Here is a 50,804-nt window from a genome sequence, read left to right as displayed (position 1 = left end):
TGACATTGTCACAGTGGCTGTGTGTCATCATTCCAATCACAGCTGAAATGTCGCTTCCTCAGACAGGCCTTCTCCGACATCCCTTAGTAAAGTTTCTGCCTTTCACTGGTCACATTCCTTGAGTAATTTTTTATTTTATTATCATTAATTTAGTACACAAAACTAAGTCATTTGCATTTTTGCTTTTACTTGCGTATTTTCTGTTTTCCTTCACTGCAATGTCAATGCCTCCAGGTCAAAGAATATGTAGGTTTTATTTAATGTTGAATCCTTAGCATGTAGAAGAGGCTGGTAGGTCAATAAAAATACTTGTTGGTTTTGCTAACTGGCACTTATTCTTATCTCCAAAACAAAGAACATGGAACCAATTTTCTCTAAAGGTTATTTTAAAATTATTATTAGATTTTAAAATTTTGTGTACTTAATACATCTAAGGACTATTTTATTCTTTTAAAACTGAATTGGTCTGAATAGTGAGGATAGTAAAATGTTCAAACTGTACTCATTTTCTAGACAGAATAAGTCAGATCTCTGACCACCTGGTCCCACAGAGCTTTCTCCCATCCTGTGTGGATAGTCTTAGAGCACCTATTAGGTAATCTGTGGCTACGCATATATGGTTTTGCCTTGTTAGTTAAGTGCTTTTTTTGTGCAAATCTAAAACTGCATTTTTAAAAAAATACTGGGGATTGAATTCAGGTGTGCTTAACCACTTAGCCACATCCCCAGCCCTGTTTTAAAACATTACATTGAGACAGGTGTTGCTAAATTGTTTAGGTCCTTGCTAAATTGCTGAAGCTGGCTTTGAACTCACAATCCTTCTGCCTAAGTTCACAAGCCATTGAGGTTACAGGCATGTGCCACCATGCCCAGCTACTAGTACAATTTCATTTGAACATTTTGAAGCAAGACTGTACTGGTCCTAGTCCGCTTTCTTTCGCAGTACTAATGATAATGTTTGTTAAAATTCACTGAGTGTCAGCTCTTGCTGTTTATATTGACATGTATTAACTAGTGTAGACCTATTGCTACCCTATCAATTAATATTATCCCTAATTATCAGGAGAGAAAGTCAAGGTCCACAGTGTTGAAGTAACTTACCCAATTCCACACAACTACTAAGTATTCTAAGTAGTGGAGTTGGTATTTGAATTTGGGAAGTCTATTTCCAAGTCTGTCCTCTTAATAAATACATAATAATATCTCATATGGTATCTAGAACAGATACTGGAAATAGTGGGAAATATGGCACACACTAAATATTTGAAAGAACTCAATGAATAAACAGAAAAGAAATAAAAATGCACAGATACAGCTTTGTGGAGTGTGTGTATATCACACCCAGAAGACCTGTAGATAATTATGACTGAGTGATGCTCATTCCCCAGGAATACTTTGTTTTTTTTTGGTTTGCTGCCTTCACCTGGCTTACATTTTTACTTACCATTCCAGTCCATTTTGCTTCTGTTTATCCCAGGAATTTTGTGTTTGAGCAACATTCGTCTTCAAACAAATTCCAGAAATGTCTTATCTAACCTACTTAGCTTTAAAAGTAATAATTGGAACAACTAAAGTGAAATTATGCTTATTAGTGGGATATCATGTAATGTAGTGATACAGATATACATGGTGTAATGTTTAAATCTGGTTAAACACACACACACACACACACACACACACACACACACTCATACATCATTTATTTGAGGTGAAAACTTTAAAAATTTTTTCTTTTGACTTTGTAAAATGCCCAGTACATTATTGTTATCTGAAGTCATCCTGTTATGCAATAGCACACCAGAGCTTCTTGCTCCTATCTAACTGCAACTTAGTACACATTGATCAATGTTTCCCTACTCCTTACTTCCCTCTACACTATCCAGCCCCTTATAGCTATCATTCTACTCTCAATTGCTATGAGATCAGTTTTGTTAGATTCCACATATGAGTGAGATCATCTCTGCTTCTGAAGAGAAATACATCCCTGTTACTAAATATAGTAACTTATTACATTTGTTTTGGTTTAACCATAGCATATATGGGTTATGAAGTCTATGTTAACATTTGACCAAACAAGATTTGTCCTTTTGAGTAAAAGAATGTCACCAACATCTCTCCCTCCCTATTCTTGCAAACACATTTCATATTTGATGTCTCCTAGGATTATTCTCAATTTTAAGTCATAATGAGAATGTACTAAGGAATAACCTCTAAGTACTGAATTAGGTTGTTGTGGCTGACATTTTATTTTGGCTATCAAGAACCATCAAGAACCATGGTGAGTTGCTATGAACAAGTTTCTCTATGACAACGGCCCTTGTTTTGCTGTATGGTTGAGTTACTGGAAAGATTTTCATGTTTTAATTTTCTAAGCATCCCTCTTGTTTACTAATCTATAACAGAATACAAAAGAATGTAAGTGGAAATTGCCATTAGGTTGGGACTTAGATTCCTGTGGGGAGTGCAAAGAGGAGCCAGCCATAAGGTACATTGGCCAATATTCTTTACAATGAAAATATCTACTGGGCCGATGGGATATGTCATTAACCTGTTTAAAGAGATCCCAGTATATATAATGCTAGTGTGTTTTAGCCTCTTCAGTTGGCCAGACAGCTTCTGCTAACCTGTTTACCTCCATTTTATCTAACTATATTAATACTCATGGCATTCTGATGATAAAAGAAAAATGTGGGAAGACTCCTCAATTGCTCAGGGCCTCTTGCCACATGGGTATAGTTGTCTCTTTATAAAATTAAATTCAATCAATGAAATTTTGAATAGCTCTTGATCCAAGGTATGTGCTAGACTGTTAGATATAGTGAACATGAGACATGGATTGTGCTTTCAAGGACTTTATGTTGGGGATGTAGGATACAAATTGTAGCATTTCATTTGTAAGAGAACATTAATCTAACAACCTCAATGGAGGGGGAGGGGAGACAGCGAGGTTGGGGTGAGGGAGAGAAAGCATATTTTTCTGAATAGATAAATATGCATTCCAAAGTTAATGTACCAAAGACCAAATTTCAGGCTGTAATGGCTATTTACAAGAGTCAGTTTCTTCTTCTTATTTTTTTTTTCCACTTTCAGTCCTTTCTGTATCCACTCCAGTCTGGGTTTTGGTCTCATCACTCTACCTAAGTAGCTGTATTAGGGATCTCAGTCACCTTCATGAAACAGATGTTTTTTAAGTTCTCATCTATAATCCTTGATGGTAATATCTGTAATTCTTGAACTACTTTTTCTCAAACATTCCTTTCTCTGTGCTCCTTAGGATATAACGCTACCTTGACCTACCACCCCTTACCACTTCTATGAGCTGCCTATTCTTGACTCTTTGATCTTTCTCAGTAATCCATCATGGGGCTCTCCTTGTTTCACTTTCCTTTCTCCCTGGGATATCTCAATCTTGCCCTTCTTGAAGGTTCACAAAGAATGTTCCAAAGTTAGGCTCATCTCCAGATCCTTATATCTATAATACCTACTTGACATCTCTTCTTTTTTTTTCTTTTTTATATATTTATTTTTTAGTTGTAGTTGGATACAGTATCTTTATTTTATTTATTTATTTTATGTGGTGCTGAGGATTGAACCCAGGGCCTCGCACATGCTAGGGGAGCGCTCTACCTCTGAGCCACAATCCCAGCCCTGACATCTCTTTTTAAATGACTCAAAAATGCCTAAAACTCAACATATCCAAATCCTACCAATGATTTTTCTATAGGAAGATTAACGCTTCCTAGACCATTGAATTATACAAAAATTATCGCATTATCAGGCAAAAAATAGTTTAAACCATCATACTTGGAGTTTTGTGATGGGGAGAATTCAGGCCCCAACCCTGGCCCACATGTCTGCTCTGCCCATCCTTGGTTCCTTCATGCATTATATAGAAATCTCACTTCTCATTATCCAGCTCCACCTTTGCCCCCATGAATAGCTGCCTCCTGGCCACTCCTCAGGCCTGATTCTAAATACATCAGTGACATTGTTTACCCATGGTGGGATTTATGCATGTCGGAAGCCCTCCTCAGGCTCTAGAAGAGACTCAAGGCTATTTGGATAGGGAATTCTAGAGTCATGGTGTCAAATCATGGTCTAAAAGAGAAGGAAGGCAGACTTCTGTGGTCACATATGCTTGGTTTTATAAACTCTTTGCTCCATGGGGCAGAATATAGCTGGAGAAGGCCACAGGAGGTCTTCTAAGCATTAACTTTTAGAAAAGGGACTCTCTTCTTAGGTGAAAATCCAGTACTACTCTTAAATCTCTCTAATATTTTTACTTCTCTCTATTCCTCCACCATTGATGAAATTCAGGATCTCATCCTGTGTCTAGGATTGTTGCATTAATTGCCTGACTAGTCTTATATATACTCCTGCCCTTTTCAATCTCTTTCTCACAAGGCAACCAAAATAACCTTTCTGAAGCATAAATCAGATTTGAGCTATTAAATCTATTCAACATCTTATCATTGGTTTTGAATAAAAACCAAAATACTTACTGTAGCTAAGATGACATACAAAGCCATCTTCTACTCTTCTTCCCCTTCTTACACTATACTTCCCTCCAACTTGGTGGTTAGACTTTCTTAGTTTCTTTCATGCTGGTTTTTTTTTTTTTTTTTTTTTTTTTTTTTTTTTGCCTCAGACGTTTGCACATGCTATTTCTTCTGCCTAGACGGCTATTTTTTTTCTCATTATGCATGTGCATTTAAAATATTCTCAGCTCAAAATCACATCTCCATGAAGGCCCTTTCAAATTCTCAGGTGCATGCTATTGGTAAAAAAGTACTGATTGAATCAGGAACACTGTTTCTTCCTTAAATATTCAAGTGATCTGTAGACTTTGTCTGTCAACTTAGATATATAATACTCCATGGAAGTTCTGTGGTTTTCTACAAGAATATTATCTTGTGGTTGTGGTGGGGCTTATAATATTAAAATGACCATATCCTCATACTTAGCTTTGCCTGGAAAACCAAATAATTGCAAATTATACCTTTTTTTTTTTGCCAGACTGCTTCTCTTTATTTCTTAATATTTTTGCAGGAAATTTCATCACTCTCTAAATTGGAGCCTGTTTGCTTTAATCTTTAATAAATCATATAGAAATTGCCCATCTTTGATTCTCCTTACCTCCCTCAATACTCTGCCAACTTATTCCATTTCTGCAGGCGAAGTTCTTTCACAAGTTAAAATAAACTCAGTGACAAATTTGAAATTCAGCAGTCTGTTTAATTGCATAGGTAGCTAAAAAGGTTAGAGCCCACAAATCTCATTTATGCACAAGATTGCCTTTCTCCAAGTCCTAACTTCGATTCTCTATGCATAGTAACTTATAATGTTGCACTATAATTATCTTCCAATGTTTGTTGAACTGTGGGCTCCTTGAATTCAGGGACTGTGCTTCATTAATCTTTTGTATCCTCAGAGTTTAGTAAATGCTTTCTTGGCATATAGGGGACATTCAATAAATTTGGAGCCTGAATAAGAATAAGAGACACAACTGAAAGTTTGAGACATTATTTAGTGCCTTGTGCCCTGTCAACAAGAACACTGTTGTATTTAAATAGTTATCTAAAAGTTTACTTCACATTTCTCAATTATTTACTCTGTAGTTGAATTCAGTTCAGTCAGTTTCTAGCTGCAGACTTGAACATGTAGATCTGTATATATCTTCATGCTGCATGAGTCAAGTTGTGTTAAATTATCTTTAGTGCAAGAATCCAAACAAAGTGTTTGCTGTGATGCCAGAGCATTGTTTGCTTTTAGATACCATCGTTCCTGATTTTTTTCTCTCCAGTATTCTGAATAGCTGCAAAAAGAAGTTTGGACCAATCAATCCAATCATTTGCTTACTTAAGCCATTAAATGCAGAAAGGCTAATTTATATATATTTTTGCATACATAAATAAGTAGTGTAAATAAAAAATTAAAATTGCATTCAAATAGTCATTATATGTATTTAAGCTACTTATTTAGGTCATTAATGCTAAATATACTTGCCATGTTACAAATATAAATCAGAAGCATTTTGAAAGGACAGCACCATTATGAACATCCTATGTTACTGAAATTAGCTCTTTATTATCTTATATTATTGCTAAGTGAACTAGTTTTGCAAAAAACCTTCTGACTCACATATATTATTCTAGTAAGAGAATTATTTCCTGTTCAATGTCTATATAATTAAAAACTAATTTGAACAATTTAATACATATATGTCCTATAATATATTTTAAATCACTTTAAAACATTTAACTTAAGTAGTTTTACTATAATTAAGGTAGCGATGAATTTTTCTCCTTATTAAAAAAAGAGCACATAGGCCAATTATTTATTTGATTTATTTTTTAAATGTTTCAAGTTTTTTTTTTTAGTACATTCCCAGGTTGAGAATGTTTTAACTAAAGACTAGCACTAGAAGACCACAAAACAACTAACAAATTTTAAAACTTTAGAAGATACTGAGGAGAAAAATTTTTTTACCCTTTAATTAAAATATTCTGAATCTGATTCACTGAAACTTAAGGAAAGGAATATTATAGCTATACAACCTTTGTACAAGTTATGAAAATTTAGTTTTGTAACTTTAAACTTCTTTTAGTTAGTAAGTCTCTTGAATTGTATTTGGAAAAAACAAGAAATGTGAATATATTCTTAGTATTGCATTCATTTCTGCTTTATTTGCATCTTATCTATCATTATGAGTGGAGTCACTAATATTAATTTCTGTTTCTATGTTTATATATTCTATTTGTTGCTAATTTTTGAAAAATGGATAAGCATAGATTATAGGCATTATTTTATTTTACCTTATTTTTTATTGATTTTTTTAAAAAATGACAGCGGAATGCATTACAATTCTTATTACACATATACAGCACAATTTTTTAATCTCTCTGGTTGTATATAAAATATATTGACACCAATTCATGTCTTCATATATGTACTTTGGATAATGATGTCCATCACATTCCACCATCCTTGCTAATCCCCTGCCCCCTTCCTTTCCCTCCCACCCCTCTGCCCTAACTAGAATTCATCTATTCCTCTCATGCTCCCCCTCCCTACCCCACTATGAGTCAGCCTCCTTATTTCAGAGAAAACATTTGACATTTGTTATTTTGGGATTCGATAACTTCACTTAGCATTATCTTTTCCAACACCATCCATTTACCTGCAAATGCCATGATTTTGTTCTCTTTTATTACTGAGTAAAATTCCATTGTGTATATATGCCACATTTTTTTTTTTATCAATTCATCCACTGTAGGGCCTCTAGGTTGGAAAAAAAACATTGATCGAAGTATGGGAAAGCCTAAATTTATTAATATAGCCTAGAAAGTTTGCATTTTTCATTTCTTAATGTTAAGCTGAGCTGTATAGAAAGTAATGCCTGCAAAGCAACTGTTTTAACTTAGGAATGAACAAGCTCTCCAACTTGAATCCCAATGCTCTAACTTGTTATATTCTTTCTTACCAGTTAGGACTTTTTCCTCATTTGATAAGATCATCACATGGGAAGCATGGAATCATGAAATATTCAAGGTAGAAGGATCCTTAAGGATAATTTGATCCTACTTGATTCATGTGGTACAGAGATATACATAGATCTACCTGTTCAAGCCTGAAGCTAGAAATTATACTGAACTAAATGAAACTATAGAGTAAATAATCAAAAAAATTGAAGTAAATGGTTAGGAAATCTGAGTGAAAATAGACAAAAATTCCAGAGACTCAATCTAAAGTGAGAAAAGGGCAGAAAAAGGGACCCTTTCACCAAGGGAGTTTTGGGGGAAAGGAACTTAAGAGAAGGGACAAGCCAAAGACGGTGATTGTGTATGTGTGTCTAAGTGTGTGTCTTTGTGTAAATACCTAGGCAATAATGCTTTATTGAAAAGATTAGTTTAAATTAATATAAAATTGTTGTGTAAAATAAGTGTTTTCAAAATACAATTGTATAGGTACAAATTGTCTTTCAGCAAATGAGCAACCATAAGCAAAAGTATGTATTTAGATTTGGGTAGCAAACAACAGGAGATTAAGAAGTGCAGTGTAAGCTCTCTCACCCATCACAATTATTATTAGGTGGCAGTTCTTTCAATCAGCATTTTTACTCAAATATACATAGAGCTTCATTGATCACTTGAATATTTATTTTTCTTTTTTACAGTTTTATTTTCCTAGCAAAGTTAATAAATGTCAAAATCACTCAAATAATTGACTCTGTATGGATGTACTCTGAAGTCATGTAACATTTTTCTTGATAAGAATTTCACACAATGAGATTAAACATACAGTCTTTGGCCATTCACAATTATGCAACAGTGAAGGGGCAAAGTTAGAATAGAAGATTATTTTCTGAAGTACACCTTTGTAACTAATATTTCTTGATCAACACTAACTTTATTTTATTTTTTTCTGGTCAAAACAATAACAATAACATCAGCTCAACTCAAAGTGAATCAAGGACCTAGGAATTAGACCAGAAACCCTGCGCCTGATAGAAGAAAAAGTAGGCCCAAATCCTCATCATGTCGGATTAGTCCCTGACTTCCTTAATATGACTCCTATAGTCCAAGAAATAAAATCAAGAATCAATAAATGGGATGGATTCAAACTAAAAGGCTTCTTCTCAGCAAAAGAAACAATCAGTGAGGTAAAGAATGGGAGCAAATTTTTAACACACGCACCTCAGATAGAGCACTAATCTTTAGGATATATACAGGACTCAAAAAAACTTTTAACACCCCCCCCAAAAAAAAATAACCCAATCAATAAATGGGCCAAAGAAATGAACAGACACTTCTCAGAAGATGATATACAATCAATCAACAAATATATGAAAAAATGTTCAACATCTCTAGCAATTAGAGAAATGCAAATCAAAACTACTCTAAGATTTCATCTCACTCCAGTCAGAATGGCAGCTATTAAGAATACAAGTAACAAAAAGTGTTGGTGAGGATGTGGGGGTAAAGGCATACTCATACATTGCTGATGGGACTACAAATTGGTGCAATCAATTGTGCTCTATATGTGTACTATGAATTAAAATGCATTCTGCTGTCATGTATAACAAATTAGAATAAATAAATAAATTTTAAAAATAACAACAACAACAAATTGCTTTCTCATTCTTGAATGAAGCATTTTTTCCATCTCATCTCTTGCTGTATCAAAATGATAGTATTCACCTGGTTATTTTTAACGGGTTGTCTCCTTACTGCAGGCCCTCTCTGTGCTCAAGGTTCCTAATGTTAAGCATAGATAAATTGAAAAAAAAAAAAAAAAAGCAGCTCCTGAAGTGTGTCACAGGGAGACACAGGAAGAAAGAGCAGGAAAGGGGAAGGACAAGGCCATAATGCACAGAAAATAGACCAGGTGCAGCTTTGACTGTGGGCAGCTGTTGATCAGCTTAGGCTATGGATTCAAAATGTCTTTCATTTTTCTTCCACACATGGAGAAAATGGTACTATACAAATGAAGAAAATGACAATGGCTGAAAATAGAGAAGACAGTCTGTACTGTCGTTTAAAGATGACCATTGCTGCATCTGGGCTGTAGCTCGTGGCAGAGAGCTTGCCTCATATGTGTGAGGTACTGTGTTTGATCCTCAGCACCACATAAAGAAATAGACTAATAAACAGAGATAGTGTGTCTATCTACAACTAAAAAAAAATTTAAAAAATGTTACTGCTGTCATTTTCCTTCTAACAGAAAAATTATTCCAAAAGGGAATAGTTATAGAAAATCCAAGACAGGGCAAACTGGTAGGCATTTGGGCTACCTGGGGAAGGGCAGGCTTTGGGAGTAGGAACTCTGTCCAGTGACAAGGTTAGGTTCAAGGGCGTGCCTACGAAAGGACCTCAATTTCCATTGCTGAGGTGGATCTTGTACACCGGCAGACACAGAAAATGCATTAAAGTACAGAATGAAATACAAAAAGGGTGATTTCTGAACAGGTCCACTACCAATTTTCCTAAAAATTATATCCTAATTTAGTTGAGTAAAAATAGTGTACAGATTTAATTGCAGTATGAAAACTGAAGCTCACAGCTGCTTTGGTTTTCTCGATAGCATAGTAATAACAGCATTACTGGAGACCATCAAGTAAATTGGCTTGTAGTGTATGCTTCTTCAGAGTGGTTTTAAAAATTACCTAGTATGAGAACACAAAGACTTCTTAAAATTTATCCCTAAAAGTATGTTTTTAAAAAACTATTTAAATGTAGACACTTAACTCATTAGATAATGGTATTTTGCTAACAAATGCACATATGTGTATATGAAAAACGGTATTGTCATAACAGCAAAACTGGTTTTAATTGTTGTATACAAACATAAGATCAAGGAAGGTAATCACCTCCACATGGTGTGATTTGACAAGTAAAGAGTTTTTAGCCAAGTCAGCACACCTTTTTATATTGCTAGATATATGTTTCTACCACACAGGAACATTGTAAGTCTGAGTGTTCTAGATATTAATCATGAATGACTGTCAACGTAATTATTAGTTAGGCCAGATAAATCAAAGGAATTAAAAATGTACTATATGTTCTCACTGATTCTTAGAAATCAGTTTTAACATTGGTGATTAGTTAAGGAAGAAGAAATTGAAAATGAAGAAAATATAAATTGTAGCCATGGTGAAACACAAATGTTTAAAGTATATATAGCAGGAAAAAAATAAAACAAGCAAAACAAAACAAAAACAAAAAACCAACCCACCATATCTAATGCTAAAAAGAAAAAAAATAAATTTCAGTCATAGGAAAATGTGGATGGGCACCTGTCCAACAATCTCATGAAAACTCAGAGCTCTAGCAGCACTCATTTAGGGTGTTTTCTTCTTCCTTAGTGTGTGGTATCCCAGGTCCCCACCTGGCCATCCCTGCCCTGCATCTAGAGTGCCTGCATCCTTGCAATCACCTTTTTTGTGGTAGCAGAGCTCAGCTTCCTTTCCAGCAATATGTGGTTTTTATTCAGGCTGTAGTTCTCCACTTTGCTGCCTCCTCTTTTGAGCCTCACAGAATGGAGGTTTTGTGGTGAAGGCCCTGGCTCACTCACTGGAGATCCAGGATGTGGGTGATGCAAATTGTTCTCAGCTCCAGAAAGATGTGTTCTGAGTTCTCCACCTCCACAGTACCCATGGGTGGAAGTGGCCTCTGATTTTCTTGCCCTTGGTTTCTATCAACTGATTGGATCCAACCTCAGAGGGCAGGAAACTGACTTTAAGTCTAGTCTTCTCCTTAAAATATTTATGTTCATTGGACTCTACACCAGGTGAATAATGGATCTTGGTGCTTTGTTCTTCAATTCCTCCAGCAACCTGTTGTTTTTTCAACCGCTCCAGTTCCTTTAGAGTGAGAGTGGGGGCTGTTGCAATGACTGGCACAGCTTATTGTGCAGTGTCTTCATAAATGTCACTTCTAAGGGCTTAACTTTCCAAATGGTGAAATAAGACAAAAGCCTCAATAGTCTAGGTTATGAGTGATGTGCTATTGACTCAAGGCCCTCTTGTCATGCAGGTACCCTTTACACTCTCATCAATGTAGGAGATAATCATCTTAAAATAATTTCTGCTGTCGATGGCATCACCATAGCTGGGTATGTTCACCAGTGTAAGGCAAATCTTGAGTCCCACCTGAGGACCTTCCAATCTCAACAGTTGAAACTGCAATTTGGATAGTTCTTTCAACTTTCTGTGCAGTCCCAGGTATGATTTTTTTCTGGGAAGAGATCAGTAAGAAATTGGTTGTAGATGATAATTAATTTCCTAGACTTGAACACCATTATTATGAACACTTTTTACCCCCACTCATTTTCCATGAACTTGATTGGGACTATTGCAAGTCTAACACAATCATTTCTGGATATATAAGTTGAGCTAATTACTACTTAGACATCTTTCATAATGTTTCCTCTCTCTGTGGATCAGTTAAAGAAGAGGTAAATATTGACTACGCCATGGGCTCGCCCCTCTATCTTGTTTTTTATGATGTAAACTTTTCTCTTTCTCATCTCTAATGATACCTTCAGCAAATTCTATATTTCTCACTAATTCAAGTGGATATTTTGGAGGCATTGATGGCTTATGGGAGTGACGTGGGCAAAAATTATGTTTGGATTACAATTTTTATTTGCAATGGAAAAGCCTGTATAAGTTTATATATTTTGGGAAATTGGCTTATTTTTAATTAGGACATATATCTCCATAAGTGAATATGAAATTAAAATTTTTATTATATTTCCATTAGTTAGATTCTTAGATCTTTTACTTTTCTACTCTTCTGTAATTTTAGAAAATACTCAGGCCATTCATGATAGGTGGGGTTTGCATATGTCCATTGTATCTTGAATGAATGCTAGCAAAAGATCCTCCTTTCTCCTGTCTCCTCTCTTAATAAATACAAATTTCCTGTTTTTTGGAATGACTATAAGTTGTTTTTGGAAAGTCCCTTAAAATATCAAGGATATTATTAGATATTGTTGCCATATTTCATGACTACTTGGGAGCAAGCCTGGTTTGAATGACTCTGTGAGAAGCTTGAGGAATCCCAGGGTGGATGGAAGGTATAAGTTTAAGGTTATGATTTAGGTGGTAAGGAAGTGAGACTAGTCCAATGAGATACATCATGTTCTTCCAATCAGTGCCTTTTCCATTTTGTCAAAATGAATGAAAAACAAAGGACAAAAGGAAGAAAGGCTCAGGTTTAATTTCTAGTTATATTTGCTTTTCAATTGGGGCATTTTTTTTCTCTTCTAAGTTATTATTACACAATTATACTTTCCAAATAAAGTAGTTTTCTTAACTACTCTCTATTTTTAGACCTCTCCTATAAACATGAGAAAACATTAAAAAATCATTGGAGCTATTTTTTCTATTAAGGTAGAAACTATACTCTCTAAACTCTTACATTAAGTATTTGCATTACCTTCATGCCAAAGTTCTTTGATGATTTACTAAATATAGAGTTTAAAAATGTGAAGAATAAGGTATTTAGAAATAACCAACAATGATGTGGCTTTATTACTCTCAGAACAGAATGTACATGTAGAATTCTTGCCAGGGTTTTCAGAGGAAAAAAACAGGAATTCTTACTTTGATTATCTACAAAAGGCAAATATTCAGATGTTTCTTATTAACTAAGATGAATGTTAAGTATGCATATAGTGTTAAGAATTAAGTATTTTAATTTCTCAATTATTTATTAATTATTAATAAGATACATATTTAAACATCATATTGGTAGTGTTAAGGAAAGGTATTATCATTTTATATTTTCAAGTTATTGGATCTTCATTAAATACAGGAAAATCAATTTAAAGTTCCTACTCTATCATAATAAATCTTTTTTTAAAGGCTTTTGATATTTGTCAATGTATTGAATAATATCTTATTACAATACTAAGTAGATAGATATTATTCTTTTTGTTTGTTAAATGAAAAAAACGTGTAAAGTATATGTGTGAGTGACAAAGGCCCAAATTTGTGAATTAGTAATATGAATATATTCAGTGATGAGATTGCATGCTTGCTTATACATCTGGGCTCACATCAGGAAAAGGCTAATTTTGGCCACTGACTTCAAATAAATATCACCAGTCTTTGTAAGAGGTTAAAAGAAAAATTCAAATTTAAAAAAGAAGAATTATCTTCTCTATTTAGAAAATTAGAACTGTTTCCTTTTTTCTTTTCCAATATTTCTGGCTTTTTTTGTAAAGTAGTTTTCTCTAATGGAAATAATTCCATGAGCAAATCTTCTTTAACTTTCGTTCATTTGTGGCCTGAAAGACAAGGCTGATATTCCCTTTCAGGACTCTGAGTCACTGAAAACAAAAACAAAAACAAAATAATAAACAAAAAGAATAAAAATAATAAGAACTCCTGTCTTTCTAATTTATTCTAGCCTCTTCTGTGCATAATTATTTAAAATAAGGTTGTAGAAAATATATTCCTTTTATTATAAAACTTCTCTTGAGTATTTACTAGTTTCTGTACCCGTATGTGTCATGGAGCATTTTGATTGTCTCAGTTATTTAGTTAAGTTAAATAACTGACTTATTACTAAGGCCATATCTGTGATGGAAACATGGAACTTGTTAATATCTATTTTAGTCATTATTGTTGCTATGCTTTTTCTCCTAACTTGGGTTTGAGGCAAAAATCAGACTTTTTTTTTTCAGACAGTTTCAAAAGAAATAGTAGCCCTATGAAATGTCTCTTTGTGTAAATGTTTCATTGCCTTTAGATTAAAAAAGCATACTTGGAATTAATAGTAGATGCAATTTGAATCTTAACTCATTTCCAAGCAAAATCACTGGGTTGGCTGCAATTTTGCAAACATCAAAACCCCAAATTTTGAAATAGGAAATAGCAGATAAAGAGCACGGTAATGAATAATAGGTACAAATTATTTAAGCTGTTATGTAAAAATTTGTTAAGATATGTTACATAATTTTAATGAATTGACAATGTCTTGTGGAGAAAACAGTTCCAGATGGCTAACATATGCAAGGGATCTAGTCAAACAATTTTTTTTGGCAAGAATCTTATGGTTTTGTAATCAGCTGGGAGCCAATGAAATACAAAGATGAATCTAGTTAATATTCTACAATTATTGGTTAAAGAAGTATATTAGGGCTAATTTCCCTGCATTCATCATACTTTTTCTATCAATCCCACAAGCCTTTGGCACAATGAAGTGGGTAACCTTTATTTCCCTTCTCTTTCTCTTCAGCTCTGCTTATTCCAGGGGTGTGTTTCATTGAGAAGCAGGTAAGAATTCATTTTTTTCTATTGTACAACTTTTCTTTTCCTAATAAAATTTCAGTTCGCCCCGCATATTTAAATAATTAAGTTTTACTTTAGCATTTATTTCTACAATGTGATGATTTTTTTTGGTAAATCCTTATGTGGTTTTTTAAGTAATATAGTTCAATTATCTTAAGTAGAAACAACACTGTGAGAACCACTTAGTGAATGTAATTTCTTTTCTCTCATGAAGGAATGCCAGGCAGAGTGACTTATACTTCATAGAACAGAGAAGAAGATAGGATTCACATCTATCTCTAAGACCTACATAATGCACCTTGCTTTATTTTAAAGTAAAAAAAAATCCTGTGTTATTAATATTATAAATAGGTTTCCATTTGTATTTACTTTTAAATTGTCTTCCCAGTTGCTGTTCATAGGCAGCACAAGACCATTAGATCTTATTCCCATTAGAAAACAAATTTATGAATATTTAATGATATGTAAAATAATATTCTTAATGATTGAATAATTCTTCTTTAAATGCAGAATTAGTTCACCATCCTAAGACTTTCTGCAGTAATCAGAGTCCAATATTTTGAAGCAAATAAATAACCTAAGTTAAATGAAAAGAAATAGTAGAATCTAATTAATTGTTTTCTTCAATACTTAAGCATATCTTGTGTTTTTTTCTCTCCTTTCCCCTAGACAAAAGTGAGATTATTACTCGATTTAAAGGACTGGGAGAGCAACATTTCAAAGGCCTGTAAGTTAAAATACAGAAGGGTCAAATTTAATGTTTCTGATTTGCACTGATTATTACTCTAAAGGTCTTATATTCTCTTGTCATCAGGGTCTAAATTCCAGAGCAGTGTTGCCCCATAGAACTTTATGCACTAATGAAAATATTCTGTATCAGTCTAATATGATTGCCACTGGTCATATGTGGCTATTGAGTACTTTAAATATGCCAAATGCAGTGGAGGAATAAAATGTCAAATTGTATTAAAGTTTAGTTAAATTGCATTTAAGTGTGTAAATTCAAATTAATTTAAAGTTAAATATAATTTTCATTAAGTTAAAATAATTTAAATATATAGAGTCACATATGGCTAATGGCTACTGTATTGGATAGTTAAAATCTGGAATTATCATACTACTCAGAAACTCTGGTAGAATGATGGAAGGAACTAACATATGGTTCTGCTGGCAGCTCACTTACTAACTCCCCTTTGCATAGCAAATTGTTCTGTGGTTTCTTGGGAACATTTTAATATTTTTGAAATCTAGTAAAAATTGATAGTCTATTTTTTAAAGATCATTACCTTCCTACAGCCTAGTTTAATGAGGTATGCATTTTTGTTTTAAATAACTCAAAGGACTTCTGCAAAGCCTACTCTTGACAATTAGATCTAATTAGTACACAGTTGTTTGTTTTTCTTATGTATGTGCATCTACTAACATGCACTCATACATATTTGGACATGGTGGAAATACTATCCTTCCTGTCTAGGAATGTGAGCCTGCTTAGACCGTACATAATACCTCATATGAATAGGCTTCCTGTATAATTATAAGAAAGATATAGAAAACATAGACTTTAGACACAGATGTGATTTGCTCTCTAGCATAACAACTTGTTTTATATCAAAATTTTATTGTGCTACATATTTCTGTTTTTATTTTATTTTATTTTTGTGTGTGTTTTGTTTCAGGGTACTGCTTACCTTTTCTCAGTATCTCCAGAAGACTGCATATGATGATGTTGCAAAATTCACAACTGAAGTGACTGACTTGGCAAAAGCATGTGTTGCTGATGATTCAGGGGCAGATTGTAACAAACCACTTGTGAATTCTGATTTTGAGGACTTTTTTTTCCCCTTTAAGTTATTATGAGTATTTCAAAGGAAAGATTCTTTTAAAACATTATTATTAAGTAACAGAATTTGTAAGCTACACTTAAAAGTTTCATATGGACTCATGTCATTCACTGTTACTTTGGGGACCAAGATGTTGTGGGTACACCCACAGTTTTCAGAACATTTCCTCATTGAGACCACACATGACAGTCGCTGTGTATTTAAATGGCAATTTGCATTTGTAAGCATCTCTTTTCAAAATTAGAAGTTTGGTTTCTTTTCATAGAGGCTAATGGTGATAATATATTTTTGTGTATGTATTAACTTTGTTTTATTGTGGTTAGAACACTTGACATGAGTTCTATCTTCTTAAGATTTTATGTGTGAAATACATTATTAGTGACTAGAGGTACAATATTATGCAGTAGATCATTATGAAGCCAGATTTAAAGTTAGGTAGTCATTGTAGTTAGGTAAATCGGGTCTAATATCGAGTGAAATCTAAGATGGAGGCCATGAGGATGAATTCCCGGAAAAGTTGAGCAACTCTTGAAATGTTAATGAAGTCCAGGAAACAGCCCCCAGTAGATTTGAAGATAGCCCATCCCAAAGAAATGTTAATGAACAGCCCCAGCAGATTTGAAGATAGCCCATCCCAAAGAAGTGTTAAGTCCTTCCTGCCCAGATTACTTCTTTGGCCCACCTATGTCCCACCCCTTGGGCCTTCCCACCTACATTCCATCACCGAAAACTATAAAATGGAGAGACAACCGCACTTCCAAGGATTCCATCTCTTGGGTCCCCTTCTTCCTCTGGGAGAAGTCTTTTCTGCTGTCCTTTAATAAACTTCTAATTTCTACTCTGGCCTTGCCTCGGAGTGCTTCTCTGGTGTTATTCTTCAACATCGGGGAAGCAAGGACTCGTCACCGGTCAACAGTGGTAACAATTAAAGTTTATTCATCTTGCTTAAGTGAAATTTTATGCCATTTGACTAGTAAAGCCCATTTCCTCCTTTTCCTAGCCCCTGGCAGTCATCTTTCTATTCTTTGATTCTGTGAATTTGGCTATTTTAGATCCTCATATTAACAGAATCATCCAGTGTTTGTCTTTCTGTGATTGGTTTATTGGACTTAGCACAACATCCTCAAAGATTATCTACATTAATTCCAATTTCAGAATTTCCTTCTTTTAAAGGACGAATAGTATTCCCTTGTATATAGATACTACATTTTATTTATCCATGCAATCACATTTTCTTTATCCATTCATTTGCTGATGGATACTTCAGTTATTCCTATAACTTAACTATTGTAAATAATGCCTGACTGAATTTAGGAGTGTTAATATCTCTTTGAGGTAATAACATGATTTTTATATTCAGAAAGCGCCAACTGATTTATATGCTAACTTTATTACCTGGGTGAAATAACAGTAATATTTTTTCATTATTTTTTCTTTTTCTTTTTTCCTTTCTTTCTTTCTCTCTTTCTTTCTTTCTTTCTTTCTTTCTTTTCTTTTCTTTTCTTTTCTTTTCTTTTCTTTTCTTTTCTTTTCTTTCGCGGGGGGATTGAACCCAAGGCTTTGTGCCTCTGAGACAAGCACCCTGTCAACTGAGCTATACTTCCAGGCCCCTAGGGTCATTGATATTTTTAAATATAATAAAAAAGCAAGGTACTCAATGTCTCTGAAGAACTTGAACGTTTGCTTTTCCAAATACATCTTCAAAATATGAGGTCTATGTTTCTCTCACCACTCAATCTATATATACCTCTCTGTGAGATAGGCTAGTTTTTGTCATTTATTTACTTTGTTTTACTGCTCTTGTTTATCTCTGGATGTATCACTCTTTACGGCAGAATAAGTATTTTAACTTCCCCCAATATTCTAGTTCTACATATTAATTTTTAAAATTGCATTAAAAAATAAAAAATTCTGTCTAGACTAGTGTACTTTCCCCAGGGTTACAATGACTTATATAATAAAAATGAATGAGGAGTAAAAAGATTTACTTAATGGGTGATGTACTTTGAGACAAATATTTTTATAATGAAAAATTCTATATTTTAATGCAATAACAATGTGCAGTAGATTTATGTTACTCCTTAATTTTTAAATGGTGTCTCCTAAAAAGCTGGGTCTCTCAGAAAGAAGTATATTAAATGAGAAAGTATCTGAGTACTTCCTTCTTCAGATGAATTCACCTGTTGCACTTCAGGCTAGTTTCCCTAGTGACAGGTAACAAGCAGAGAAAGGTAACATTCCTTAAAGTCATCAGCTCTCTTTTTGTCCTTCAGTTTTATTTATCATAAGTAATATTGTGGCAGTTGATTTTTATGACAATTACACATAGATAGTCAAATCAAGGGAATTTAATGGGGGAAGTGAATTTTTGTATAATATACTTTTTTGATGGTTAAATTTTTTATAAATGTATTAATTTATTTTAATTAGATATACATGACAGCAGAATGCATTTTGATTCATTGTACACAATTGTAGCACACCTCTTCATTTCTCTGATTGTACTCGATATAGCATCGCACTATATGTGTGGTCATACACGTACCCGGGTAATAATGTCCATCACATTCCACCATATTTCCTGTCCTCATACCTCCTCCCCACTCCACTCTCCCCTTTGCCCATTCAAAGTTCCTCCATTTTTCCCATGCCCCTCCTCACCTGTTATGGATCAGCATCCACTTATCAGAGAGAACATTAGGCCTTTGGTTTTTTGGGATTGGCTTACTTTGCTTAGCATGATATTGTCCAACTCCATACATTTACCAGCAAATGCCATAATTTTATTCCAATGCTGAGAAATATTCCATTGTGTATATATACCAAAGTTTATTTATCAATGGATATATATTTATCCATTGATAAATATATATCCATTATGTATTTATACCAAAGTTTCTTTATCCATTCATCTATTGAAAGGCTTCTAGGTTGCTTCCACAGTTTATAGTGAATTGAACTGCTATAAACATTAATGTGGCTACATTACTATAGTATGCTGATTATAAGTCCTTTGGGTATAGAACAAGGAGTGGGATAGTGGGTCTAATGGTGATGGGTTTAAAATTTTGTATTTAAGATTATTTATATTTAAATTCATGTTTCGACTCATACATTAAAATTACACATATTCACATACATGATATACCACACATATTTGCAATATAGATGATTTTATCACCAAGCTTTATCTGTATGTTAAATTTTTATAGTGTTCTTTGGCAATAAAGAAAATAAAATCCTGCCCAGTAATGTGTAGGTTGCTCTCTTTCATTTAGGATACTATCTTTGGAGAGAAAACATGCACAATTGCCACTCTTCGTGATACCTATGGTGAGATGGCTGACTGCTGTGATAAACAAGACATTAAGAGATACCATTGCCTTGTAAAGTATAAAGACAAGAAACTCAATCTCCCTCCACTTTATCTAAAAAAATACTGATGCTATGTGCGTTACCTTTGAAGAGAGTATCCAGAAGATTTGGGGACAGTAAGTTATCTATGTTTCAAAATTAAAAATTAAGGAATAAGTCAAAACTCATTACAATAAGTATCATACCACAAACCATTTCCAACATTAAGACTTGGAAGTTTTGATCTCATGTTGAGTTTTAAAGAAAAAATATTTCACACCATGAAATTCAACACAACCAAAAATATGATCAAAGATAATTGATCTTGGGGGCTTTGAACATGGCGGCCGGCGAGGAAGCAGCGACTCCAACGTCTCCACTTTAACGGGATATGAAAGACTCATCGAAACAGCTGCAGCCTAGCTACGGAGGAACTTCTAGCATAACTTCCTTAAGAGGAGAGCTGCCGTGAACTGGTAGGTTTACTCGAAGTGATAGGTTGCCCCAGAGAAGTGGATCTTGGAAGACCACGCGGGCACAGAGGTCTAGTCCCGCAACCATCAGCCGCTCCGGCAGGCGGCTCCCCCTGGAGGCCTAGCTCTCGCCCTGGGAGAAGCGGCCCCACCCGCCCGCTTCCTAACCAGGCGGCCACAGCTACTTAGCAATAAAGGTGCCCACGTAGCGGGTGCAGAAGTTAAGTCCTGCAGACGCCAGCCACCTTTGCAACCCCCGGGAACCCTGAGTGGCTTGGCCCGCCCCGCCCGAACTGGCAGTCCTCCGCCATACGGGCTCCCCCGGGAGGCCTAGCTCTCGCCCTGGGAAAAGCGGCCCCACCCGCCCGGTTCCTAACCAGGCAGCCACAGCTACTAGGCAATAAAGGTGCCCACGTGGCGGGTGCAGAAGTTAAGTCCTGCAGACGCCAACCACCTTTGCAACCCGCGGGATCCCTGAGTGGCTTGGCCCGCCCCCGCCGGAACCGCCAGTCCTCCGCCATACAGGCTCCCCCGGGAGGCCTAGCTCTCGCCCTGGGAAAAGCGGCCCCACCCGCCCGGTTCCTAACCAGGCAGCCACAGCTACTTGACAATAAAGGTGCCCACGTGGCGGGTGCAGAAGTTAAGTCCTGCAGACGCCAGCCACCTTTGCAACTCGCGGGAACCCTGAGCGGCTTGGCCCGCCCCGCCCGAACCGGTGGCAGGTGCAGAAGTTAAGTCCTGCAGATGCCAACCGCCTTTGCAACCAGCGGGATCCCTGAGCGGCTTGGCCCGCCCCGCCCGAACCGGCAGCGGGTGCAGAAGTTAAGTCCTGCAGACGCCAGCCACCTTTGCAACCCGCGGGATCCCGGAGCGGCTTGGCCCGCCCCGCCTGAACCGGCAGTCCTCCGCCATCCGGGCTCCCCCGGGAGGCCCAGCTCTCGCCCTGGGAGAAGCGGCCCCACCCGCCCGGTTCCCAACCACGCGACCGCAGCTACTCGGCGATAAAGGTGCCCCCGCAGCGGGTGCAGGAGTTAAGTCCTGCTGATACCAGCCGCGTTTGCAAGCCGCCGGCACCCAGTGCGGCTTGGCCCGCCCCGCCTGAACCGGCAGTCGGCCTCCACCATCCGGGCTCCCCCGGGAGGCCTAGCTCTCGCTCCGGGAGCAGCCCCCTGCAAGCTAGGCGAACCTTCGACCCATCGGGAGGTTAGGCCCAGCAACCTGCGGAGTGATAGAGGTGCCCCTCGTGCCTGCTGGGTAGGCGGACCTTTGACCGACCAGCAGAGCAGACCTAGGGCCTGCCAGCGTGGTAGACGGATCACACCAATTGGAGGAGGATCACAGCCACTACATGCCCTGCAAGGGTGATTATTCAACTATACAAGAGCAATATAAATAAATAGAGGGAAAATTTCAAAACACAACAGTTGCACCAAGCAGAAAGAAACGCCAGCAGTATGAAAAGACAAGGAAAGAAAGGACCACAGGCAATGCAGGTCAACTCAACTTTAGAAGAGGTAATAGGTGCAACAGATGGAATGTCAGATAGAGAGATCAGGATATACATGCTTCAGATGATCTGGAGTCTCAAGGAAGACATGAGACAGCAAAATCAGATAATGAAAGATCACATTGACAAACAAATCCAGGAAGTAAAAGATCAATTTCACAGGGAGATAGAGGAAATAAAAAACAAACAAATAGAAATACTAGAAATGCAGGAAAAAATAAACCAACTTAAAAACTCAATTGAGAATACTACCAGCAGAGTAGATCACTTAGAAGAGAGAACATCAGACAATGAAGACAAAGTATTTCAACTGGAAAAGAACATAGACAGCTCAGCAAGTCTGCTAAGAAACCATGAACAGAACATCCAAGAAATATGGGACAATATCAAAAGACCAAATTTAAGAGTCATGGGGATACAGGAAGGCACAGAGCTCCACACCAGAGGAATACACAGCCTATTCAATGAAATAATACGAGAAAACTTCCCAGACTTGAAGAATGAGACAGAATCCCAAATCCTAGAAGCCTACAGGACGCCGAATGTACAAAACCATAAGAGATCCACACCTAGACACATTATAGTGAAGATGTCCAACATACAGAATAAGGAAAGAATTTTAAAAGCTACAAGGGAAAGGAAGCAGATTACATTTAGGGGTAAACCAATCAGGATAACAGCTGATCTCTCAACACAGACTCTGAAAGCTAGAAGATCCTGGAATAACATATTTCAAACACTGAAAGAAAATGGGTTCCAACCAAGAATCGTGTATCCGGCAAAATTAAGCTTCAGGTTAGAAGATGAAATTAAAACCTTCCATGATAAACAAAAGTTAAAAGAATTCGCAGCTAGAAAACCATCTCTTCAAAAAATCCTTGGCAAAACATTGCAGGAAGAGGAAATGGAAAATAACATTGAAAACCAACAATGGGAGGTAGGACAGTAAAGGGGGGAAAGTAGTCAAAGAGGATAACAAATCAGGTTTAGTAACATCAACAAACAAATAGGGATAGAAGTACAAACCATATCTCAATAATAACCCTAAATGTCAATGGCTTAAACTCACCAATTAAGAGACACAGGCTAGTAGAATGGATCACAAAACAAGACCCAACAATATGCTGTCTACAGGAGACGCATCTGATAGAAAAAGATATCCATAGACTGAAGGTGAAAGGTTGGGAAAAATCATACCACTCATATGGACAGCGGAAACAAGCAGGCGTGTCCATACTCATATCTAATAAAATAGATTTCAAGCCAAAGCTAATCAAAAGGGATAAAGAAGGACACTTCATACTGCTCAAGGGAACCATAAACCAACAAGACATAACAATCATAAATATATATGCCCCAAATAATGGTGCAGCGGTGTTCATCAAGCAAACTCTTCTCAAGTTCAAGAGTCTGATAGACCACCATACAATCATCATGGGAGACTTCAACACACCTCTCTCACCACTGGACAGATCTTCCAAACAAAAGTTAAACAAGGAAACTATAGAACTCAACAACACAATTAATAACCTAGACTTAATTGACATATATAGACTTTACCACCCAACATCAAGTAGTTACACTTTTTTTTCAGCAGCACATGGAACCTTCTCAAAAATAGACCATATATTATGTCACAGGGCAACTCTTAGACAATATAAAGGGGTAGAGATAATACCATGCATCTTATCTGATCATAATGGAATGAAACTGAAAATCAATGATAAAAGAAGAAAGGAAAAATCAAGCATCACTTGGAGAATGAACAACAGGTTGCTGAATGACATATGGGTTATTGAAGACATCAAGGAGGAAATTAAAAAATTCCTAGAGTTAAATGAAAACACGGACACAACATATCGGAATCTATGGGACACATTGAAAGCAGTCCTAAGAGGAAAATTCATTGCTTGGAGTTCATTCCTCAAAAAAAGAAAAAACCAGCAAATAAATGATCTCATACTTCATCTCAAAATCCTAGAAAAAGAGGAGCAAAACAACAGCAAAAGAAGTAGAAGGCAAGAAATAATCAAAATCAGAGCTGAAATTAATGAAATTGAAACAAAAGAAACAATTGAAAAAATTGACAAAACTAAAAGCTGGTTCTTTGAAAAAATAAATAAAATTGACAGACCCTTAGCCATGCTAACGAAGAGAAGAAGAGAGAGAACCCAGATTACTAGCATACGGGATGAAAAAGGCAATATCACAACAGACACTTCAGAAATACAGAAGATAATCAGAGACTATTTTGAAGCCTTATACTCCAATAAAATAGAAGATAGTGAAGGCATAGATAAATTCCTTAAGTCTTACGATCTGCCCAGATTGAACCAGGAGGATATAGACAACCTAAACAGACCAATAACAATAGAAGAAATAGAAGAAACCATCAAAAGACTACCAACTAAGAAAAGCCCAGGACCGGATGGGTATACAGCAGAGTTTTACAAAACCTTTAAAGAGGAACTAACACCAATACTTTTCAAGCTATTTCAGGAAATAGAAAAAGAGGGAGAACTTCCAAATTCATTCTACGAGGCCAACATCACCCTGATTCCGAAACCAGACAAAGACACTTCAAAGAAAGAAAACTACAGACCAATATCTCTAATGAACCTTGACGCAAAAATCCTCAATAAAATTCTGGCGAACCGGATTCAAATACATATCAAAAAAATTATACACCATGATCAAGTAGGATTCATCCATGGGATGCAAGGCTGGTTCAATATACGGAAATCAATAAATGTTATCCACCACATCAATAGACTAAAAAATAAGAACCATATGATAGTCTCGATAGACGCAGAAAAAGCATTCGACAAAGTACAGCATCCCTTTATGTTCAAAACTCTAGAAAAATTAGGGATAACAGGATCATACCTCAACATTGTAAAAACAATATATGATAAGCCACAGGCCAGCATCATTCTGAATGGAGAAAAACTGAAGGCATTCCCTCTAAGATCTGGTACAAGACAGGGATGCCCTCTCTCACCACTTCTGTTCAACATAGACCTCGAAACACTGGCCAGAGCAATTAGACAGACGAAAGAAATTAAAGGGATAAAAATTGGAAAAGAAGAACTTAAATTATCACTATTTGCAGATGATATGATTCTATACCTAGCAGACCCAAAAGGGTCTACAGAGAAGCTATTAGAGCTAATAAATGAATTCAGCAAAGTGGCAGGATATAAGATCAACACGCATAAATCAAAGGCATTCCTGTATATCAGCGACAAATCCTCTGAAACGGAAATGAGGACAACTACTCCATTCACAATATCCCCCCCAAAAAATAAAATACTTGGGAATCAACCTAACAAAAGAGGTGAAAGATTTATACAATGAAAATTACAAAACCCTAAAGAAAGACATAGAAGAAGACCTTAGAAGATGGAAAAATATACCCTGCTCATGGATAGGCAGATCCAACATCATCAAAATGGCGATATTACCAAAAGTTCTCTATAAGTTCAATGCAATGCCAATCAAAATCCCAGCTGCATTTCTTGTAGAAATAGATAAAAGAATCATGAAATTCATATGGAATAATAAAAGACCCAGAATAGCAAAAACAATACTAAGCAGGAAGTGTGAATCAGGCGGTATAGCGATACCAGACTTCAAACTATACTACAGAGCAATAGTAACGAAAACAGCATGGTACTGGTACCAAAACAGGCGGGTGGACCAATGGTACAGAATAGAGGACACAGTAACCAATCCACAAAACTACAACTATCTTATATTTGATAAAGGGGCTAAAAGCATGCAATGGAGGAAGGATAGCATCTTCAACAAATGGTGCTGGGAAAACTGGAAATCCATTTGCATCAAAATGAATCTGAATCCCTATCTCTCGCCTTGCACAAAAGTTAACTCAAAATGGATCAAGGAGCTTGATATTAAATCAGAGACACGGCATCTGATAGAAGAAAAAGTTGGTTATGATCTACATACTGTGGGAGCAGGCTCCAAATTCCTCAATAGGACACCCATAGCGCAAGAGTTAACAACTAGAATCAACAAATGGGACTTACTCAAACTAAAAAGTTTTTTCTCAGCAAAAGAAACAATAAGAGAGATAAACAGGGAGCCTACATCCTGGGAACAAATCTTTACTCCACACACTTCAGATAGAGCCCTAATAACCAGAATATATAAAGAACTCAAAAAATTAGACAATAAGACAACAAGTAACCCAATCAATAAATGGGCAAAGGACCTGAACAGACACTTCTCAGAAGAGGACATACAATCAATCAATAAGTACATGGAAAAATGCTCACCATCGCTAGCAGTCAGAGAAATGCAAATCAAAACTACCCTAAGATACCATCTCACTCCAGTAAGATTGGCAGCCATTAGGAAGTCAAACAACAATAAGTGCTGGAGAGGATGTGGGGAAAAGGGCACTCTTGTTCATTGCTGGTGGGACTGCAAATTGGTGCAGCCAATTTGGAAAGCAGTATGGAGATTTCTTGGAAAGCTGGGAATGGAACCACCATTTGACCCAGCTATTCCCCTTCTCGGTCTATTCCCTAAAGACCTAATAAGAGCATGCTACAGGGACACTGCTACATCGATGTTCATAGCAGCACAATTCACAATAGCAAGATTGTGGAATCAGCCTAGATGCCCTTCAATAGATGAATGGATTAAAAAAATGTGGCATTTATACACAATGGAGTATTACTCTGCATTTAAAAATGACAAAATCATAGAATTTGGAGGGAAATTGATGGCATTAGAGCAGATTATGCTAAGTGAAGCTAGTCAATCTTTAAAAAACAAATACCAAATGACTCCTCTGATATAAGGGGAGGAAACAAGGACAGGGTAGGGACGAAGAGCTTGAGACGAAGATTTTCATTAACAGGGTTGAGAGGTGGGAGGGAAAGGAAACGAGAAGGGGAATCGCATGGAAATGGAAGGCGATCCTCAGGGTTATACAAAATGACATATAAGAGGAAAGGAGGGGTAAGACAAGATAATTCAAATGGAAGAAGTGATTTACAGTAGAAGGGGTAGAGAGAGAAAAGGGGAGGGGAGGGGAGGGGAGGGGGGATAGTAGAGAATAATACAGACAGCAGAATACATCAGACACTAGAAAGGCAATATGTCAATCAATGGAAGGGTAACTGATGTGATACAGCAATCTGTATACGGGATAAAATTGGGAGTTCATAACTCATTTGAATCAAACTGTGAAATATGATGTATGAGGAACTATGTAATGCTTTGAACGACCAACAATAAAAAAAAAATAAAAAAGTAAAATAAAATAAAATAAAGCTGTTGGAACACAAAAAAAAAAAAGAAAAAGAAAACATCCATATACCAGTAAAACCCATTCCCTTGCTTGCATTACTTGAATTTCTGTGAATTAAAAAGTTATATCCATACACCAGCAAAAAAAAAAAAAGATAATTGATCTTGAAACAGGATATGATCCATATTAAAATTTGAAATATGCATATTTTAAAAGATTCTGAAGAAATATATAGTTATTCTTAGGATTGATTTCATTTTAGTCAGCAATATTATATCACCCCAATTTAACCATTTATATATGATTTACATACATGCATATCACAAATTCATCCTTTCTTTTCACTGACTTAAAGAATGACAAAGACAAGGCTATCAGACACAAATTGAGCTTCAATGGTAAATTATGTTTTTGGGTTTTGGAAGCTCTGGGGAGAATGTTGATTGTAATTGTTTCTGTAATATTGTGTGGTATGGAAAAAGTGACTTACTATTATCCTTTTTTAAATGTTAGGCTTTTATATGAAATTTCCAGAAGACATCCTTACTTCAGTGGCCCAGAACTCATTTACTTTGCTGAAAAATTTAAAAACTATCTGACAGAATGTTGCCCAACTGCTGATAAAGGAGAATGCCTGACCCCAAAGTTATTTCCTAAAAAGAAGAATAAAAGAACCAGTTCATAATACAACCTCAGATTTTGAACATCTTGTGGCTGGCTAAACCTTAATCTCCTAAAGAAAATCCCCTCCATGTTCAAAAGAGCCTTCCTTACTCTTATGTTCCCCAAAGAAATTTTATTCTCTTTGAAGGCCTCTCCTATTCTTCCTTCCTCCTTCTGAGCTTTACCAGTGCTGATCTGATGGAGGGAATCAACATAGTTAAATGCCTTGCTCCTCTCTATGGTGAGGATCTCTATAGTGAAGTGTTTGTCAAATTGTACAGCAAGAGCCCATAGTTTTGTTTTCTTTTTCATGAGATTTTTTGCTGAAGAGGGAATTCAAAATTGAGTATATTACTGCAACTAGAAGCAAGAGCTCATTTATCCCTTCCATACGTATTTATTGTGTGCCTCATTCTGTTTTCTGAGGAGTTGATTGATGTTGTCAGAGGAGGGACTTACATGGATTATGCACAAAACTAAGAAGTCGGCTAAATTTTATGTTTGAGAGATATTAAGGTTCACTTTCTCTTTCAGAAGCCTGTTCTCTGGCAATGTGTCTATGCTGGTTTTAACTACTCAGAGGCTTCCATTATGACGAGGCTAATTTTTCCTTTTACATAGCAAAATAATTATTTCCCAAAGGGAGTATGTGGGAATTTAGATTGAATGTGGCATAGTCTCATCTGAGTTTATGAAGTAGTGTTTTGTACAGAAATTTTCTTTTCTGCATTTTTTTCAAACTGCTTTCTTTCTGTAGATTGAGTGTATGAGGAAGATAATACTGCTTTTTTCCACCAAATATAAATTCAAGTGTAGCATTATTGAGAAATCCGGAGAAAGAGCTTTCAAAGCATGGTAAATATTTTTTAACATAATTTGTGAATTTATAAAAATGTAAAAGTGATAATGATTCCATTGACAAAAGTATACATTTATGTGTCATTTCTCCCAGTGCTTACAAATATAGTTTGTTGTTGTTGTATAAAAGGTAGAAAATTCTTAGAAGTTAAAATCATAATATAACTAATAACTTCCCATTATTTTCTGTCTTATTTTTCTATGTTGTTAAAGAATTTGGAATACATCATATTTTTTGTTCTAAAAAGAAAGACATATAAATTCTACTTTTTAATTAAGACTAAGAATCTCACTCTAATAGTCAATTTTTTAAATAGAGCTCTAGTCAGTGTCTTTTATTTAACTTTATTCTGAAGCATCTACTTCTCTTGTTATGTCCTATAATTAAATTCAGTCACCAAGTAAGCCTAAGTTACTACTTGTAGTTTCGCCTAGCTCCAACTCTGGTCTTCATCTTGTATTTTTGCTTGGGCCTCTGTTTTTATACTATTTAGTTGATTCTGGGAACATCCTTCAGTATCTGACTAAGAAAAATATTACCTGCCCTTCTAACCCCTCACTTGTCAGAAAATAATGAGTCAATAGAACAGGAGATAAAATTAAAATAATAGACATGCTTTTTAGTAACTGTCAGTTGAAATGTCTTTGCTTATCATTGTTACTGTCCAAACCATAAAAAACAACCAAAATAATAAACAAAATGCCCCTAACGTGAACCAATGCACATTACACAGGCAATGACTGGTTCTGGGAAAGAAGTCTCTATTTCTGTATTTAGACAGCCCTGAAATGATTTTGGAAAAGAATGATGACAATAGCCTTTTATATCTTGTCATAGAGCTTTGAGGCTGTGCTGGATCAATTTCTTGGTAAAAGTATGTTTAATAAAAACTCCATCATTATGTAGATGTTATGAAATTAGTTTTCTTGAAGAATTTTAGTAGTCAGGAAAAATGGTTTTAATGAAGGAAAAAAGAGTAACTGGAGTTTGTGTGATATTTCTCAGTTGTAAAATATTTTCACATGTATTATCTAATTTAATCTTCAAATTAGTTCTTCAATTTAGCATAATGTTGTGACACTGAGAAGGCCAAAGCTCAGAGAAGTTAAGTAACTTGCCTAGGTATTACTGCTAAGAAGATATGAAATCAGATCTGGAAGTCAGAGCTGGGCTCCGTACCTCATGCCCCTCATACTGTTGCCCCTTTCAGCATTCCTCTTTGATTGTTGATTTTATACATCATCAGCTTTCCACTCACCACACATTGTTTTTAAATTTTTTTTTTCTTATAATATTTTTTTAATTGTCAATAGACCTTTATTTTATTTATTTATATGTGGTGCTGAGAACCGAACCCAGGGCCTAGGCAAGTGCTCTACCACTTAGCCACAACACCAGCCCCCACCACACACTCTTAAAAAGGTAATTTGAAGTAAACAAGGAAAAAAAAAAAGATCACCATTTGGTTCAGCTCTAACATTAAAATAACAAATGAATTTAAAAATTTTTCTATAGGTTAGTCTGTTTTGAATTTTTTTTTGTTATAAATAGCATTTCATAGGGCTTTCACATTGCCTGATAATAATATATTGATGGGGGGATTTCCTTTTCAGGGAAGTAGCTCATCTAAGCCTGAGATTTCCCAAAGCTGACTTTACTGACATAACCAAAATGGCAGCAGATCTTAACAAAATCCACATGGAATCCTGCAAGGGTGATCAGATTGAATGTGCACATGACAGGGTAAAGAGCCATTAATTTTCCTTTTTTAGCTTACATTCTTAAGTGGGTAGAATAGATGTACTTAGCATCATTGGAGACAACTGGCTGTAGTTTATGTGGTCTTCTGGGCTTTCATTTGCTCCTCTCCAAGCTTTCCTTTCTCTATGGTACTTTCTTGTAAACCCTACTATCCTAATTACTAAATGACCTGAAAAACTCTTTCACCTATTTGTAACCTTTTTCAGTCATATTCTGAGAATCTAGGCTGAAAGTGAAGGAGAACAGCTGGTTGCTAACATATTTGTGGTTGGGGAAGACTGGGTTGGAGAAGGGCCATTTTTCCTCAAGAGACCTTTGGAAAGGATGCATTTTTCCCCTCTATGTTGTCTCCTTTCATTAAGTGTTTTCCCAAACATGATCTCTTTCCCCAAGTTTGTAGTATTGTCTCTCTTTCTTCAAAGATTAAAAATAATGACCATATATCAGAATCTTGAGCTTCCAGATTTTAAGAAATTTAAGACAGTATGATATTCTACACATATAAGCAAAACTCATGATTGTCATCTTGACTCGTTTGTTAAAAAATCTTTCATGCTTTACTTAGTTATTTGGTTTCAAAATGCCTGCATTTACTTTGAGGGAAATATTTGAAAAAGTAGCATGGAGTTTTAATTTAAAAAAACAAATGCCTCAACAGTAGGAATATAAAATTAATAAATAGCTGAGATTAATTAATTATAATAAACAAACAAATGATAACTGGTTTCTTGGGCTGGGGATGTGGCTCAAGTGGTAGCGCGCTCGCCTGGCATGCGTGCGGCCCGGGTTCGATCCTCAGCACCACATACCAACAAAGATGTTGTGTCCGCCGAGAACTAAAAAATAAATATTAAAAAAAAATTCTCTCTCTCTCTCTCTCCTCTCTCACTCTCTCTTTAAAAAAAAATGATAACTGGTTCCTAACTAGTGTATTTTGATCAAGTAGGTGTGTTTTAGTAGCTTAGAGTCTCAGAAATACTGACAGAGGATATATGTTCATAGAAGACACATTGGTTGTGAATGAACGAATACAATGAATGTGTCCTGCCACATCAAAGTCTGGAGAGAAAGTGTAGCAATGCCAATTTATGTTGAACAATGTTGACCTCCTCACAGGTAACCCTTTTCAAGTACATTTGCGATAATCAAGATACAGTCTCCAAGAAAGTGGGAGAATGTTGTGCTAAGCAGGAGTTGGAAAGATCCCACTGCATTGCTGAACTGGAAGAGGATGACAAGCCTGCTGACTTTCCGTCAGTAACAGCTGATTTTGCTGAGGATAAGGATGTTTGCAAAAACTATGCTGAGGCAAAAAGATATCTTCTTGGGCACGTAAGTTAGATGAGGAATTAGCCTTTCATAGCTCTTGATTTAGGAAGATCATGATTTTTGAAGATATGCTAGGCTTTCCTTTTGAGTTACTACATTTTCCATGTTGCCCAGGATGCTTCTTTGATCCATTGTTTCCCAGTCTTTAAAGGTTAAAAAAATTAAATAATTTCATACACTGTCATTCAGTAAATATTCATGGTAAAAGTTCAATGTTCCTTACTCCTTAGGAACATTGCTAGAAATATTTCTAGAAATATTTTTTATGTATACAAATTATGTATATAACATTTATTTGTTCAATCATTCATTGAAAGGCTACTTCTTAAATATCTAAAATATATATGAACTTATATTGCCTATCATCTATCTACTCATCTATCTCTATCTATCCACCTGTGTGTTGACAGCAAAGATATATAAAAAGAAGTATAGAATATAACACTAGGAGTTTCATACTTGGATGAAAAGGCTAAAAGTTCAGTAGTATGACAAGACAGTTAAATAACAAATGATTATATATGATCAGTAAGAATGATAAGTTTTACAATTTTATTGTTGGATTACACTAGCTACTTTTGCACTAAATTATATTTACTAAAATGATGTATCATATAAGATTTCAATGATATAAAGAGGAAAAAGAAAATTTCAAGAATATATCTTTGTCTAGGACAATACTTTTGAGATATAATACAAATCAAACTATAAAATACATAAAAATTACAGGTATGATTTATGATATATTTAAGATGTGTCAGGCAGTATATGTTTTGCACACATTGTGTCATGTATTTCTACTCATAATCTAACACATGAGATGAATGTTATTATCATTCCCAATCTATAGAGGAGGAAACTAAGGCATTTTAGTATTAATAAGTTGCCTAATGTAATAGAGTAAAATAAGTGGCAGAACCAGAAATTGAGCTCAAGAAGGAACCCAAGTCTTTTGCCACTAAGCTTCACTGCATGGGATTTAGTGAAATTCAGACCCTGGGGAGATGAATTACACTTGGAGTGAGTTAAGTACATATTCTTTCTCATTGGTTCAACTAAATCTATGTTTCTCTTATTTAGGTTTGTGTATGAATATTCAAGAAGGCACCCTGAGTATGGTTCCCTCTTGCTGCTGAGAATTGCCAAGGCATATGAAGCCAAACTGGAGAAGTGCTGTGCTGAAGCTGATCCTCCTGCATGCTATGGCAAAGTGGTAGGTGTCCTGCAGGAAAAGAAGAATACAGCTCTTTGCTGATTCTAATAATGAGAAAGAAAAACAATGCAAGACTAAAATGATACACAGTACAATTTTTAGATCTTTTCTTGAGATGGATTCAGTTCTGTGCTCTTAAACATTTTAGAAAAATAGCCTTAAATAGAATGGTTAATAAATTTTAGAACAGTTGGTCTGGAAAAGAAAGATATAAAGACAGTAATCTCTAATTTCACAAAATCTTGGCCATCATTTCTTTGTTTTCCATGTTCCTGAGAACCAAATAAGATCAGGTAAATTTAAATGTCAATTAAAAGAGATGTAACTTAGATATGAAAAAGGTTAACCTGACCCAAGATTATATCAAGTACTGGAGGTAATATCTTAAGGGAGGTTATGAAACTTATTTCTTTAGAATATTTAAAAATCTTTTTGAGAAGGTTTAGGAACTGTTTTACAAGATGATAAGTTAGAATACACCTGTTCTGGAAGATTTTAGGGTGTCTACTAGTATATGTTAAAGGTTTAAAAACTGTTATAGAATCAGAGAAAGACTTTCTTTCCTCTACCAAGAAGCTGCTGTATGCCAGGCACTGTCCTGCAACTGATGCTGAGGGCAACATTCCTCAGAGAGCTGAGGATCCAACTGGGGAGATGGCCTAATAATAATAATAGTAATAATACTCAGGACCAACATTTATTGGCCTTTTACTATGTACTAGGTGCTATTTTAAATTCATTAGCTTAGTTGATTCCCAGCGTAATTCTGGGTGGTGAGCACTATTTTTACCTCTATTGTGAAGATGAGGATTCTGAATCTCAGAACTGGTAACTAAAGCTGCACCACTGGAAAATGAGTCAGGTGGCCTGGCTCCAAAGCCAGCCACTGATCTCTGAGGCTGAAGATTCTTAACTACGTGCACTATACAGTCTTGTCAAATAAGAGAAACAATTTGATGTAATGGGACAGATGTGGCACTGAACATCTACTCATGTGGCTTTGGGCAGAAAGAAGGAAGGGGTAAACAGTGACCAGCATCTGGTCCTCAGAAGGATATATAAATGGAGTCTTTTATGTTCCAGTTTGTGGAATTTGAGCTTCTTGTGACTGAGCCTCAGAATATAGTCAAGCAAAGCTGTGATCTCTATGAGCAGCTTGGGGAATATAAATTCCAAAATGCGTAAGTAGTTTTGTTTATTTGTTGACTTTTTTTCTTGACCAATTTGCTATTATTTAATACTTCATATATAGGCTGCCTAGCATATGAGTTTTAATAGCAAAGACACACATATATTTCTTTTTTTTAGAGAGAGAGAGAGAATTTTTTAATATTTATTTTTTAGTTTTTTCGGTGGACACAACATCTTTGTTTTTTTTTTTTTTTTTTTTTTTAATGTGGTGCTGAGGATCGAACCTAAGCCATACGCATGCCAGGCGAGCACACTACCACTTGAGCCACATCCCCAGCCCCAAACACATATATTTCTAACCTCTCTTTATCAAGAAAGTCTGGAGAGTAGAGAAAATATAGTCAATGGGATGCAGAGACCTCTATTTGTGTACAGTTTTTAAAAATGGTCTCTTGATTAAAGGATAGTCTGTGAGTAAATGAACCCTAGCAGCATTTTACAGAGCAGGAAGTAGTAGGCCTTGAATAGCAGTAGTTCAAGAAGTAATATAAGAGCTGAACACAAAAACATGACAAAAATATGGACTTAGATAATATGGGAAATTGCATTCCTATTGGTCCATTGGTGGGAAGAGTGGATGTTCAGAAGATACATTAGACTTTGATGGTCATGACCTTGTTTTCCTGTGGAATTTCCCTCCCTAGAAGAGACAGAAGTGCATGCTGAAGTAATGTCCCCATTTAAAAGGCCCTTATGTGTGGAGGAAAAGTCAAGAAAGAAAAAGTGACACATGGTTCAGTAGGAATTTATTGTGCAGTTTATATACATTGTTAGCACTCTTTTAACTATAGCTCAGGGCTAACAATAATGAATAATACATGGATTCTTCCATTAAGTAGATTACAGTCTTACATTGACTTTACATGGTGATTTGGATTCTTTATAAGTGATTCTTACATGCTGGATAATATGACTTGTTCATTGCCTATATTATCACTTTCAATTTAATCCTTGCACCATTCCTATTGAGGCAGGTATATTTGCTCCCATTTTTCACCTACATCTTTTAAATTTATCATAGTCCTGATTTATGTTATACTCTTAAAAGAATTTAATGAAACGAAGATGCAATAATAAGTATACTAATGCCACTGGATTGTAATAAAGTAGCTAACCTTCCTGAGATTATATGGTGCAGGTGGTATTCTAAGCCATGTTTAATAAATGGTCAGGATAAAGTCTTTTTCTGACACTAAGCCATCATCCTGAAGATGAAGATAATTTTTGGTAGCAGGTATTGGGGATTGAACGCTGGGGAGCTTTACCACTGAGCTACAACCCTATTCTTCAAAAAAAAATTTTTTTTTTTGAGACAGAGTTTTGCTAAGTTGTTTAGGCTCTCACTAAATTGCTGAAGCTGGCCTCAAAATTGTAATTTTCTTGTCTCAGCCTCCTGAGCAACTGTCCTGCATAACTGCACTTGACTTAGACAAACATAATTCTATGAATGACAAATAAGAACACATTAGTTGATTTTAGTTTTATTTGAATTTTCTCTACTGATATACTGTATTATAAAAAGACAGTTACTTGTTTGTCTAAATACACATGGACTTTTTTTTCCCCAACAGACTTTTAATTCGTTACACTTAGAAAACACCCCAGGTGTCAACTCCAACTTGTGGAGGCTTCAAGAGATTTAGGAAGAGTGTCCGACAAATGCTGTAAGCTTTCTGAAAAACACAGAATGCCCTGTATTGAAGACTATGTGAGTCTTTTAATATATAATAATTTTTAGTACTGACTTCTCATCTTATGAAATTGACAAAGCTACCTTTCAGAGGCAGGAGTGGACTAACTTGTGAACTTGACTAACAGGAATGTATCTGTGTGTAAGTATTTTTGTATACGTGTGTGGTGGTGGCAGTCAGAACTTGGTCACCTATATTATCCTGACTACCAAAGTTAGAATTTAGATAAGATCTCAAAACTTAAACTTATTAGTTTTTTAAAGGATCCCCGAGTTTTCAGTCTTCTGGTATTTTCTAAATTTTTACTTTCTTTGGGGTCTCAGTTTCATATGCCAGTATAAGACTCCTTCATTCCTATCTAACACAGATACCAGGACATATCATCTCCAATTATTTTGATGAATTATTTTCTTATATTACTCTTCATATGTAGACTTACTTATAAAAGAGACAACTTTAAAGAGTCCCTAATGTTAAGTTCCAAAAGTAGTCATTTGCTTCCTTTGGATTCATTGTTAGTAGTTTGATATGTCACTTCTTTGGGTGCGTGGGAAAATGAGTGTTCATGGAAAACCTTCAATTTTACCTCTTTTGAATTTCTGCTTTCCTTCCTGTTCTTCAGCTGTCTGCAGTCCTGAATTCATTGTGTGTATAATGCATGAGAAGAATCCAGTGAGTGAGAGTCACCAAATGCTGCTCTGAGTCCTTCCTTAACAAATGGATATGCCTTTCCGCTCTACAAGTTGATGACACATATGCTCCCAAAGAATTTAATGTTGAAACATTCACCTTCCATGCAGATATATGCACACTTCTGGAGACTGAGCAACAAATCAAGAATAAATGTGAGCAGTATTTTATTATCACATGTTTGTATTCTTGATAATGAGAACTGTTAATTAAAAGGAGCAAACTGTCTCATGTAATGATTATATTCCTTAGAGGAAAGTACTTAAATATTAGCCTTATTAAGTTGATAAAATTGTCAAGAAAAAAATGAATGGCTTTTTCCCCTTAGAGGGCAAAGACTATATTAGACTCTTACCTGCATCATAGTGATATTTTGGATGAAAACCATAGTAGAATAAGATCATAGGCTAGGTCCAGTAGAAAAGGATGAACATTTAACTGATGAATTTGTGTCCAGAGCAAATTAGTTGTATAAATCACAGGGGAATTTATTTCTAGGCATGAAGGGTACTCAAAATTTGTTCTAGAGTGACTCCACACGTGAGACAAAACCCTGTAATGTGACTTTTGAGAATGACAATTGAATAAAAACATCTAGAAAATGTGAGTTTTGAAGCTTCACTCCCCAATGCACAGGGTGAGAATAGCATGAACTTTAGCAAGAGAAAGTTGCTGTCATCTCTGGTGGCCTGTAATCATGGTTAGGAGTTAAAAATAATAATACAAAACCTATTATTCCCACACAACGCACTCTCTGTATCTATTGTCTTTTCAGATGTCAATGAAGGAGAACCACTGCCTTACACTTGTTTGGACAGTCTTAACTCTTGTAAACTCCCCATAATTAACCTTTAATAGGACAAATTTCACAGACCAACTTTAAAGATTTTTATAGAAGAAGATTTTACTGAAATTCAAGGTCATTAAAAATTTAGGAATTATTTAAAACTCTTTAATATCTGTAAAAGTCAATGTGACATAACTTCTACAATTTGAACGTCTAAATGCTATGACATATGCTTTCTGGAGATCTACTGAAACTATGTAAAACATCGAGTGATTTGCACTGATTATCTTATTTGATCCTCCCACCAGCCCTAGTGAATCGGATTTTATTATCCTCACATGAGGTTAAAATGGTTTGCCTGACCTCAAACCCAGAGCTGCCTGGCTCCAAGATCTATAATCTTTTTTTTGGTACTGAAGATTGAACCAGGGGTGCTTAACCATTGATCCATATCCCCAATTCTCTTTTATATTTTATTAAGAGACAGGGTCTTGCTGAGTTGCTTAGGGCCTCACTAAGTTGCTGAGGCTGGCTTTGAACTGAGGTCCTTCTGCTTCAGCCTCCTGAACTGCTGGGATTACAGGTGTGTACCATGGTGTCCCACAAGATTCATAATCTTAAATGATGGCACTGATATTCTTATTGTCTTAATTTTTCTTTGTGTCATTAAACTTTTTCTTGCTGTGTCTTTCATTTTCTGTTCAAATGCAGAGCACTTGCTGAGCTGGTGAAACACAAGCCCACAGCAACAATGGATCAACTGAAAACCGTGATGGGGGTTTCGGAGCTTTTCTAGAAAAGTGCTGCAAGGCTGACGACAAGGAGGCCTGCTTCTCCGAGGAGGTGCTGGAGATGCTTTCATTTTAATATTTCCAACTTTCATTTTTGTGCATTTGGTCAGGTCAGAGGTTAGGGATTTAGGTTTTGAAAGATGCGTGGAACAGAGATCTTATTCTATGAACAATTGTCTTACAAAATGAGTTTAGTAGTTCTTGGTTTTATCTCCTGCTGCACCGTGGCATACTATTAAATTTTTGTAATGTCTCTTCTGTTCTAAATTTGTAATCGGTATAAATAGATAGACATATTTATAAGGCCTAAAATGTTTTGGCCAGTAAAGCAAAGCATTAATTTATTTAAACATTTTTCTGAAAAGTGCTGGTTTCTCCTTTAATTGAATTTTATAAGTTAGTAGAGGTGGGAATGAACATTTAAATATCAAAATCATTTAATAGTTACCCCTATGGCCTGACTCTCTCTCTCTCTCTCTCAACCATCTCAGGATGGTTGTTGCTGAACTTCCTTGTAGTGATCCTGGTAGTAAATGACAATTGCATGTACAATCACTTTATAATCACTTATTTTTTGTATAACCTGCTATTTTTGTATTCTATGGTAATGCTAATATTTTCTCAACATCTGTCATTTCTTTGTATTCAGGACCCAAAATTGGTTGCTGCAAGTAAAGCTGCCTTAACATAAAAACATCACAAGCATCTCAGGTAATTATACTTTAGATTTTTAAAAAAGTAATTATAATTACTATGATTAAAAAAACAAAGATGACTGAACACTTGTCAAGAGCCATATGGACAAGCACCAAACACTACTCTTAGCTCTTTATATATATTAACTTATATAATTATCAAAATAATGTCTGAGTTGGGTACTCTTGTTATTATTATTTTGTAGATGAATAAATGGACACATAGATAAAAGGGTAGGTTACATAATTTATCTACTTAAGGGGCAACCAAGATAGTAAGAGGTAGAGTCGTACTTCAAAATTCCAGCAAGAGCTTAAGAGTTTACTATTGTCCTCTTCTGATATATGTGACCTGTGTGCAGAGTCCTCTCAGTGATGCCTCATGAGCAGAGACTCTAGGTATTAGAACTATATGAAAGAAAATTTTTGCAGATTAAAAACATCAATGAATATCAGTGGATTCACACAGTTCAACCTAAATACAATTCAATAAGGGATCTATCCTATATGAACTTGTACTATAGAATGAATAATGTGCTGCTAAATTTTCAACATGTTAATGTGCTAAAGTACAATAGAATTTCCCTTCTTATGACAAAAGGGCCACTTTAAAACATACATATTTGAGCATAAACATGCTTGACTATGTTTTTGGTTAATATTTTGCAGCAGAATATAAAAAATAGAATAGCACTGAAAAAAAATATTGGTAAAACCAGGTTGTTTAACCATATAATAATTCTTACTTGTGCATTCAAGCCAAGAATAGCCGTTTTGTATCTCCAAAATTTGGTCATTCTCAAATGTGATGTGTTTCAGTCCTAAGTGGAAAAATTTCTTCCTAGGGCTCCAAATCTGAGCTTTTTTTTTGTTTAGGTATGACTTAGGTAAGAGTAGGTGCTAGATAGCCCTGAGGAGTGGTGATAGAGGCCTCTTGAGTCTGGTGGAACCAGTGATGAAGAGGGGGCCTCACTACATGTTGGTGTGTCCTGTGCCCTGGTCCAACAGAAAGGGAACCCAGCCAAGCCTTGGAAGGTTTAAATTGTTTCTGCTGGTGGAAATTGACGAAAGACAACTGAAGCAATTTAGCATTAGTTGTAACAGATTGGAAAAATGTATGATGTCTTATAAATAACTCTTCTATTTTCTCCTTTTGTTTTCCAGTCTGCCCAGAGAAGAAGAGAAAGAGACTAAGACTTTATTCATCTGTTTGTCTTATCTGTTGGTGTAAAAATCAACACTCTAAGAAACATAACTTTCTTCAAACATTTGTCCTCTTTGCTCTATGTTATAATTAATAAAAAATAAAAAGAATCTAATATTGTGGTCCAGGACTGTTATTTTCCAAAAGTGTGTTTCCATCCTGAAAAATTTTGTGGATCTGTGAAAGTTTCAATTTTCTGTCTCTCACCCCACTTCAGCAGAGGACTTCTAGTTCCTTAGAGGCTACTTCAGGAAAAGAAATGTTAATTCTCATCTGAGTTATGGATTATAAACATTCTAAATAGCATTTTAACATTATGAAAGAATAACACCTGTGGCAAGGGTAGGGCACTTACAGCCTGCCCCTTCCTTTTTTACTACTGGGACTCTCTGACTACCAGGGAGGGACAAAAGAGATGGAGATGACTTTAAAGCTGGCTAATTAAATTTAAAAAACATGACTTTCTTGGAGAAATTTAAGACAATTTAGAATGCCAATACACGAAACCCATAATAAGTTTTAGAGAAGCATTATTGGAAGAAGAGGTTGGGTGATCTGGAGGTACTTATACTCGGGAGTGATTAAACTATATTGCACTAATGAAGTATAAGCGTCTTTATAAGTTTCTTGTAAAGAAGTTGAGATGCTATACCCAATCTGGGCCTCTTTTCCTTTTTCCCGGAAGTAATTACTCATCTCGTACTTTTACCTAGGAGTTTAAAATACTTAGTCATTTATAGTCTTATTAGTTTGAACATTTTATATTGACTTGCTTACTATTTCACAACTTGTTCTTAATAAATAGTGCTTTATAGTTTCATTTGAAGACTGATGCTTGCACAAATTAAAAAAAAAAAAAGTTCCCTTCTCTTCTTGTTTTGTTCTGTACTCCCACATCCCATGCCTCCATCCCTGTGCAACCCCTGCTTTGGCCTCAGGTCAAATGAATCAAACACTTAACACATTTGTTGCAACCATCCCCAAAGCAGGAAAGAGTCTAGAGGGGAGAATGAAGACTGGGGTCTCTAACTGAAGACCTGAGCAGCAGACCTGAAAATTCTGAGCAAGATGCTGCCCCTGAGCTGTACCCAGATGAGACTAGTCTAGGTAGCTTCTCTGGATGGCATTGCCAGCACTTCCAGTCACAGGCATCCAAGGGGGACTTAAAACTTTTTGGGAAAATATGTTCCAAATGCACATTCCTTGAGCCCCAGTTTTTCCTGCTTCCCATAGGGTCAGCCAGATTCCTAGAGAAAATCAGACAGTCTGAGCACAAGGAGTCTGGGGCCTGGCTCTGGTTCCAAAAAGGTGGCCTGGAAGATGTATCAATCCCTTGTCTGTCTGTCCCAGCATTTATTCTGCTGTATGATGCAGGATACTGGACCACCAATATGGTATAGGCCCACTGATTATGTGGACCTGTGTGTGAAAAGCTATTCTTATATCAGGAGGCACATGATATATCAGTGTGCTCTGTCACTAGAGATGCCAGGTTGATCACTTCACCATGGTTCTCCATTGTAATATTAGTTTCCTCCATTACATATTCTAGTTTGGGGAAGAGTGTAAGTAAATTCAGTTCATACTCAAGTGAGGGACGGCAGGGGATTAGGCTTCTGGAATTCTCCATAAATTATTTAGAATTTTTCTGTAAGGAAGTTTTGTTATTTATTTATTCAATTGTTTATATCGATGTAAGCTCATCTATATTTGTCTTATACTTTGGGCTATGATCCAATGCTACATTTCTTATAGCTCAAATTATTCCAGATTTTGCTATTGAGACTATTTTCAGTTTAACTCCTGTATCCCTCTAACATGCCCCCATACTTTGTTTTTTGAGTACCGTTTCCTTCCTAGCATTATAATATGCTGAGAATTCATTTTATAGTTTCCCTTCTCAGGTGCCTGAAATAGCCATTTCTCCAAAGGAAGCCTGATTCTTTTTATTAAAGAATGGTATTACAAAGATATGAGTACTGGTTGTATTCACTGCTAATGATGTATCACTGCTTCTAGAGCTAAGAAATTTAGATATGTATACTAATCCTTATATAAATATACACTTATGAATAATTGCATCTCTTTATCTATCTACATATCTATCTACCTATCTACAAGTATGAAGTCATTACTGATGTCTCTGACCCTAATTCAGAACTACAAATTTATTCCTGCCCTTATCCTTGTCCATTTGTAACACCCTCCTTTGATAACAAGGACTAATCTCTCTCTACCCTCTATTTATTTATCTGTTCAAGTCTAGGGTACTTGAGAAGGAGTTTCAGAATTATTGATCCACGCCTCCACGAAAATCAAATTTACCACATAAAGCACAGTATTTAGTATTTATGTACAGTTCCTTTTGTCTTTAGCTTTAGAGTTTTCAGTCAAAACATTGCCTTTCAAAGTTACTTATATCAGCTCCATTTATGCTTTACCCTCTTCTGGAGTTAGGGCAGGTGATTTGACATTGAACAAAAGATGAATTTAGGTTTCTAGCTTTGACTGACTCTTGGACTTAAGCTGACTGACCTATTCAGCACTTCTTTCCTGTATTTCAGCAGAACAGCCTCTATGGACAGTACAGGTAGGTGGTATGTGTCTTTTGCCCAATGCAATCTACCAATGGCACCCAGGATGGTTACTTCAATCTCTCCACAAGCTCCACATTAAGTGTCTTGAAGTTTTTAGGGGTGGACTTGACCATCTCTTCCAAGGGCTTTGGAGACCATTGATCAGCCATGTCAGTGGGACCTTCTAGTTTATGTCCTCTCTTGGCTTTACATTGTTACACTGTACTTCCCCTGATTGGTCTTAAGCCCCAGAAATATCTCTTACAGTAAAGTGATGAGTTTTCTCACTTTACTATAGGTCTTCATCTATCCTCTTTTTGGCAGCTATATAAGGTAGGAGTGGAATGATCACTGAAAGGGATCACATTCCATGATTCTGTGATAGTGATTCTTAGGTTTAAGAGTTTAGAGGAAAACCTGGTTAGAAGATGTGTTGTTCTTTGTTTTTGCTAAAAAAATCTTAAAGATAAATTTACTATGATTAGAGACTTGCACTTGTAGTTCTCATCGAGTGATTGAAAGTCAGAATTCATGGTAGCATAACCAATGAAAATGGTCATAAATAATGATGTAACCAGCATTAAATTAAATAAATGATAATAGAGAACTGTAGGGAAAAGAAGATTTATTTATGTCAATACAAACAGATTCCCAAAACCATTAAGATATTGCTACATTTTTCTTGAGATAAAAAATACAAAAATTAGCCAAGAATGTGATGGATTTGATAGTGAAGAAGAAAGTATAGTCATGCATTGTATTATAAGGTTTTAGTTAAAGATAGTATACATATACAATGGTGGTTCCATAAGATTATAATGGAGCTGAAATATTCCTATTGTCTGGTGATGTTGCAGCAGTCACAGCATCATGGTGCAATCACACAAACTTTAAATCACAGAATCATAACTTACTCCTGGACTTCCAAAGTAGAAAATATGGCAAATTGAATTGCATGCATTTTTGATCATGAAAATTTATGCTTTAAGATAATAATAATAAGTTTATTTAAATATGTGAAATAATGAAAATTACCCCTAAATTAAATTTAACATGAACTGAATATTCAAAACTGTCAGACATAGTAATGCACCATATGGTGGTTTCACTTTTGCATCACTCTAATTGATCTAGGGTTATTCAGATTACCTCTCTTGGGTGAGTAATTGATGAATAAATAGATGAATACTTGCCTGGCACCAAAGAAAGTACTTTAATATTTTGAGATATATCTTGGGAAAGGAAAAATCTTCTAATGAAAGATTTGTATCTAAATGATACAATTTGTATCTAAATGATAGAATGCTACTTATGATGATTGATGGATAGGTGGAATAATAGCATCTTGTTCAATTTATTGAATTCCTGTGAACCTGGTGTTATTTCTTCAACACTAGACAATGGAGCAGTTATCTGATCAATAACTTAAAAATGTTGATGGCAAGAGGTAGGTCACTTTCCATTACTTTTTCTCTTCACTCAGGTTACACAGTTATGTTTTTTCCAAATTTCTTTATTCATTTATTTAGGCAAATGATATCTATTCTCTACAGATTGATTCCTTAAAAATCTGGTTTTAGGAGTCTCAAGAGAAGATTTGAATTAAGGAGCCAGTATCACTGGGAAGTAAGGAGTTGAATGACTGAAGTGTTAGAAATGAGAGAGAAGGAGCCCATCCTGTTTGAGTGCAGAAAGGCCCTCACCCACCTCAAGTGGATTAATTTGGTTGGTGATTTGAAGAGCTACACAATTGAGTATCAGGAGTCACATGCCTCTTCCAATAATCAAAAGGGACCCCAGCAAGGTAGATATACACTCTCAAGTTTCCATTAATATTAGTCCAAGTTTTGAGCGTTGGCACAAGAGCACTATGCAAAGGCTAAAAATGAATGGAGTACAGAATTTAACTCCAATGGCTATTAAGGATAACATATACAAAATTAAGATGACTCTGCCCTATGGGAAAGACAATCCCTTAATATTTAAATTTCAATATTAAAAAAACTTGTAGAATACCACTAACACTAGGTAGGTATTAACTCCTCTACTTCTTCTCACTGCTTGAAGGATTGACTCTTCTATACTTAGAACAGTATAGATGAGAGAGCTGGCTTTGTTAACTTTGTCATGATGAATTATTTGAAATAAAACTGACTCAATATAAGGATGACCACAAAATATTGAGGATGGGAGTGCAAATGCATTATGAATCTCTTTATTATTTCTCTCATGGCAGAAATTGTGAAGCCACAGTTAAATGTTACATATTTCTTAATTACCACAGAATACTTGCACATATGTTATGTTTTCTATGGTACCTGATAAGTAAGAGCATTTTTCTAAATAAAGAGGACTTGTTTAGAAATACAATGTCTATGTTCTGGGAAATGGTATAATTTGCGTAATAATGATAGATAATTAAGCTTTTAAGTCATGTATTTCCCATGAGAAGAATATTGATAGGTTGTGTGTGTGTGTGTTTGTTTGTGTGTGTGTGTGTGTGTGTGTGTGTGTGTGTGTCTTATTCTGCTCAGACTGCCATAAAAAGATACTGCAGCCTAGGTGACAAATAAAGGAAATTTATTTTCTCAGTTTTGTAGACTCAAAAAGTTAAGGTAAAGATTCTAGAAAAGGTCATTTTTTTTTGTGAGGGTTTTCTTACTAGTTTATATATGGCCTTCTTTTTGCTGTTTCCTCATAAATCAAGGTATCTTCCTGATGTCTCTTCTTAGGAAGGAACTAATCTTACCACAAAGCCCTAACCATAATTATCTCTGAAATGTGCCATCACAATGGGAATTAAGACTTTAACAAATGAGTTCTGGGGGTACACAAATAGTCCACAACAGAGTATGAACTTTCTGGACTATGGAGGGGATTTTTCTGAATCACCTATAACAATGGGCTATCACTTAATTTTGTTAAGTGCTATATTTGAATGTATGTGTCCCTCTAAAAATTCATATATTGGGACCTAATACACAGTATGACACATAGAACATTTTTGGATGTGATTAAGTCACAAGGCAGAACGCTTATGAATATATTAAGTACTTCTAAAAAAGAGGTTAAAGGGCATGTTCTAGCTATTTTTGCCTTTCCATCCATTCTGCCATGTGGGCATCATGATGGCACCATATATAGAGAATAGACCTTTACCATACATTGAATCTGTTCATACGTTGATCTTGGACTTCCCAGAATGGCACCTAGAGAAATACATTTTATTTTGTTGTGGTTTTACAGAAAAAATACTAAAAAAAGAGGGGGGACCAGTGGTTATGCTGATGATGGTATAAGACCAGACATTCCTTTTGTCATTTTTTGTACTGTGTCATAGCTACAGAATAGGAGAAGAAAGGGTCTTCGTATGAAAAAGTCATTACATGTACTTAGGAAGGATTTTTCTGTGCAATTTATTTGTCTAGGATTTTAGGAGACGCTTTCAAAACATGGTGCTTCCCTCAGGTAGTTTATGATTTGAGTATGCAAACCAGTTCTGCTCTAGAAGGACCCATGCTTAGCCTATCATAAGCAGACAACCCAGATAAAAAACTAATGCTGTTAATAAAACTTACTTTTGGTGAAACTTATTTCCAATTGGTCTTTCATTTACTTTTCTGTATCTCTGCTTAACCTATATTGATGGGTTGTTTCACCTTATTGAACTTGAGACATTTTTTCCTTTTAAGTTTGACAAGCAGATCGATTGCCTAATGTGACTCTGACCCCTTTTTCTCTGTTCCTGGTGTAGAGGAAGAAAAAAAAAAGCACCCCCCTAAAAATCAAAGGTAAAACACTTTGATGAAGGAAAACAGTCTTTTTGTGTGTGTTAGCAAAATACTTTGACAGAAAATGTGAAAGGTGAAATCACCTCTAGAGCATAATCTAGATGGGATCAAATTAAACAGAGGGGAGGATTGTTTTTTCTGCTTAAAACAGAATGAGGAGAGGGAGTGTGAAAACCAGGGCTATATGGGAAGAATTAAGGAAAAAGTAACCAGGCAGGAAGCTCTATGTGAAGAACTGATGGTATTTATACAGCTGAAAAGATATTTTCATGCTTGATTTCTAGTTCTTTGATGCAAACTTGTATTGGTATATCTTTGAAAAAGTGATTGAGGGGGTATCCAATATAGAGTTCAGGACAGAGAAGAGATAGCAAGTAAAAGACAGGTAAAGAGAATTTAACAGAATGAGTGCTTAAAGAAGTCAAGGATAAATGCAGACAGTCCTTATCCCAAAGTTCTTGGAAATGAAGCTATAGTGGTGGTTATTCTGTCCCCCCCCCATAGATGGATGAAACATTACATTTTTATTAGGATAAATGTAAATAAATCTTAAGGCACAAGAAGGTCCTAGTGGGTTAAAGGATTTGGGGTCAACCATCCTGTTGACCTTTGGGCTATATCTGCTCTACACAGAATTAATTTAAAAAAAATTGTTTTTTTTAACACAATATCTTTATTTTTTTGTTTGTTTACTTTTATGTGGCGCTGAGGATTGAACCCAGTTCCTCATACATGTGAGGCAAGTGCTGTGCCATTGAGCCACAACCCCAACACCCACAGAGTTAATTTTAAGCTCTGCAACTGGCAACCAAGCTCAATGACTTTACCTCAAGACCCTAGGTACCATTCCCTTCTCAGATCTATGCTGATCTGAACCATGAATATTATAGAAAATATGAATACAAACATTTCAGTAATGTTTTATAGCAAGATGAATACGATACCATTCATTTGATCAAAGAATAAGAACAATTAGTGCATAAATTTTGACAATAATTTTTTTCAGCACCATTCAATTTATATTTATAAAGATCAGGCCTGTGTAAGATGTGCTAAGCAACATAAGAATCACAAAGATGAGTCACTGAATCCAAGAAGTTAACTATTCAGGAAAAATGACTAGCTCACAAATGACTATGAATAAAGGTCAAGTAAGAATTTCCATGAGAAGGCAACCTAAACAATGCTGAAACTTGTGAAAGGTGAGAAATATGCTTGTGGAGAGTTAGCTACAGGCCTTAAAGGGTGGGTTCAGTTTTTATAAGCACTGAAGGGAAAGGGAAAATACACTTTCAAACAACAAACCAGTCACACCAGTACACATGGAAATGAAATGGACCCCTGATAAGTATGAAAGAAGAGAAGGCATTTTCTATCAAACCACATATTCAGCTAAACTGTTCTGAGAAAGAATTATAGCTAACATTTAACATTAATACCAATGCTAGTAGTGTTATTTTTAATAAAATGCCTGTAGGTGTCAGCATATAAAATACATTATTTTATCTATACATGGAAGTAAATTGGAGGGGAAACATTATTTTTATGATTTATTTGAGGAAATAAAGAATCAAACAGGTAAATTATTTTTCTAACGTCATCTGGCTAATATCAGACACAGTCAAGATTAGAATCTTTCTGATATCAAAGTCCAGTTTACCATGCCATGTTGCTACTGAGCAGTTTCGGGGATTTATGAAAAAGCAAACAGAATCAGAATTAGAGCAATGGAAGGTATTTGATGTGAACTCTGTACTTTAGACAAAACTTTGGGCAATGACACATATGGATTGAGGATTGTTTGCAGTTTGTATACAAACTCTGGTTCAAAGCTCCTCTTTATCTCCTGGAATGCTGGTCTCTCAAGGTTCCTCTCTTCACTACAATCTCTCTCATCTACCCAAAGGGCTACAACAACCCTCTGGAAGTCATGACTCTAAAACCTCCATTTTCTCAGTCTTGTTCCAGGGACAGACCACACTATCCAAAAGATCATCATCTTCTCCACTTAGATCTTCTAAAGACATGAAAACTAGGTGTGTTTCTGTAGTGAAAAGGAAGACTGGTTAATTATGATATTAAGTTAACAGGCATCCACCAAGACTGTTTGGGTAAACTGGTCATTCTATCTTAAACTCTTTCTTAAACTCAGTATACACAAAATTAGACATGTACTCTGCTATGTAGTCACTTTGATTTTATCTCATTCATAATACTTAACTTTAGCTACCCCTCTCATTTCCCATTCCCGTTATCACCAATCTCATCCATGCCACTTACTGGGTCACGTTATTGGAACAGCTTCCTAATTGGTCTACTTATCTCAGCCTTTCCCTCTTTTCTAACAATAGAGACAGTTTCAAAATAAAAATGTGACTTTTATGTGCTTCCTTTTATAGTCCCCTATTGCCCTAGGATGATCTGTAAACTCAATTTAAAAGGTCTTTGAGATGTGGCTCTTGCCAACCTTGTCTGAAAACCCTCTATTTAATAAGTTCCCTCATTTTTAAGCTTTGCTCTTTGAAACTGCATTTCTTCCCATTCCTTCAGTACTCCTTGCTCTTCCTCACCAGTGGGCCTTTCCACTGCCTTTTACATCCCTGGGACTCTCTTTTTCCCTCTTTATTCAGCCTACCTCCAACTTTTTCAAGTCTTTCCTAAAATGTTGCATCCTCGAGGAAGCCTTACTGACCTCTCCAAAGATATCAGATGTCTTCTTTTTACTCTACTCATCACAACATCCTTCAGACCATGTGATGATGGCTGAGGCGACTGGTAGGCTCAGCAAGAATGGTTGGACTGTTTCTTGCTGCTGACTATTCCCATCAAAAAATAGTGTCTGGTGTGCAGACTTAACATGTTTCTTAAATAAATAAATAAAATGCTCATCAATTGAGTTCTACTCTGGGCCAGGTCCTGTTCTGAGCCATTTAAACTTATTAATTTATTTAGCCTTTATTTAATCAAGAAGGAGGGACTGTTACTTTCATCATCTATAAAATGATCATTGTTTAGTATTATTTTCATCTACTGTAAAATGATGATCATTATAGATGATGAAAATAAAGCTCAGAAAAATTAAAAGAGTTCATTCAAAGTCATGCAGTTCATAAGTGGCAGGACAAACATTCAAACCAGTCCCCGGATCCACATGAATCTGTGCTGCCTTTCTGCTCACAAGGCACGGAACAGCAGAGATCTGCTTGGTAAGGAAAAATATGGAAGGAGATTAAGGGATGATACAGAACCAGCACTGTATCAGAGAAAAGGTCCAAATAGGACTGGGCTGACAGTGAGGTTGTTACTCCTGGTTTACTGTCATTAACATCCCAGTGTGTTGGTGGCTGACACAATACATCTCTGGCTTGATGTGTACTTACTATTTGTTGTTATGTACTTATTTATTTTTCTGATTTAGTAAAGGCATACTATTTGCCAGGCAATTTCTGTAAGTTCCTTCTAACCTTTTGTTAAGATGAAGAAGCTGGATTATCCAGGCTTGCAAGTTATGCATATATTAGAATGAAACCAGAAATATGGTTTGTAAAGTTACAAAGATCTCAGAGCTCATAGAACCTGGGGTTTGACAAATGGAGCCTCTTCCTCTGCCTTAAACTCTTGTCTTTGAACATATATTCATCATTCATTCAGAAAATGGTATTGAGTCCTGACTATGAACCAGGCTCTGGGAAAAGTTTTGAGATACTTGCCTGTGCTCAGCTAAGCTGCATATAGTTTGCTTCATAAAACTACATTTCAGTTCTTCCTAAGTAGTGCTCCATGACTAATGTCTTTCTGTTATTTCTTCATAATTAATGCTGTTGTTATCATGTTCTTGAGTAAACTCCTTCTCAGGGACAGGAGGATCAGGAGGATTATACCGCATTTACTCTGTTCTGGAATCAAGTGGGTCAGCATTTGAACAAGGTCAGTGATAACAGGTTACTGGAGGGTACATGATGCAAGCCTGTTCCTGTGAGCATATTCCCGAGGAAACAGAATGTCAGGGGCTGGGGGTTACATAGAATAAAGTGAGTAAAAGTAACAAATGAATGGGAGTCCTACTTGACTAGCACTGAAGACTTTATTCACACTGTGATAACTGTATTGTCTAGAAGTGCCTCAACAAAAAATTTTGTTTAAATGTGTTCCCTAATTACTTGTAGTATCATGTATATTTTTAAATGCACTACTTATTTATTTATTTTATATTTTTTATTGTAGATGGAAACAATATCTTTACTTTATTCATTTACTTTTATGTAGTGATTTAATTGATTTAGGTTACAGTTTAGGCATTGGGAATT

The 50,804-nt window shown here is 35.7% G+C and overlaps 2 pseudogenes; one reads left to right on the top strand and one right to left on the bottom strand.

Annotated features, from left to right (window-relative positions):
- Positions 1–10,840: 10,840 nt before the first annotated feature.
- Positions 10,841–11,799, bottom strand: LOC113192425 (septin-2 pseudogene; annotated as a pseudogene).
- A 2,907-nt stretch (positions 11,800–14,706) lies between these two features.
- LOC113192426 (albumin-like) lies at positions 14,707–38,922 on the top strand (annotated as a pseudogene).
- The last annotated feature ends 11,882 nt before the right edge of the window (positions 38,923–50,804 follow it).

Source organism: Urocitellus parryii, chromosome 10 (assembly GCF_045843805.1).
Source record: "Urocitellus parryii isolate mUroPar1 chromosome 10, mUroPar1.hap1, whole genome shotgun sequence".
In the NCBI taxonomy this organism is placed as follows: Eukaryota; Metazoa; Chordata; class Mammalia; order Rodentia; family Sciuridae; genus Urocitellus; species Urocitellus parryii.
Note: the sequence above shows the minus strand (reverse complement) of the source record. Positions and strands in the feature narration are given on the sequence as shown.